At 39.0% G+C, this 72,089-nt stretch overlaps 1 protein-coding gene across 2 annotated transcripts; it reads right to left on the bottom strand.

The window, feature by feature from the left end:
• Nucleotides 1-15,588: 15,588 nt before the first annotated feature.
• Nucleotides 15,589-55,104, bottom strand: ZNF217 (zinc finger protein 217). 2 transcript variants are annotated; one of them, XM_081325666.1, is made up of 6 exons: nt 55,047-55,104; nt 31,935-33,701; nt 26,788-26,913; nt 24,155-25,657; nt 20,560-20,686; nt 15,589-18,697 (listed from the first exon to the last, which is right to left on the bottom strand). In XM_081325666.1, exons 2-5 carry the CDS (start codon nt 33,331-33,333, stop codon nt 20,577-20,579), a joined length of 3,138 nt encoding a protein of 1,045 aa, XP_081181792.1. In that variant the 5' UTR covers nt 33,334-33,701; nt 55,047-55,104; the 3' UTR covers nt 15,589-18,697; nt 20,560-20,576. The 2 variants fall into 2 exon arrangements, with proteins under 2 accessions (XP_081181792.1, XP_081181793.1); XM_081325667.1 differs by lacking the exon at nt 55,047-55,104 and adding an exon at nt 54,744-54,971.
• Between the last annotated feature and the right edge of the window lie 16,985 nt (nt 55,105-72,089).

The following is a 72,089-nucleotide window of genomic DNA, read 5'->3' as shown; positions in this document are numbered from 1 at the left end:
GATACCAAGTCTTTTCTGCCTTCTTATTCTATTTCAGATGAATGGCTCTGTTTAATACTTCATTTCCCTAATCATTTCCTTGTTCCTCTTAATGCTCTCAGTGAATTGGGCAATGCTTCACATTACAGAATTCAGAAGCAAAAACCAATAGTCAGAAAGGGATAATGCAGGACTCTTTTCTTTCCTTCCTTCCCTTTTTGCTCACTGCAGATAAATTGGAGAAATGAAAAAGATACAGCTTTCCTAAGATCCATCCTTGTTTTTTTCTTTAGGATAACTGCCTCTGTTTACAGGTGGTCCTCAACTTATAACCATAATTGGGATTGAAATTTCTATTGTAAGTCACTGCGGTTATAAGTGAAGTTAGATCCAATTTTATAACAATTTTTACAGCAAAATCTATCTGTCTATCCGTCCATTCATCCATCTGTCTGTCTATCTATCTATCTATCTATCTATCTATCTATCTATCTATCTATCTATCTATCTATCTATCTATCTATCTATCTATCTATCTATCTATCTTACATAAACACAACTCTTACTTATCCCCGTTTGACATCTTTAAAAGATGTCCTGATAGGTAACCCAACTATCCCAGTCTTCAGTACACAGTGAAATAAATCAAAGCTTTCTCCAGATCATATTTCATCTCTCACCATCTCCAGCACAGAATTTTGAGCCTGATGCACTAGGAAGGCACCAGGAAAGGCTGTTGTAAAGTATAAGGAATTATGACAAAAAAGATCAGCCTGTGCTGCACCATTAGGGATCAAATAGGTCTAGTGCAGAGGTAGGCAACCTTGGCTCTTTATGACTTGTGGACTTCAACTTCCTGCTGGCTCAGGAATTCTAAGCGTTGAAGTCCACGAGTCATAAAAGAGCCAAGGTTTGCCTACCCCTGGTCTAGTGATTATCTTCCTTTGTCATTAGGTTGTTAATCAGCTGAGCTGGTTTTGTCAAAAAGCATCACTGATGAATCCTTTACTTCAAGGCTAACTGCAATGGACAAACAAGTGAAAAATGTATCTTTAAGAGTGTTGCTTTTTCACATCTGAAAATCTTCCTTGGGACCTCTCTCTGGAATGACCATACTGAATAAAGTACAACAAAATGTGAAGTCCTGAGGGGCTGCCTTCCTCACCAAAACATGGATTAACTTACACACTACAAGCAGGTGATGACATGCTACTGTGGCGGTGATACCTGTGGTATTCAGGACATTTGACTTTGGCTCTAAATAATAGCATGCATCTGTCCTGTTTATTGCTTTGTTACAACCAAATACCTCACCGTTTAAGGTCTAAGCAACTAGTACTACATTACACTATAACATCAGTGATAAAATCAAAATAAAGTAATCCAGACTACAGTTACCTCAATGCTGTCATCACGTTCCCCCATAAACACCTGACGTTCATACCATTGTAGCATGGGATAAGCTTTATCCTATGGAAAGGAAGCATTTTCATGACCTTCTGGAATAATGGTGAGAAGTGGGACATTCTGATTTTATGAAACAAGCTATGCTTTATGAGGCTCTACTCACCCACCATCTCCCTCAGGATGAGAATCTGCAGCCATGCTTATCTCCCTGGGCCCATTAGGGTATCTTTCCAAGTCTGTTAGGTTGGGAGAAAATGGTTCTACTCACAGATCAAGATCAGTTGTGTGGTGATAAAGCCCTGAGAATAAGCCCAGAAATAAAGAATGGGGAGGCAGGGCTCCAGTATCCATTCTTTATGGCTGTGCAAACCTAAAGCATCTATTTTTTTCTTTCAATCCTTTGCACTAGAAGATTGATATGTTTCTTCAGCATCTTGTCTTCACTTTGTTTAATCTCCATACAGTTCTGTCTGCCTGATTTGTAATTACAGCTAGACACTGGAGTACGGCATGTATTATATTAATTACATACAAATGACAAATGGTTTTCATACATCACTTCCAGGCCCTGGGATCTAAACCCAGTTCTTCTATGCAGATGAGTGACCAGAGGCTTAATTCATTTACTCATGCCTTTCTGGGGCCTGGCTGTCTGCTAATGGGAGGCCTGAAAAGTCCATTTTGTTTCTTACTAGGAAAGTTGAGATCCAGCAAATGAAGTCAGAGGCAAAAAGCAAACAGTGAAGTTAAAGAATTCTAAGAATTCTGAATTTGTTTTAACTGTGAAAATGGTGTGGTTCCAATTCTTCTTCACAAAATCTATACTCAAGGATGGACAAGCATTATTCTGTTCACAGCAGTATTGCAGATGGGAAAGCGTAATATCTGTATGGTTGTATTTGAAGTAAGTACTGAAACCTACCAGTAGATTGAGATTTGCTTTTGACCTCGGCTGCTGCAAAAACATACATATCCACAGCTATGAATTCCACTACTGTATTCCTCCAATCATGATACTTTTTCCTATTGTGATGAGGCTCTTGGCCTGTCCTTTGTTGTCAAAGCCTTTCAACTCTTACCCTTCCACACAGACAATATCACCAGCAAGTGAGTCTGGGATTTGTAGCTCTTTAAGAGAGCCGATCTTACAGTGTAGGATACAACTCTAGCCTTCTTCAGAAGAACTGATCATACACTGAATTAACATGAGGAGGGGATGCGGTGATGATCTGTCATGGTGCATGCAAGCTTGCTCCATCCGTCTCATCCATCTCCCACACCGAAGCCGTTGTCATGTACACAGGCTTCCCTGTTGGAGACATTTCAGCCGTAAACATGGATGATGGAGGTGGGAGAGTTGCTGTGCACTTCGACCACTCATGTATTGATTCCTGCTTTGTCAGAGTTGCCCCCACCGGACCCCTGCAATAATTCTTCGTCTGGAATTCAGTGTTCTCATGGGAAATCAAGGGCTTGGCTTGAGTAGATAGGGTACTTTATTGCTCATACCTATGTTATGATGAAGGGCAGCTTCTACTGAGGCTAAGCATCTGCCTGAATGTACAATGACACAAGTTTACATCCTGATCTTTTCTCCTGCCCATTTCTACAGGCCACCTGCAGTCCAGTCCTCATGTGAGCCAGTTGGTTGTATCAGGCCTGGGTTTATCTGGTCCCAGACTTCTCATTTCTCACCTTGACTGGAGGAGGATTTGTTTAAATATTCTGAAGCACGATCTACACTAATTAAGCCTCAATGTGTCCCTCAAGGCTTGCAGCTCAGGCCAGTATACTCCAGCCTTTGGACCACCACATCTGGGAAAGTGGTCTATTTTTCCTCCCCTACAAATCCTTGGCCTTGGAAGAGGTGGAGCCTTTATAAATCCCCTTCTACTGAAAAAGGAGGCTATATACATGCTTGAAGGCAGTCAAGGCAAAAGAGTAAAATTCAGATATTAAACAAAAAAAAACCCATCCCAATCCTCAGCATATATTTCATTAGAGGACTTTACCACCTGATCAATGCATCTCCAAGATACGTTCTTTAAAAAAAGCCTTCTTTTCTCTACTTTACTACACATCATGCTTCTCTCTCTCTCTCTCTCTCTCTCTCTCTCTCTCTCTCTCTCTCTCTCTCTCTCTCTCTCTCTGTGTGTGTGTGTGTGTGTGTGTGTGTGTGTGTGCAATCTGCTATTGCAATCAACTATGACTCATAGAAACTTACATTTCTCACAAAATCTGCATTATCAAAACTAACAACATAAAGACACTCTTGATAATCCAGTCAGTTGGTGATACTGTATTTCTACTCGGGTCTATTCACAGCTCACTCATCTACAAAGGCCCTTTAGAAAAGCTGATCTTAATTAATTTCCAAACTGCAACATGGAATCAGCCAACTTTATCTACAGGCTTACTATATCCTCTGCCAGCAAAACGATCTACCACAGAGAATGTTCACACTCAGGGCTCTTGATGGTGAAATTCCCTGGGATCAAGCCTTCTACATGGATCTTGACTGAGACTACTTCAAGAAGAAGGCAGTCTCACAGATACCCAGGTGCTGAGCCCTAAAGTGGTTTAAAGCTGATAACTAACAGCTTGAAATTGCCTGAAATCATCTGGAATCCAGCTAATAAAAATCGTAGCCCCAGAAATAGTGGGGTTACATGAATATATATGTATAGTCCTCAACTTACGAGCATAACTGGTATTGGAGCTTCTGTCACCAAGTGAGGAGGTTACTACATGAATCACACCTGACTTTACCATCTTTTTTACCATGGTCATTAAGTGAGTCATCATGGTCATAAAGTGAATATCCACAGTCTTTAAACAATTTAAAGGCTAATACATCAGACTTCCCCCATTGACTTTGTTGCAAGCTGGCTGAAAAGCTTGCAAATGGCAGTCACATGACCCCAGGATACCACAGCTGTCAAAAATACATGCCAGTTGCCAAATGCCAAAATTTTGATCATATGACTGCAAGACTATTGCAACAGTTGTAAGTGTGAGAACTCATTGTCACTTTTTTCAACTTTTTTCAACTACTAAACAAATGGTTGTAAGTTAAGGAGTACCTGTACATCCATCTTTCAAAAATAAGCTTGTTCTTACTCGGTACTTCACTTGCAATACATGTCTTCCAAGTTTCAGTTACTTATTCAGATTCCATGGAAGTTCTTGTAAAGGACTTTTTCACATACAGGATTTTTTTTATGCAGGGCTAGGTTGAGCATAGAATGTTGTGCACTTTTAAGTCATCGGTACTGTCCCCTATCTGCTACAATCCAACCATTTTGATACCCATAAAAATATTAACGAAACATTTTCTATCATCTCAGTACTATTTGATGTTAAAAGATGCCTTAACTAATGAGAATTAAAATCCAGTGCTTTTGCAGATCATCAAGTTGATGAGGGCTAATTTATGTTCATAATTTATATTATCGAAAGAGTGCAGAGAAGAGCAACAAGGATTATTAGGGGGCTGGAGACTAAAACATGTGAAGAACGGCTACAGGAATTGAGTATGTATAGTCTAGTGACGCGGTGGCTCAGTGGGTTAGGACGCTGAGCTTGTCGATCAGAAGGTCGGCAGTTTGGCGGATTGAATCCCGAGTGCCGCAGAACAGAGTGAGTGCCTGTTACTCGTCCCAGCTTCTGCCAACCTAGCAGTTCGAAAGCATGTAAAAATGCAAGTAGAAAAATAGGGACCACTACGGTGGGAAGGTAACAGCATTCCGTGCGCCTTTGGTGTCTAGTCATGCCGGCCACATGACCACGGAGATGTCCTCGGACAAGCGCTGGCTCTTCGGCTTTGAAATGGAGATAAGCACCGGCCCCTAGAGTCGGAAACAACTAGCACGCACGTGCAGGGGAACCTTTACCTTTACCTTTAGTCTAGTGAAAAAAGGACTAGGGGGGCATGATAGCACTGCTACAAAATTTGAGGAGCTGTTACAAAGAAAAGGGGAGTCAATCAATTTTCCAAAGCACCAGAAGGCAAAACAAAAAAAAACAATGGATGGAAAACAATCAGGGACAGAAGCAACGTAAAACTAAGGAGAAATTTCCTAACAGTGAGAACAATCAACCAGTGGAACGGCTTGCCTTCAGAAGTTGTAGGTGCTCCATCACTGGAGGCTTTTAAGAAGAGACTGGATAGCCACTTGTCTGGAATAGTATAGGGTCTCCTGCTTGAGCAGGGGGTTGGACTAGAAGACCTCCAAGGTTCCTTACAACTTTGTTATTCTATGTTCCACATAGTATATATTCCACCACTGGAAAACCAACTCACAACCAAAACCAATAGCCCTCCCCCCTTTTTTTTATCAAGATCCTGTCTTCAACATTAACATGAATAAAACAAATTTGGCTAGAAAGATATCTACAATATTCTATTAGGCATTGGTAAATTAGTCAGTATCCTGTGAGTTGAAAGGTCCTTGTATTTATATGACACCTGAGTTTTGAAATGATCATTTTTAGAGGACTTTGACATTGTGTATTTCACAAGGTCCCTCCTGGGCAAAATAAAACATTTGGATATGGAGAGATGGCTAAGAACAGCCAATGAATCATAGAAAGCTTGAGAGATAAGAAATTGATCACATAGTTCAACTCTGGAGTCCTTAAAAAAATGTGTCTCGAAGCATTGGTAAGTTCACTTGAATTAACTCTAAAAATCAGAATCTCTTGATTGTCCAGAGGAAATAATCAGTGCTGGAGAACCATACGAATAAATGCAAAACCAACATAGCAAACCAACAGGACTTCTCTGGAAAGCTAGAGAGATTGAAAAGTTTAGGCACAATTATTTTTTCTTCATGCATTATTCACAAATAGGGCATTTCAGCACTAAAGAAAAAGCAGGGTTGCACTTAAAGAGCTCTTCTGGACATCCCTCCCTCATTCTGAATTTAGTTATAATACACCAGAGAATGCTCTGGGCTGTTTTGGAGTAAATTCAAATTGGTTTGGACATCACAACCCTCCAGACAAGGGCATGTTCACCTGTTCTGAGTTTGCAGGGAACATCACACTGAAATCTAAACACAAAAAAACTGTCAGCTACTGGGACTCACTTCCCAGCCAGAAATGGAGAAATTTGTTCCTAAGCACCGAAACAGAATAACAGAAATGGAAGGGACTTTGGAGGTCTTCTACTCCAACCCCCTGCTCAAGCAGGAGACACTGTATCATGTCAGACAAATGGGTGTGTAAGCTCTTCTTAAAAACTTCCATTGATGGGGCAGTTCCCCCTCCATTCCTTCTTCATAAAAAACAAGTGAATATGTCTCTGCGTAGAAAATCACAAGTGCTTTAACAATTCTAAAGCTTTCGGCTTAGCAATTCTGCATTTTGGCTCCTGTACTTAACCATGCAAGTTAGAAGGTGGGAGCTAAGAGGAGTCAAGTATATCAGGGGTGTCAAACTCAATTTCATTGAGGGCCGCATCAGCATTGCGGTTGCCCTCAGGGGGCCGGGTGAGTATGGCCAGGGCGGGCGTGGCCTACTTGGTGGGCGTGGCTAGAGTGTGTGTGGCCTACTGGGTGGGCGTGGCCAGCTCTACATCGTTCGCATCAAGGGTGCCTATGGGGGCCTGGGCAGGAGTGGGACAGATCTGAGGGTCTCTGGCAGAAGGAGGGTCTCTGGCAGAAGGAGGGCCAAGGCAGTGGGGGCCGTTCCCTCACTGTTTCCAGGATGGCTTCGTGGGCCGCATGAAACCACTTTGTGGGCCGGATCCGGCCCCCGGGCCTTGTGTTTGACATGTCTGAAGTATATCTTTCCAGAGTACACAGGTCGCTTTTTGAAGCAAAAGATAGAAATATATTGCTTCTTTGAATGGGACCTTTTTTTCCCCAAGAGGCAGCTGGACTTTCTTTGGTTTTCCTTTGGCCATTTGAAAAAAAAAAGCACCTTCGGGACAACCATGATCTGGGTGACTGAGAATCTCCATAGACATAGTGCCTTTTGAGTTTGCCATTCTATAATTAGACACGTTTGAAAGCAGTTGCGCATAAGCATCTCATCGTCAGAAGACACCCTTACTGCTGAGATCACTCTCATCCTCCTTTTTCAAAACCCAAATGAGCAACTTTTACCTCCTAGCACCATTATGTTATCGGGCAGATGAAATGCTTTTCGGAAGAGCTGGATAATTAAGAGGAACAAAAGAGGAAATACGCTGTAAAGTCACTTTAGAGCACTGGAACTCACTTCACTTACACTAAAATAATCAATTTATGGGCCTTTTTGATTCCATTGGTAATTTACTGCCCTAAGTGCAGAGGAGACTTTAATACAAACCTATTTCCCCCCCCTGCTTTTACCAGTTTTCTCCCCCCCCCCGCTCCTGTTGTTCTTCATTTTGCAAAGAAGGTGAGCAAATATTTCACATACGAATCCAAGCCTACGTTTTTAAATGTTGCAGTCTTTGGACAGCTGCAATAAAATAGGAGCTCCCTGTATTCCTCTTAGGCAGAAACCCCTTTTAAGTGTGGTTCAAGCAAGTTTACAATATTTAAAATTAGGGCTTGTGAACGTGGGAACTTGCCATTTAGGAATACTTGAACCAGGAAAAAAGATGCTTTTAATAAAGAAACCACAATAATATCTCAGCAGTGACCAGCACTCATGTTCCTGGGTGTTGGTCCAGCAACATCTGGAAGGCCACAAAGATTGCCAAACCCTGCTCTGATCCTTGCCCTAAGAGCAACAGTGACCAAGTGGTTTCCTCAAGTGATGAGCAACAATTTCCATGGAGTAAAATTTAGGCCAACACATCTGGAAGAATCTGGCTTGCATCCATTGCTCTAAAGAGGAGTTCTGCACAAATTGTAATGGGACACATGGTACTCTGTATATTAAAGATGAAAATACATGTGAATTCATGTGAGTACCCCTTATGTCATCCAGATATTAAACATTAGAAATTTGTATCTGCAAGGGTATGCTTTCTGGATAACTTACACAAAAAAATTCCCAGCCATTCTATATTTTTGTTCCCCCAGATTCCACTAAGATAGGCACAAACAAAAAGCCTGGAAAACTGTTTTCTAAGTATCTTTTAAAATTAGCAGGGCTTAAATTACAATTGGTAAAACAGCAATTTTATAAGATTCATGAAGAATAATTTTCAATTAGTCATAACTGTTAGAACTGGAGGAGTATCACAGCATTCAAATGCCACAGAGAAAGCCCCAAAGCTTTGGAACAGGAGTGTAAAAATTCTACTTTAGAATTTCTGTGCAAGTCCCATTTTGAAATTTTACAAAAGGTGCATCAGATACCTCTTCTCACCTGTGTTGAAAGTAGATTTGCAAAGGAGGCAGACCTTGTTTGCTGAAACAGTATCTGTAGGCTAAGAATTTGATGTTAATGTTATCGCTAATTATATAAATGTTCAGTCATCTTATATTTAAGTATGCCCATGCATGTGCACACACACACACACACACACACACACACACACACACACACAAACATATATGGGAAGAGAGAGAGAAAAAAACCCTGCATCATTGCAGGATCCATGTCTATATAAATGGAATCCTACATATATAATGAAATGCATGGATTGTCACAATCTTCTGCAGAGTGTGATTGCAGGAGTTGAAGTTCAGTAGACCTGCTCTAGGTTAGGGAAGCAGGAGACATCAGTCAATACTGGTTGCAAAATCCATTCATATAACTAATGGTGATTAATACGCAAGCATCTCTCTTAGATCCTTTACTGATGAACCTACATGAATATGAAATTCCTTTAGACTGAACCAAGCTACATTAACTAGTTCATCCCTGATCTTTCTTTTGGTGCTAGCAAATAAAGATGATTTTTGAGAGTACCAGCCAATTGAGTTCATCTTCACCATTTTTCAGAGTAAAGATTTATGGTCTCTAATGGATAGCCTATGACTAAAGGATCAATGAAAAAATTAGGTGGTGGAATAACAAAATGCCATTCATAATTATCTAATAATAATAATAATAATAAATAATAAATAATAATAATAATAATGATGATGATGGTGGTGGTGGTGGTGGTGGTGGTGGTGGTGGAAGGGACACCTAGTCCAACCCCCTGCTCAGGCAGGAAACCCTATACCATTTCAGACAAATGGCTGTCCAGTCTCTTCTTAAAAACCTCCAGTGTTGGAGCATTCACAGCTTCTGGAGGCAGGTTGTTCCACTGATAAATTGTTCTGTCAGGATATTCCTCCTTAGTTCTAGGTTGCTTCTCTCTCTGGTTAGTTTCCACCCATTGCTTCTTGTCCTGACTTCAGGTGCTTTGGAGAATAGCTTGAGTCCCTCTTCTTTGTGGCAGCCCCTGAGTTACTGGAACGCTATCATGTCACCCCTAGTCCTTCTGTTCATTAAACTAGACATACCCAATTCCAGCAACCATTCCTTGTATGTTTTAGCCTCCAGTCCCCTAATTATCTTGGTTACTCTTCTCAGTACTCTTTCTAGTCTCAACATCTTTTTTACATCATGGTGACCAAAACTGGATGCAGTATTCCAAATGTGGCTTTATCAAGGTATTGTAAAGTAGTATTAACACTTCACGTGATCTTGATTTTATCCCTCTGTTAATGCAGCCTAGCACTGTGTTGGCTTTTTTGGCAGCTTCAGCACACTGCTGGCTCATATTGAAGTGATTGGCCACTAGGACTCCGAGATCCCTCTCACAGTTGCTACTATTGAGCCAGGTACCACTATACTATACCTGTGCATTTGGTTTTTCTTGCCCAAATGTAGAACCTTACGTTTTTCACCATTGAATTTCATTTTATTGCATAGTGCTCAGTGTTCAAGTCTGTAAAGATTCTTCTGTATTTTAAGCCTATCTTCTTCTGGAGTGTTGGCTGTTCCTGCCAGCTTGGTGTAAATTTGATAGAGTTCCCCCTGAATCCCCGCATCCAAATCATTGATGAAGATGTTGAAGAACACTGGGCACAGAACAGAGCCCTGGGGCACCCCACCACACACTTCCCTCTATGTAGATACAGTTCCATAGGCTTTTCTAACCCTACCCCACCTTACCTCCCATCAATCAATAATTTCGACATGTATTAATATCCATCCCAGCATTCAAGAATGCACAACAGGATTGTTGTACTATTTAAAGCCGTTGATTCCATCATCTTTATTTTTACTTGGTATATATTACTTGAATTTTAGTGCTGCATGTTTTTTAAAAATAAAATCTATTGCCCAATAATGCTTGTATTAAATTATATAATACAGATTTATTCATTTACAATCATAAAACCTGTATCAATGTTATAGCAATACCAATAGCACTTAGACTTATATACTGCTTCATAGTGCTTTACAGCCCTCTCTAAGCGGTTTACAGAGTCAGCAAGTTGCCCCTGACAATCTGGGTCCTCCTTTTACCAACCTCAGAAGGATGGAAGGCTGAGTTAACCTGGAGCTGGTGAGAATCGAACTGCCGAACTGCTGGCAGTCAGCAGAATCAGCGTGCAATACTGCATTCCAACCACTGCGCCACCAGGGCTCATGCATAATCTTCAGGTAGAAGCTACTATTTGTGCCTACAGAGACCAATCACAAACTATCTTCTGTGTAAACAATTTTAACGTTCCAAATATATGGGTCATGTAGGAATACGGGTAGTCCTCGACTTACGACCGCAATTGAGCACCAAATTTATGTTGCTGAGAAATTTGTTAAGTGAGCTTTGCCCCATTTTACGACTCTTCTTGCCACATTTGTTAAGTGAATCACTGCAGTTTTTAAGTTAGTAACACGGTGGTTAAGTGAATCTGGCTTCCCCACTGACTTTGCTTGTCAGGTCGCAAAAGGGGATCACATGATCCCCAGAAATATGAACCAGTTGTCTGAATTTTGATCATGTGACCCTGGGGATGCTGAAACGGTCCTAAGTGCGAAAAATGGTCATAAGTCACTTTTTTCAGTGCCATTGTAACTTCGAATGGTCACTAAATGAGCCGCTGTAAGTTGAAGACTATCTATATTCTAGGTCCCATCTACGAGCTCATACTGCCACCTTGTGGTTACAAGACAAATTGTTCTAAAATAGGATTTCCTAATGCTGTTGATTTTAGGAACAATCAGCCTAATATTGGCAATTGGCTGAACCAGATGGGTTAGCAATTGCAATTCCATTACACTTAGAAGGCATGGGATACAGGAAAACTGACCTAATGCAATTAAAAGCCACTTTATTCCATTTACCAATTTTGAAGAAGCTGAAGTCTGATAAGGCAATTTAGGCAACGTAAGTCCATTCTCTCTTCAGCCAGGATCAAATAGTGCAGGCTGCAAACAAGTCTCCTATTGTTTGCATTAGAAAAGACCTATGTTGGGAAAAGATTGAAGGCAAAGGAGAAGAGGACGGCAGACGATGACATGGTTAGATAGTGTCATTGATGCGATGAACATGTGTTTGGGCAGAGGAGGAGACAGTGGGGGGAATCAGGGGGCCTGGCGTGCTGTGGTCCATGGCGTTGCAAAGAGTCAGACACCGCAGTTGAACAATTCTGTTGCACGACATCCCATGAAGGGGCATCCAAAACCTCCCAAAACTGGTCTTACCTTTTAAGTAGTTTTGCTTTAACATTTAATCAACACAATTTCCCTGCAAATTAAAACCATTATTTTTGTGACCTCAACCCAGGAACAATAGAGAATATCTTCTATGACATCCTTCCAGGTTCCATACATAATAAGAACGATCACCTCCAACCTTAGTTTCCCTTTATAAGGCTTATCACACAATTCCCGTTTCCCTGACCATCTTAATTTTCCTTCTTGGAATCCATTTCACTGTCTTTAAACTGCACAGTTTAAGACTGGGCCATGTACTTATGCGGAGACTGACCAATATAAAAAGGAAAGGAACTCTTGCTTCTTACAATTCAGAAAGTAAATCAGAAAGTATTCCTATTGATGCAGCCTCAATTTATCTCTGTGCTTTTTTACCGCCATGTCACACTGCTGACCTATATTCAGATTGGGATCAAGTACAATTGCAAAGTCTTTTTACATATTCTTTAAACAAAGAAAATTGAGTATTTGTTGAATACAATTTTCATGCTGTCCTCCAGTTGGCAGAAGTAGTAAAGCCCCTTTTCTGCAAATATATTTATTTCAAACACACACAGCCCTTTATTATATACAATCAACACTGATGTAACAGCTCTATTCAGTTGATGAGTTGATACAGCAGCATGAATTGCTTCTGATAGAAAATAAAGACTGTGAAGTAGGGTGGATAACTTTTAAATGTCCAGATATTGTTGGACTACAAACTCCAGCAGCTTATACATATCTAAATGGAAGAATGATTTAAAATGGATTTTCAGTGTTCACTAATAAGCATCTGCACAAAAAGGATTTAAAGCTATTTGGGAACTAGTGTCAACTAGCCTTGGGGTGCCTCCTTGTGGGCTTCATGAGACAGGCAAAAATGTCTTCTCTGAAAAAACCAAGTGTCCAAGGAAACAAATCTTTACTCAAAAAGAAATCAGACTTTCTCCAAAGCAGATCTTCCTGCTAAGCACTGCATGGGAAAACAATTTTATAAAACCCAGGCCTTGGTGGGATCACTAGCTACTATACAAAATCCCTCTCTCTTAAGAATCTCAGGTTTAGGCTATCTGGCTGATAAAAAAAATTTAAAATGGATTCTAAAGTAATTTTATGAACATGTCCCTATAAAATTCAAATAGTGTGTTTCTAGTAGCTTTTTCTTTTATTTATTTAGAAAATTTATTTGCTGCTCATCTTCTATCCAACAACTCTGGGCTGCTTTTTAATGATGGAGCTCTTATAGCTTAATTATCCAGAGAATCGGACATAAATCACAGGGCTGAAAGTTTCTGCCATGAAATTGCCAGAAGGAATACAACCCCTTCAATTACTTTTTATTAATTTATGTTTATTCCGGCTTTATTATTTTTTATAAATAACTCAAGGTGGTGAACATACCCAATACTCGTTTCCCCACAACCACCCTGTGAGATGGATTCGCTCACAGGTTGGCAACCCGTGGCTCTGGAGCAGCATGCAGATCTTTCAGCCTTCTCCTGCTGCTCCCAGTCCTCCTCTGCCATTTGAAGACACAGACAGAGAGGGGCACTTGCGCTTCCCTTCTCTCTCTCTCTCTCTCTCTGTATGTGTGTAAAAAAGAATGGCCTCACGCTGATCTCAGACAGGCTGACAAGTTTATTGGGCAGGGCTCCTGGCTTTGCTGCATCTCCACGGAAAGCAGGAAGCAGCAGCTCTCAAGGGCAGGAGAGCCAACCCAATAAGAATGTGTGTCAGATTGTCTGAGAATAGCATGAAGCCAGCTTGCCAGGTGAGCAGATCGGAGAGACCGGGGGGGGGGGGGGGAAGAGAGATAGATAGAAAACTCATGCACAGCAGCCTCTATTTCTTTTTAATTCTTCAATTAAGCTCTCCCCCTCACGTCCACAGGTTTTGCGGCTCCCAATGGTTTTTTTTTCCCCTCTGGGAAACTGGTCCAAGTGGCTCTGAGTGTTTAAGGTTGCCGACCCCTGGATTGGCTGAAACAGGGACTGGTTTCACCAGTTGGCTTTCATGCCTAAGGCGGGGCTAGAACTCACTATCTCCTGGTGATTGGCCCAAAGTCACCCAGCCAGCTTTCATGACTAAGACAGAACTAGAACTCACGATCTCCTGGTTTCTAGGGCAACTATACCAAAATGGCTCTACTGTATTAAATATTATTTCAAGGTAACCATCTACTGCTTTTACTTAAACCCAAATCTGTATACAAGTAGCAAAATTGGATCACTGCAAAATGCAACAGCTTATGATTAAAAAAAATCTTCAAATCACTTGAAAGACCTTTAGCTAAGAGGTACAAAAGGTTTTCCTGTAATCACTCCATGTTCTGCTCCTGCGGTACAGACGCTACTCCCTCCAAGCCAGCGCCAAATCTAATTTACAGAAGTACAAATTATTTGCACAAGAGTTTATTTAATGACCCATTTTTTAAACTTGGCTAAGTTCTCCAATATGGATAGGACGGCTAGGGAACTTGGGGAGCTGAAGTCCACACAACTTAAAAGTTTACAAGTCTGAAAAACTGAAGCACACCATATGGGAGAACACGCAAGCCAAAACACAGCATGTTTTGTTTCTTTTGAGTGATCTGGCTGAACTACGGCAAAATCTACAATCTTCAAGTTCTTCTTACATGATCGCTTCTTGGCAAAGACACATTCTTCCTAGTAGACCTGAGCAAAAACTTCCATTTCTGATGCTGTCCACAGGATCTTGTTGCTTTTGTTAAATGAATGTAACATCACAGCATAAAGCGGACCCTGGGGCCACATCCAGCAGTCTGGCTCGCTTGAGGTCTATTTGAAGTTGGAAAATAAAATGTAAATAAGTGTACCACAGGAGGCGGCAGAAGAGTGCACTCCTTTAGAGCCATGGTGGTGCAGTATTGCAGGCTAACTTGCCAACAGTTCGATTTTCACCAGCTCAAGATTTGACTCAGCCTTCCATCCTTCCGAGGTTGGTAAAAGGAGGGCCCAGATTGCTGACATTTGTAAACCGCTTAGAGAGGGCTGTAAAGCACTGGGCAGCGGTACATAAGTCTTAAATGCTACTCCTATTTAGTCAGCAAGATAGAAAAGTGGCAGTTGGGCTGAGGTGAGGCTCTGCATTCCTTTCTTCCCTCAACACATGGAAGTTAGTTCAGTCTATTGGTTCAGCTCTCCACAACAGTCCCAGTTTCTCACGTGGTCCCTTAGGAAAATTAATTGCTTAACCACGGTGTAAAGTCTGCCTCTTCTGGACCTAACTGGCATCTTACAATGCATTCAGAGCCTGAATACTCTAAAGCTGCCTTCATCAATGTGACTCCCCTTGCCCTCCACCATATAGGCCACAATTGTTTTTTTTAAACTCTACTCCCAATACATACACACAAACACACACAAATATGAAATAAATGTTCTTTGTAACCGTGTGAAATAATAAATACATCTAGGGCACTAGCTTTCTCAACTCATAACTACGAATGAACATGCTTCTGTTTTGTTCTTTTCAAATATATTCAGAAGACAAAAAAAAGGACAAGAGTATTTGCAAAACAAAAACCAAAACCCAACCTCTCACCACGTTTGTATTTACATCACATATAACAAATTGCACTAAATTGAAAACGCAGCATAAATTAAATGACTTTTATGGTGTCTACAGTTCAACAAAATAAGAATTTAACAATTATAAATCATGGTAGAAAGAAATAAATATAACAATTGTACCAGCATTCTCATCACTATTACCAAAAAGAAAAGAAAGAAACACACAGTAGTATCCCATAGTTAATACTGATGGGCAAAACCTATTTTGGAGATCAATGTTGTAATTTACAAATAACTACAAATAAGCAGCATCTTTTTCTTTTGACCTGGTTGGTATCCCATCTCTGCCCAGAAAGGTTTAGTGGACTATGCTTAAGGAGTCTTTTGCAATATCCCATCAGCAGCTTTCCTTCATCTGGACATCCCCTAGATGTATAAAGGTAAAGGTAAAGGTTCCCCCACACATGCGTGCTTGTCGTTTCCAACTCTAGGGGCCGGTGCTCATCTCCGTTTCAAAGCTGAAGAGTCAGCGCTTGTCCGAGGACATCTCCATGGTCATGTGGCCGGCATGACTAGACGCCAAAGGCGCACGGAACGCTGTTACCTTCCCACCGTAGTGGTCCCTATTTTTCTACTTGCATTTTTATGTGCTTTCGAACTGCTAGGTTGGCAGAAGCTGGGACGAGTAACAGGCGCTCACTCTGCTACACGACACTTGGGATTCGACCCGCCAAACTGCCGACCTTCTGATCGACAAGCTCAGTGTCCTAACCCACTGAGCCACCGCATCCCTAGATGTATAGATGAGCTCAAAGAATGACCAAGCCACCGTGGGACCCTGTTGCATATGTGAAGAGTTAAAGTCCACACAATATGCAGAAGTTGCTGCAAATGTAACATCAGAAGTCTGAAGGGAAGTAGTATTCCCTCCTGCAACCCAATCCAACTCCGATATAGACTAGAACAAGAGTCAACCAGGGCTTCTCATAGGGACTTACAGTAGGACAGGAAAAAGCTTGTGCTGCAGTAATTCCTGTGCTTAAAAGGGAAATGGGAACCCTGAGTGGGAACCTAAGGCCTCTGGTCTTAATTTTGTCTTCAATTGAGAAGGGTGCTTCTAAGCTTCTAGAAGACTGCACCAACAAAAAGCAAGAGATGCTTTTAAAATCTGTAATTAAATACAGACCTGTTTTTTTTAAATTATTATTTTATTAAGCTCCATTATTTAAAAAACAGAATGGGGAAAAAAGAGACAAGACTCATTGAAGCTTCAGGAAAAAATAGATCAGCCATCTTTCAAATGTATTTATCTTCAAAAATAGGCTATAAAAAGTGCAAAACTAGGAAAACAAATCTAGATTTTATGTACATATGGCTCAGCTTATGAACAGGAAAAGGGTAAATTTTGTACAATTTCCTGATACACAGCACTTCATTCCATTGCCAGTTTTACAGAGATAAATTTTTTCACACACAGGAAGTCAAAAAATTAAAACGCTTCCAGAGTTGCTTGCTGGGTGTGAAGAAAACTTCCAAGAATGTCTACCTAGCTTCTGCAAATTTACATCTGATAGGAAACACATTCAAACAGTGCAAAAAGTATTTTTGAAACCATTTTTGTTCTGGAAACCTGGATATGTCAAAGAGAAAATAACATTTAAGCTGTTGTTAAGGCTTTTACAAAATACTTGGAATATCCCGCTTCAACATGTACAATTCATTTTTTCAGCCAGCAAACAATTCTCCTATTCAATTTTCAGTCCTGTGCAGTTTGAAACAAACAAACAAAACCCTCTAGGATTTAAAAATAAAACAACAAGCAATCTTTCCTTGTTAAATTTGTCACTCAACTTTGGGCTAAACAACTTACAAAGTGTATATAGACAAAAATTACCTCACAAGAACCCTTATACACACTATTTTGGTTTTGAAAAAGAATGTTGGACATATGCCCTGATTTTTCAAATGGGACCCAAATAGTACTTGTAGCTATATGGAGAAGTCTGACTGTAGAATCTCTTATAAGGGAACACAAGCCTCCAATTCAAGGCAACTCCTATGTGCATCACAATGTATCTAAAAAATTTATCCTGACCCAAAGCAAACAGTCTTTGAGAGGGGGACAAGTTGTATGGGCAACCTGTGGGAATCTTCCATCTATGAAGCTATGTGAGGAAGGCAGACTGAACCTTCAGTTTGTCAAGTAATTATGCAAGAGTTGGTATAGTTGGCATTGGTGTTTGAGAGGAATCTTACGTTCCCTCATAGGCATATGTACACAATTTATTTACATCTATACATTTTTGCAAAATGATGCATGTGTAGAGGTGAAAATGGCATTTAAGAAAAGAAAAAGGGGTAAACTGAAATACCCAGAAGGTACACAGTTAAAAACATTCTGCGTTTATTGTAAGACAAGAATTATGTCTTTATGTCAAGGCTTTGAGTAGTTTTAATCCCTATACCAGGGGTCTCCAACACTGATAACTTTAAAACTTGTGGACTTCAACTCCCAGAATTCTGGAAGTTGAAGTCTACAAGTCTTAAGGTTGTCAAGGTTGGAGACCTCTGCCCTACACACTATCCAAGAGTGCAATCAATTAATTCCATTCCCTTATGGAAGAGATGTTAAAAGAAAAATAAAAACAAGATTCAATTAGAGAAAGTATGATGTCTCCAAAGATAGCATGGTCTTGTTTGGTGCTAAATGTTCCTGATATAATCTGAGAGGCAATAATGGTGCTTAAAATGAACATAAGTAATTCATGAAGGGGTTTTGTTTCAAAAAATATTTCTTAAAGAAGAAAACAAAACTTGAAAATATTTAGGCAAAAATCCTCTCTGTATTTCAATGAGGGAAACATAATGTACAGCTTTACCTGAGATGCAAGGACTGCACACAACATCAGCAGCACTCACATATGCAAAAAATATATTTAAGTTGAATATTTGGTCTACCGTAATTCTAAGAAAAAAATATTCAAGATTGGGAAAAGATACACACACTTGGACAACACTGTCTTGGACAATAACGTTTACATTGCTTCATCCAAACAGGATCAAATCTTCCATTACACAACTGTAGTGTTTTTCCTCTGTGCACAATAAAATCACAGCTTAGTTTGGTAGCTTTTGTCATTCTATCATTCTCAAGAGATGAACTGTAAGGTAATTCAAAATCTGTGTCTTCATACCTGGAATAGAGGAAAAAAGGTTCTTTTCAAACGACTCACAACAGATGCAAAAACGGTATTTTTTAGCATCGTTTCTATATTTTGTAATGCCATTGATCTTTCTAAAGATTTATTCCAAAATGCAGGAAATATGGTATTGAGCTTTAGGTAAAAACAAGATTCTTTGGGGTCAGATTTCATTTTATGTAATTTAAGGTTGCAATGGAAACTGGCTTGTGGAAACTATGGTGTGTCTGTTGTAAAGTAACAGTATTTTCCAGCAGTACCTACTGAGGCCCTGAAATTAAGTCTAAGTTCTAATTACAAGCTTTAACCTCAGAGCCATCTTAGGAAGAAATATCATTACTTTATGGTGAAACGAAAGACACGAACCACACGTACTCTGGAAACTAAACACATAACATTTTTGGGAAGCAATTTTCAGTTCATATTATCACATCACCATTATCTGGTACAGGGTGTATATTTAAAGGTGTTGTTTTATTCCTAGCATTGTTTTATCTATTGGTTGGGAGTTGTCCAGAGTTTGATATCAGATGGGCAGCCATATAAAAGTTTTAAATAAATAAATCAGCATCATTGCTCTTTCTTTTTCTGTATTTATTTAAGAATTATCTTGCCTTTAGAGGATTATACCACAATCAAACACTGTTTGAGACGTTAAAACAATTTTTGCATTTATCAAAATGCTTCCTGTAGTTTGGAAAAAGCGAACCACTGAAGGGTCTCATCACTGAAAAATCTAAGCCAACAGCCTGAAACTAGCGTGTCTCAAAGAATCCAGCAATAGCTTTCTATGATTCACAGCACTATTTGTATGCCAAACTGTGTTTTCTACAAATTTGCTTATCCTCAAAGATAGCAATCACATTGGCTCAGAATAACGCTTTGATTGCTTGAGCATCCCTATGACTTTTTTGGCTATTTGGCAGTAAAATCACAAACTTGGAAGAAAATATTTTAACTAAATGCTCTTAAGGCTGCTCTTTCAGTGAAGCAAACTAGATCTGAACAGAAGCCTAACTTAAGATTCTGCCTTTTTCTCCCAGTAAGATATACTGGGAGATGAACAATCCACTCAGGAGCTATAGCAAGCATTAGACAGTGATGGATACTGGGAATTGTAGTTCGGCAATATTTAGTGGGTTAGATTTCCCAGTCCTCCATTAAAATCCCTATATGATAGAAAGTGAAATGCATAATATTTTTTCTGGACAGCTGTTCTTTTTATTTTAAGTAAAGCTATTTTAATAGTTTGAGAACTGCTTAACATATGTTAACCTCTAACATTTTCCAAACAGGAAATGAAGAAATTGTGTCCCCATAATTCAATCTTGAAAACCTTACGATATTTCAAAGATTACTACCAAACTCTATTTTTTAAAATGCCAGTATGGGAAATGTGTTAAATGTAGGATATCATTAACTGCATTTAATTAATATTTCACTAACTTTAAGTAAAATCAACCTTAATTTTGTCTTGGCTCACCCGTACTTTGGAATACACTTTTATAACACTACTTTGAATCCAGGGGTAAATTACACACACACTTTAAACTAGACAATTTACCTAAACCTTTAATTTTCCAGATGTTTAGCGACATGATAGATCAGAGAATTGGAACCTATAGTCTTGACACATCCACAGAGCACTGAGTTAAAGAAAATTCTTCTATATTAAAGAGAGGGAATCTGACACCCTCCAAGTGCTACTGGACCATAACTCCCAGAGAACCCAGTCAACATGGATATGGTAAAAGATGAGGGGTGCTGAAATTCAGCAAGACACAGGGACCCCACAGGTCTTTCAAATAGCACCGGAAATGTAAAATATGTATATCTATGCGTGAAGTGTGCCTTACCATCTGTTGCAGCCAAATCATGTTTTTTTATCATTCAGGCGGTTATGGGTATTGCCAAGAAAGTTCTCATAACTTCGCTTTTGCAGCAAGGAATTAGATAGGTGTTGATACGACACTGGTCTTTTTCCTAGTAACAAACATTGCAATATATTAACAAAGGAATACAGATTAAGACAGGACTATTAAGTGCATGATCCCTATAAATGTGTCTTATGTATTTCTCTCTGTCATCGAAATACACTACTGTCTCCTCATAGAACTTGAAAATATAAAACTATGACATATTCACCAGTCCCCCCCTCCCATTTTCAAGTACGATAGTGAAACCTAGGCATCTTTGCATTACAGCTGATTAAACATTATCATTTCACTGAAATATCAAAAAAACCTTTCAGTAGCTGTTGTTTCTATTATCTTTCATAATCGTAATGACTTTTCATCCCAATTCAACATTTATGATATTATATTAAAAGCTCAGAGGCATTCGGAGAGAATTAACATAGTAGCTATTGTAAATATTTAGGCTGCCTAAACATTAAGCTAAGGGAATCACATTCAGACTGTCCTTTATCCCTATTATTGGTTAATGACTCTCCCAAGCCAAAACTGAAGGGGCAACAATGAGTGCATCTTCTTCGCATAGGCATTGGCACATTCACCATAAACCAGGGGTCCCCAACCCTCGGTCGATGGACCGGCACCAGGCCGCAGCCTGCCAGAAACCGGGCCACATAAACAAAGCCCCATCCGCAAGATGCAGGCAGGACACAAAACCACGCCCCCTCTGGTCCGCGGAAAAAACCTCTCTCCGTGGAACCAGTCCCTGGTGCCCAAAAGGTTGGAGGCCTCTGCCATAAGCCACCAAACAACAAGAACAGCAAGAATTTACGCTTTAGCTCAGATCCTATCAGATTCTTAAAAACAGATGAACCATACACTCAGTATCCAGAGCTCTTTGAGCCGTCTCTTGCGGCTCCCAGCCGCCCGGTGCGCGCGCACCTCTTCCAACGGGCAGTGGTGCGCGCGCACCTCTCCAAATGGAGAGTGGCACCGCCCGTTTGGAGAGGTGCACGCGCACCTCCCCGAATGGGCGGAGGTGCGCGCGCACCTCCCCAAACCTTTGGAGAGGTGCGCGCGTACCTCCGCGCGAATGGGCAGCGGTGCCGCTCTTTCAGGAAGCTGCCGCGGCCCGTCTGTGAAGCTGCCGAAAGCGGCAGCTTAGCAGACGGGCCGCGGCAGCTTCCTCAAAGAGCGGCGCCGCTGCCCCTTCGCACGGAGGTACGCGCGCACCTCCCCAAAGGTTTGGGGAGGTGCGCGCGCAACTCCGGTCGTTCGGAGAGGTGCGCGCGCACCTCTCGGAATGGGCAGGGGCGCCTCTCTTTTTGAGGAAGCTGAGACGGGCCGCGGCAGCTTCCTCAAAGAGCGGCACCGCTGCCCCTTCGCGCGGAGGTACGCGCGCACCTCCGGTCATTCGGAGAGGTGCGCGCGCACCTCTCGGAATGGGCAGGGGCGCCGCTCTTTGAGGAAGCTGCCACGGCCCGTCTGCAAAGCTGCCGAAAGCGGCAGCTTTGCAGACGGGCCGTCGCCGTCGGGCAACCGGGAACCGGTTCCATCTCATTTTTAAAAAAATGGCAGCCGTGTGCGTCCGCGCATGCGCAAAAAACCTTTTTGCGCATGCGCGTGCATGGACACACGCACGCGGCTCCCTCTTTTTTTAATTTGTGATGGAACCGGTTCCCAGTGGCTCTTTTTCTTTTTTAGGTTGCCGACCCCTGATCCAGAGGATACGATCTGAATTCTTTTAATCAAAAATCTTCACACAAATTCTTTTGACATTACAGAGTGTGTCATGTCGATGAACACTGACTTCCTCAAATCCCCTTTTGCACTTAGAGATTCACTAAGTTTGAAGTCCGATCTGTAATCAGTTACAAAACCAGTTAACATTAACTTACATGGAATCACACTGTACTTTATGTGCGTGTTTTAGAACTCCATTAATACAGGCAAGCTAAATTTAAGAGCAATAATTGTTTTAAAACTGTTATGTTGTATTTTTGTGGGTAATGTTTTTGGAGGGGGAAAAAGAGTACTTGTACCTGCTATCCTCCTACAAATAAATAAATAAATTTTCCACCATCTCCTCTCACTTTAGCTTGAGTGATAAGATGTATCAAAACTCGGCAATTCTGCATTATTTTATTTATATTCTTTCTCTATGGACAGCACCTAATAAACATAGCACCTATCTGGATTTAGGACTGAGCTGCCAATCTCAAGAATATTTAGATGAAAGATCATTGGGAATTGTTACAGAATAGATTGGAAAGTTAAAAAAAAACTTTTCAAGGAAAATGGCAATCAATTTTTGCCTCACAGCCCATATCTAATATGAAAAGTCATAATCCGATGTGGTAGGGTGTACATCAAGAGTCACCCAGGGACCTCAGGTATTTCATAAGACCTCACACTCAGGTCCTTGAACCCCACCAACATTTGAAACCGAACTGCAAGTTTTAATGGGACAGATTGTGAAGTAAACAAGAAGCAATCATATTAAATATATCTAAAATTTGAATAAAAAAGAAATCAAATGTAATTTAACCTAAACTCAAGTGCCCAGGGCAGCCCTCAAACAAAATGTTGAGCATCCCTATTCCTGGGATTACTGCATTGTAAATAAAAATAACAGATTGAGAAAAGTTCATACCTTCATTAAAGATTCCCACAGTGGGACAAGATAAAGGGCTGCATCTTTGTAAGGACTACATCAGATGTTTAATGCCTTGACTTTTCAAGGTCTCCGCCCGAATCCCTGGACAGACGACAACTACCACCCAATGTGGCAGAAATTAAAAATCTCAGTGGTCTAACTTGGTATCAGACAGCTATCTAGATATGAAAACCAAGGATGAAGCAAATACTAGTTTGGAGGGTATCTTAAAAATACAGGTAGTCCTTGACTTACGACAGAATTGAGCCCATTTTGGTTGCTAAGTGAGACATGTTAAGTGTGCTTTGCCTTATTTTACAACTTTTTTGTCACAGTTGTTAAGTGAATCACTGCAGTTGTTAGTTACACAGCTGGCTTCCCCACTCACCTAGCTCAGCAGTAGGGAACCTTGGCTCTTTTATGACTTGTGGACTTCAACTCCCAGAATTCCTGAGCCAGCTGTGGCTGGCTCAGGAATTCTGGGAGTTGAAGTCCACAAGTCATAAGAGCGCCAAGGTTCCCCACCCCTGACCTAGCCTATCAGAAGGCTGCAAAAGGCGATCACATGACCCTGGGACACTGCAACCGCCATAAATATGAGCCAGTTATCAAACATCTGAATTTTAATTGTGTGACTTTGGTGATGTTGTAAGGATTATGAGAAAAACGGTCATAAGTCAATTTTTGTTGGTGATGTGTAACTTCGATCGGTTACTAAACTGTTTTAAGTCAAGGACTACCTGTACATCAAGAGTTGAATGAAATTCTGGTTTGATCTCCCAATTTCACTCGCAAGTATTCTTTGTTTTAAAGAATGTTTTCTTTTTGCCATCATTCATTGCTGAAAACTAAGAAACTATATAAATATATATATATATTTACCTTCTTTTGAAGAGCTGGGGATGTGGTTGCTACTCGATCCACAGGAACTGGCAAATGACCCCGGGCTATATGTTTCGTATGGTTTTAGAACAGTCATTGGATTTACAGCATCTCTTTCAGAGCTCATGAGCCCTTGTTTGAAAGACAGGAGAGAGGCAAGCTTGGTGTGTGAACATTCCTGAGGAATCAGACCTGAATGTTTGCCTGAAAGAGGTAATCTAGCAGCTTCACTCTCTGTCCGATGTCGAGCAGAGTCAATCTGCTGCAGAAAAAAGAGATTAGGCCTAAGTCTTTTAGAAGGCAGTCCGTCAAATCCCACATATCTATTCCCAGCAGATCTGCTACTTAAAACCTCTACTTCTCGACTAGTTGACCCAGCAGCTTTGGTCAAAGGGTTCTCCAAAGAGCTATTGAAGCTGCTATTCCCCATTCCTAACTGAGAAGCCAAAAGTCTTGATTTCCCTTTATCTTGCACTGAAATGCGACTAGGGCTCTGGTGCATTTCCTGCTGTTGTCTACGGTTATTAGTCTGAATGCCAATCATTTGGGATTTGCACGATTTCAAGTTGCTTGGTACCAAGCTGCTGGAGTTTTGTCCTGAGAGAATAGGCCCTTTGCTTTGTGGGGCGGGACACTGCCTCGCCTTCTCCACAGGCTGAGATTTTGATTGCGTGAGGAAGGAAGATTTGATTTTCCCAGAATTAAGAGGCAGCGGTAGTACATCCTTGCCTAAAAGACAGGGTGGGCAGCCTGTACGTCTGGCTTTATGAGCAGCCTTATTCCTAATACTACTTTTAGTAACTGCATTGAGATTATTAGCAGACTTATGCGTCAACCGTTGATGCATGATGAGAACTTCTGGATATACCGTCCGGAAAGTACAAAAGGGACAGGTGCTGGTTGTTAAGGAACACCGTGAATGACGAATTACTGAAGCATCCTGAGAAGAGGCGGTAGATAAATTTAAGGGCTTTTCTTGAACTGTTAATCTGCATTTTGAGTTTTCAGTAACGTCACTTAAATCCACCTTCGTTTTGCCAGCATAAAACACATTTTTTGTTAACTCAGAGTTCTTCTGTTCAGTTCTCTTCACAAGACTGTTCGCCTGGTGATCCACTGTGTTTTTTTCATGTTTTAAAACTGAAACAGATGCACCCTCTTTCAAGCCATCGCAGACCGAGTTTTTGCTTGTGTCCTGAGTTATATTTTTTGGCACACTGTAAAAAGGGTAAAACTCTTCTTTCTGTTGTTTTACAGGTGGGACGACTCCTTTGGCATCTTTGGCGTCTTCAAGGAGCCTTTTCAGATTTTTGGTTTCTGGAGCATGACCGCTTACTGACAAGAAGCCTGCCTCCTGGGAAGGCAATAACCCTTTACTGTCATTTTTCAAATCTGCTGAAGCTTCTGTATGTTTGTCCTTGTGATGCCTCTCTAAATGATAGCGCAAAGAGGTTTTCTGCGCTGCTGCATATTCACAAAATTCACATTTGTATGGTTTTTCGCCTGCAAAAAATAATGAGCCAAAAGTAAGAAAACTGCCACTTCCTTCTTTTAATTGACCAGAAAACAGAAATATGCTTTTCCTTTACTGCTACTAAACATCTTAGAACAACAAATATTTTGCCAGAATAATGGTTTCACTAATTGCACTTAGGAATTGGGCTTTGATTTCATTTTTAGATATTAAAAGGGATGGCTTGCTTAGCCCAGAGAGAGAAAAAGTAAGGACATGTTATACTGCATGTGGTGCCTAAAGCCTTTAATTCTTCTTCTGTCTTTATACGCATGTAGGACTCATTTGTTAGCCTGCCTGAGGCTTTTTCCAACACTGTACTGCAAATCCTTAATATTTACCTTGCTGGTCTCCTGGAGATACAAGGCATGTTTGAAGACCTTCAGGCCTCCCAATTGCTAATCACAGCAATTTGCAGAATAATTTGAATTCATAGACTTGTTTTACTCCAGAAGCTAAAGTTGGCATGAACAGTATTCACTCTTTCCTCTACTTCCCCCCCATATCATCCAACCAGTAAGACAGGTTTGATTGAAACAAACAAAAAGATTTGACGGGCGGGTGGGGAAATTGAGAAATATGCCAATATTCTTGGTATCAGAAGTAATGGAAGTCTTTCCTCCCAACACCGAAAACAATCCTAAAAACTGCAGATCAACTGTGGGCTATAAAGTGAGATTAGCAAATAGCAGGAACCTTAATAATGCTCTTTTGAAATCTCTGCTAAAAAGCTAACTCTTGTATTAAAAAAAAAAACAAAACCTTGATAGCCAAGAGCCTTTCCAGATTTTTAAACAGCTGACTCACAATTTTGGGATTTATAGCAGGATAGGAAGGAGACAACGGCCAACCATTTTGTAACATTATCCAGAAATCTACACGGAAAGTAGTCTGATCTCCTCAATAACTCTAGGAACGTTTTATTTGTTGGTTTAACTTTTTTACCCACTCCATTGGTTTGGTGGTCTCTACTGTCAAGGGAAACTTACCCTATTTTATCAGCTTGAAACAATGAACAGCTTTTCCAATGAACATCAAAACTGAATCATGTTTGCCTTTTACTTATTGAAAATGTTCTCCTTTTGATTCTTCACCAAAAGCATAATCTAGTTTTCTTTACCTGTATGAGTTCTGAGATGAATATTGAGGTAATAGTTTGAGCGAAAAAACTTTCCACAGTAGCTGCATTCTCTAGTAGCTCCAAGGTTTTTAACTTTTGATCTTTCCAACCCGTCTTCATTTTTATCTTTAGATTGGGGGAAAAACAAAAATAAAGAAAAGTAAGAAACACAATTCTGGACATACTGAGTAGTAATTGGGCAACCTCTGTAATAATTTGTTCACTCGTAGATACCTTTTCTGAAAATATACTTTTGTTTTAAATAAAGGATTATAATAATAAGATAAAAATAGTAAGTAAACAAGCAGAGTGCTGTTAATGTACTTCCTAAAAGAGGAAAATGAACATGTATCTCTATTTATATCTGTATATCCGTATGCTGCAAAATTGTTAAATAAAAAAAATGGGGAAAAAATAAGACATAAGAGGACTTGGCTTATTTTGCAAAGATATCTGCCAAGAATACAATATTCCTGATCCTCCAGAGAGATTTTACTCTAATCTTTTTGGGGCCTACAGAGTTTGGAATTGACATTTGAGGGAGGGAGGGAGGGAGGGAGGGAGGGAGGGAAGGAAGGAAGGAAGGGAGGGAAGGAAGGAAGGAAGGAAGGAAGGAAGGAAGGAAGGAAGGAAGGAAGGAAGGAAGGAAGGAAGGTTCTTTCTCAAATACATGATTTTATCAATCTCATTCACATTACTCACACTTACTCAGTGTATTTTGTGCATCTAATTCACCATCTTCCTGCAACCCTTTGAGAGCTGCATGTATGCTGATCAGTGTACGTTTAAAGTGACAAAGTTATTCTATTCCCATTCCCGTTCCATTCCATTCTATTCTCAATTCAATGCTATCACACAAACATATTCCATCAAGGAGCAGATTTTAACTATGGCAGTGAGATATAGTTGTGTGTAAAAGTTTTAGTTCTCCATGGTCAAACTGTTTCAATGGATTGCAGGAAGACCATAAAATGGCACAGCCTCTACAAAATGTTACTCAACATAATATCTTTCTTGAAACACATATGCTAATAATAATACACAGTTGTTTGCAGGGTTTTTTTTAAAAAAAATTATGAATATGCTGTGCAAGTTTGAAAACTCTGTCGGTACTTTGTAACCCCATTTTTGCTAGAAATAGCAGCTTCCAAATCTTTCCTCTGGCCAACTAATAACCTTTCTATTCCTCTTTTTGGATGTTTTACCCACTCTTCCTTGGAAAGTTGTTCTAGGTCAAAAATATTCTCAGGTCTCTTTTGCATATACTGCATCTTAAAGACGATCATACAAGTCCGCAGTACTGGTAATCCTTGACTTATAATCCTTGACTTTAATTCTTTTTAATTCTTTTTAATTTTTTGTATCAGTGTTTTAAGTACCCTGTAAACCGCCCTCAGTCCTTCGGGAAAGGGCGGTATATAAATCCAATAAAATAAATAAATAAATAAATAATAGTTCGGTTAGTGACTGTTCAAAGTTATAATGGCACTGAAAAAAGTGAGTTATAAACGTTTTTCTCACTTATGACCATTGTTACATCCCCATGGTCATGTGACCAAAATTCAGACACCTGGCAACTGACTCATATTTATGACGGCTGCAGTGTTCCAGGGTCATGTGATCCCCTTTTCTGACTCTCTGACAAGTCAATGGAGAAGCCAGATTCAATTAACAACCGTGTCATTAACATCTGCAGTGATTCACTTAACTGTAGCAAGAAAAGTCGTAAAATAAGTCAAAATTCACTTAACAAATGTTTTGCTTAGCAACGGAAATTTTGGGCTCAATTGTGGTCATAAGCCGAGGAATACCTATAATATCTGGCTCTTGTGAAATAGTTTTGAGTTAACAGACTGCCACAAAAAGCAGAAAGACAATTCCCGTGCCTTTCCTTCAGTTCTTTTTCTTTGATATTCATTAAATATTTATTAATTTTCCCCCAATACATCGTTTTTTTTTTCTATGTTAAAACCACAGAGCTAAAATTTCAAAGTAAAATTTAATGTTACTATGGAATGATTTTTTTTTTCTTTTTAAAAAATTATTTTCACCTGAAATATTTTAAACTATCTGTTATTTTAAACTATCTGTGTAGGTAGAACAACCACCATTTTAGATGGTAAATGCCCTCTAGGCAGCAAAAAAGACATTGGTGGACTGAGAGATTTTCACCCCTACCTATAGGACCCTTACATTTAAAACAATTGGGGCATTTAAAAAAAGACATCTGGACACAAGAGACAGAAATATTTTTTTGCTAGTTCTTTTTCTCACATGGACGCACACGTACACGTCATCTTAGAAAGAATGCAGTGGCATTTGGCATGCAGGCTGCAGAAACAGCTCACAAAAGTACAGCCTTTGAATGCAACTATTAAGTAGTGATTGGATCACTTTTTCAGGTTGCATAGGGGCCCCTCCCAGGGAACACAATTTGGCAGTTTACACTCTGCAGGATTTAATCTGAAAAGCAGATAGCAGGATAACAAGGGATAACATTATGTACTAGGAAGAATTTTAAGTGGGATGGGAAACATGGATAGAGTAGGCTTGTGTAGCTTAGCTGTAATTCCAAGTGGGAAATTTAAGCTTCCAAGAGCCATTCTTAAAGCTGAAGCAAGCAGTCATTTTTAAAACCATGCTGCAGCCACGTGTTTTTATTCATTAGAAAACTTCATTGTAAAATATATGTTTATTTTGTTTTATAATTGGCAACCTCACATCTTATTGCCTTGTGTAAATCCTGTATTATTTAAAAGAGAATTAATGCTACTTAACTTTAAGGAAGAATCCTTCTATATTAGAATCCTATCAAGATTCTACTGGAGACAAGTATTTATTTCTTCAGTTATCCTTACTACATTTTTATTTATCTTATAATATTTGTGCTTTGTATAGTACAGTATTTTATACCGTGAGCTGCCTAAATCTCAATACAAAATCACCAAATCATCAAATGTATGAAAGGTGAAATATTTTGCCCGATCTAATTTGCATGCAACACTCAAGGATTATCACTAGAGGGCAGCAGACACTGCATTATGCTCATTTAAGATTGTTTCCAGCTGTAACTGCATTGAACTTTGATTAACAGAACTGACTCTCTAGTAGTGGTGAGTTTAAACGTGATACTGGTTGTTTTATATAAAAAGGACCTATGTAGCTATCTCAAAATTTCTGCCAATTTCTCCAAAGCACAGAGTACAGGTAGTCCTCAATTTACAACCATTCATTTAGTGATCATTTGAAGTTATAACGGTGCTGGGAAAAAAACTCATGATCATTTTTCACACTTATAACCCACTGCAGAATCCTGTGGTCATGTGAACAAAATTCAGAAAACTGGCAACTAGCATGGATTTAAAACGGTTGCAGTGTCCTAGGGTCATGTTATCACCTTTTGCAACCTTCTGACAGCAAAGTCAATGGGGAGGCCAAATTCACTTAACAACTATGTTACCAACTTAACAAATGTGGCAAGAAAGATCGTAAAATGGGGCAAAATTTACTTAACAAATGTCTCAATTAGCAACAGAAATTTTTGGCTCAATTGTGGGCATAAATTTAGAATATTCAGAATATTCCACCTCTCTCTATGGGGGGTGAGCTTTTACCCCCCCCCCCCCCGTAGATAGGGCTCGCAACTTGGGAGTCCTCCTAGATTCGCGGCTCACTCTGGAAGACCATATAGTAGCTGTGACTAGGGGGGCTTTCGCCCAGGTTTGCCTGGTGCGCCAGTTGCGGCCCTATCTAGACCGGGATGCCCTGTGTACGGTCACTCATGAGCTCGTGACCTCTCGTCTGGACTACTGCAATGCTCTCTACATGGGGCTTCCCTTGAAGACCACTCGGAGGCTCCAGCTGGTACAGAATGCAGCCGCGAGAGTTGTCTTGGGAGTCTCCCGGTACTCCCATGTTACACCTTTGCTCCGCGAGCTACATTGGTTACCAGTTGTCTTCCGGGTGAGATTCAAGGTTCTGGTAATGGTTTTTAAGACCCTACATGGCATGGGTCCGGAGTACCTCGGGGACCACCTGCTGCCGGCGTCAACTTCCCTCCGCCCTGTGCATTCCCACAGAGAGGGCCTCCTCAGGGTGCCTCCGGTCAGAGAATGTCGGCTGGTGGCCCCCAGGGGGAGGGCCTTCTCTGTGGGCGCTCCGGCTTTATGGAATCAGCTGCCGGTCGAGCTCCGGATGGCACCTGACCTTCGCTCCTTCCGACGCGGTCTGAAGACCCATCTATTTGAACAAGCCGGCCTGGCCTGATGGGGGATATGTTGGGGTTTTAATGGGGATTTTTATATTGTTATTGATTGTTTTAGCTGGGCTACTATTTAATTCTTTTTAATTTTTGTATCCTGTATTTTTTATATGTGCCCTGTTCACCACCCTGAGTCCTTCGGGAGAAGGGGGGTATACAAATATAATAAAATCAAAATCAAAATCAAATCAAATCAAATCAAATTGAGAATTACCTTTATTGCATTACAAAAGGATTTACCAGTATATCTTTAGTTGAGTAAACTCTCAGCTGTGGTGAAATTTTTTTAAAAAATGTCTAGCATTAAAGGAATGAAAATATCCATCTGTCTAATCCTCCATTACACTATATTTTTATACAATTCTACGCACCAATGTCATAATATGCATATGAAATGTTATGCATTTTAAGATCATGCAAGCATCTTTCCCTTTGGTGTAGATGCAAATCTACTAAGCACATTGATTTGTGCTTTAGATTATAAGCCGCCCTGAGTCTTCGGAGAAGGGCGGGATATAAATGGGATTAAAAAATAAATAAATCATGCCATGACTTAAAAATAGCGTATGATGATGATGCTGTGATAATATTCCTTGGAAAGCATCAACAAAAACTCTCCCCTCCATATTTATCTTTAATACGGACACCATTGTTGTTGTTAGTTGCGAAGTCGTGTCCGACCCATCGTGACCCCATGGACAACGTTCCTCCAGGCCTTCCTGTCCTCTACCATCTTCTGGAGTCCATTTAAGCTCACGCCTACATCCATCCAGCCAGCCACATTCTCTGTCGTCCCATTCTTCTCTTGCCCTTAATACAGACACCATATTAAGAACTAAATGAACAAACTACATTTTTATTGTGAACAGTTCTTAAATGGGCTTACCTGAAGTCTCTATTATCCCATCCTCAGAGCCATCTTCAGACACTCCCTCCAACCGTTCGGCTCCGTTCTCATCCAGGGTCCCAGGATCAGGAAGGCATGTTCTCAGCTGCTTCCCTTCCTCACAGCCGCTTTCTGAATCATTCCTCCGTTCTTTCTTATGGACTCTGGAGTGGACTCTGGAGTGAAGGACGAGTTGGTGGTAAGTTCGAAAGGCTTTGTTACACTCTGAACAATGGGTAGGCTTGCCTTTGCTCTGGGACATATGCAACGAAGGCACTTCGCGGCAAGGATACTTAAATTTGTCTTGTGGCACGTTACCAATCCCTGTGTAATTTCCACCTCTGCTTCCCTTGGTCTTTCCTGTGTTTTCAGTCTGGTTGGCTTTGCTTGCGTTCCAAATCTCCCCGAGTTCTTCTTTATCCGAAGATGAGTCATCATTGTCTGTGCTTCCCTCTTGACCAGCATCTTTCGTTTGCCCGTGGCCAATAGCAACTTTACCTTTAGTAGCCAGCTGCCATGCCTGATAGGTACTGAACGGATCCAACTCAGCAATCCATTTCACGGGCTTTTTCTGTTTGCTGTTATTAGGAGGAGAAAGTGGCTTTAGGTTTAAAAACTGCAGAAATTCTTCTCTGGGTGTCTTACTTTCTTTGCCATCCCCTTCTGATGGAGAGCCATTACTGTTGGCTAGGGAATCTTTAGTATGCACTTTGCTGTGCTCAATTAAGCTTTCCTTGTTCTGAAATAGAAAGCCACACACCATGCAGATTTTATAAGGGGATGTTATACTTTCTGTCACTTGGTCCTGAACAACCTCATTTATCATTACCGGACTCTCAGATCCTTGCAGTGCCTTGCTGCGAGAGCCAGGTTTCCCGGTGTGAGTCCTCATGTGATTTTTGAGGAACCAGGGTTCTTTAAATCTCCTTCCACATACATTGCACCAGTAAGTGAAAGAATCCTTGTGCTTCCTCATGTGGGCTTCAACATCAAAAGCCTCATCAAATGTTTGTCCACAAACCACACAGCTGAAGTCCTGGCTATCCTTTTCATTTACATCCAGTGATGGCAAATCAATTCTCCCTTGTCCTTTGTCAAGATGGCTAACATACTCCGCTTCCACACGCAAAACTGCTGGTTCACAAAGTGTCGGTCTATGCTGCGTTAGCACATGCTTACCGAGATCTTCTGAATGCTTGAAAGTCTGTTCACAAAACATGCAGTCTAAAGAGACACATACTTCACCTTGCATGAAGAACTTCTCTTGCAAGTTCTTATAGGAGATTGTGTTGGCTCCTTTTACTGGCATAGTGGCATCATTATTGTCCATTCGTGAGCCAACAGTACTGGCTATACCTTCTGGACCATCCATGTACACCAAAAGAGGCTGAGTTGGCATATTTCCTTTGGCAGTTTTAACAAGAAGTATCAAGTTGTTTTTATGCAAGAAATAGGGCCACTTCAGAAATTTCCCAGTTGTTTAGCAGCAGGTGTTTGAGCCCTCATGACTCCTTCAAGAAAGGGCTACTGGGCATTCTGCTCATCTGTAGATGTAGCTAACCCTCTGCCAGAAAGAAATAATCTCGTAAAAAATGTTACTAGCTCTTGTATGAAAGAGGTGGAATTGCTTATGTTGTTCTGCAGTTTATGTAACTTGCTTTCAGCAAAACCGGTCTGTTCACATCTCTGAATTTTAATACTTTGAGCTTCTTCTTCTTAAGCTTGAAGAAAATTGCTGTAGCTCAGAATCACCAAGAATGTCACCACCTATGCGAAGAGAATTTGAAAACAAATTAATGTTAACTTAGGAATCAAAATAAATCAATACAATAATTTGAAACCAAAGACTATGTACTTTTATGATATCAAGTATTCTTTCTTCCACACAATGCTTTATACAGTGCAATGAAGTCAGAAGGCAATTTCTGTGTTCTTTTGACACAAATATACAATGTGATCAACAGTTTCCCAACACTTTTAACAAATGCTCCAATGTAATCTAAGTTTAAAGATGTGCAATCCAGCTACGCATTCAGATTTTACTAAACATTTATCTTAAAAATGATGCAATTATCAAAGGAAGTTACTAATCTCTGCAAGGAAACTGCCTTAGGGAGTTACTCTAGAACATTATCTTCAGCACTCTGCCATAAAGAAATAACTGCCTCAGTGAAAGAAACAGGACAATTATTCAGCCATTCCACTTGCAGAATCCTAGAAGTCCACATTATTATCCTAAAAGGGTCTGGGAAATCCCATTTTTTTAGGAATAGTATTCTCTTATTACGAAACCATTTAAGAAGTTGTTTTATGCAAGCCCTTATGTCCCAGAGCATACCGAAGCATTTGTAAAGGCTTACTTAAATATTTCTTTATAAAATAAAATGTGTTTGTAATGTTTAAAAGAAATATAATAGCATTATCTTAAAAAAGAAAAGAAAAAAGTATTTCCCCATGACAGTAAGCAGTATCTGCTGTCATTTAACACCCAATGAGCAGCCATTTTGAAATCATGGGGCCACTTCAAATGCCAGCCATTTGGAAAGCTTGTTTATGCTCCTCTGAATACTTAAAAACTAAGTCTTAGTTTTAAAACAAATATGAATATTTTTGTCCATTAAAAATAATAACTTGAATATGAAGCTTATGTGGGAGATAAACAAGCATAGCTAAAATATTTGATATTTATTGTCTCTGAACAAGTAGATCAATTACTGAAACACAAATTTACTGGTGGAGGGACGGATGAGAGCTAAGCCATATGAATGTACAAATACTATGAAATAGTGTAACATTTACCAAAATGCTAAATAATAATTTAGTGTAATAAAAATCACCAACGTAGGATTTCAAATTTTCAAAGGTTATTTTTTTCCTCTTTTTTTACTGCCTATGGTCCAGGCACCTTAAGTAAAAAGAGATTTATTTTTTGGGAAAAATGTTTTCCTAAAGGCAAATAAATCTGATCCAATTACAAGTATTATATGCATCTTTCCTTTGATTTTAATCTACATGTCATTTGGAATAGTGAAAATAGGAGTACAAAGACAGATGCAAATAGCAACCGAGTGAAAAGTATTATTGAATCTGAATCATATTAAGTACTCCACTTTGATTTGATTTGACCTGTTATTAGGCACAATCAATACAGAGAGAGATGTACATAATAGAGAGATATTGACCTGTAGACATCTATTCAGATTCACATGCATTTCTTAAACTAACGTTTCTTTAATCTGTTGGTCTCAGGACACCTTCCCACTTTTAAAAGTTATGGAGAACCCCTTTCCACTTTTAAAAATAATAGAAAAACTTTGCTTGTATGGGCTTTGCTGTTTACCATATTAAAATTAAAATGGATTCATTCATAGAATAGTTGTCTCCTGTAAAAATAACAATATTAAATCCATTATTTACATGAAAAAAACGTGTTATTTTTATGAGATTTTTTTTTTTAAATAAGAGTGACACTCTTTTAATTTTTTACAAATATCTTCAATATCTGGCAAATAATTTTGATTTCAAGGATCCCTGAGAGGATCTTGGGGTACTCCCAGGGTTACTAGAATCACACTTTAAGAAACATTGTCCCAAACAATTTAAAGTGGTTTTTGTAGAAAAATTGGGGACCAGAATGCCATGTGGAAGAATAGAATAAAACAGAGCTTGAAGGGACCTTGGAGGACTTCTAGTCTAGCCCCCTGCTCAAGCAGAACCTATACCGTCTCAGACAGGTGATTGTTTAGTCTCTTCTTAAAAATCTCCAGTGATGGAGCGCCCACGATTTCTGGAGGCAAGCTGTTCCACTGGTTGATTGTCCTCACTGTCAGGAAGTTTCTCCTTAATTCCAGGTTGCTTTTCTCTTTGATCAGTTTCCAGCCATTGTTTCTCATCCTTCCCCCGCTGCTGCTCTGGTGAACATGACCCCCCTCTCCCTTGTGGCAGCCCCTCAGATAATGGAATACTGCTATCCTGTCTCCCCTATTTCTTCTTTTCTTTAGACTAGCCAAACCGAAGTCCCGCAGAAAGACTACACTGATTATGTATTACTTGCTTCTGATCATAATCCTCTTTTGCAACATTACAAATTACAAGATACTACTATAAAAGGAGATGGTTTAACAAGTTGCAATATTTGGGCTATTTTCCAAATGGGAACTACTAGTTATTTCCAAAAGTCCATCTTGAGAAGATAGGTTGATTTACTACAGTAAATTACCAATATCAGCTAAAGTGGCAGAAGAACCAAATTATTCTGCTATCAATATCCTGACCCAGGCTGGTCTACTATAGCCTTCTCAGATCTTGGCATCTTCCCAATTGGTGAACTTCAACTCCGAACAGTCTCAGTTACCTTGATATTGGCTGGGAATTCTGGGAGCTGAAATCCAAGATCTGGAAGATTCCCAAATACATTTTATTCCCCTCCTTTTTTTGCAGCACAAATAACTTCTATAAGTATCTTTCTCATCAACGATAACCAAGATTATTTTATCCTTTATTACTTTTAAAACTATGTGATTCTGACCTTTTCTTCCAAAGGCTTCAAAGTAGGATACATTTATTTAATATTCCCACTGTATGCCATCATTTTGCCTTTAAAGTAACACACTGAAAAAGTTTATGCTAACAGACTGATTTGTTGTTGTTGTTGTTAGTTGCGAAGTCGTGTCCGACCCATCGCGACCCTATGGACAATGCTCCTCCAGGCCTTCCTGTCCTCTACCATCTTCTGGAGTCCATTTAAGCTCACACCTACTGCTTCAGTGACTCCATCCAGCCACCTCATTCTCTGTCGTCCCCTTCTTCTATTGCCCTCAATCTTTCCCAGCATTAGGCTCTTCGCCAGTGAGTCCTTCCTTCTCATTAGGTGGCCAAAGTATTTGAGTTTTAGCTTCAGGATCTGGCCTTCTAAAGAGCAGTCAGGGTTGATCTCCTCTAGGACTGACTGGTTTGATCACCTTGCAGTCCAAGGGACTCGCAGGAGTCTTCTCCAGCACCACAGTTCAAAGGCCTCAATTCTTTCGTGCTCAGCCTTTTTTATGGTCCAACTTTCACTGCCATACATTGCAACTGGGAAGACCATAGCCTTGACTATACACGCTTTTGTTGACAGGGTGATATCTCTGCTTTTTAGTGTTCTGTCTAGATTTGCCATGGCTTTCCTCCCAAGGAGCAAGTGTCTTTTAATTTCTTGGCTACAGTCCCCATCTGCGGTGATCTTGGAGGCCAGGAAAATAAAATCTGTCACTACCTCCATTTCTTCCCCATCTATTTGCCAGGAATTGAGAGGGCCGGATGCCATGATCTTGGTTTTCCTAATGTTAAATTTCAACCCAGGTTTTGCACTCTCCTTCTTCACCCGCAACAAGAGGCTATTTAGTTCCTCTTCACTTTCTGCCATTAGAGTGGTATCATCTGCATATCTTAGGTTGTTGATATTTCTTCCGGCAATCTTAATTCCAACTTTTGATTCATCAAGCCCTGCCTTTCTCATGATGTGCTCTGTGTATAGGTTAAATAGGCAGGGCGACAGTATACAGCCTTGCCGGACTCCTTTCCCAATTTTGAACCAATCAGTGGTTCCGTGTCCAGTTCTCACTGTTGCTTCTTGGCCCACATATAGGTTTCTCAAGAGACAAATAAGATGGTCTGGTACGCCCATCTCTTTAAGAACTTGCCACAGTTTGTTATGATCCACACAATCAAAGGCTTTAGCATAGTCAATGAAGCAGACATAGATGTTTTTCTGGAACTCTCTAGCTTTCTCCATGATCCAGCGTATGTTGGCAATTTGATCTCTAGTTCCTCTGCCTCTTCGAAATCCTGCCTGTACTTCTGGTAGTTCTCGATCCACATACTGCTGGAGTCTAGCTTGTAGGATTTTAAGCATAACTTTACTAGCATGAAAAATGAGTGCAATGGTGCGATAGTTTGAACATTCTTTGGCACTGCCTTTCTTTGGAATTGGAATGTAAACTGATCTTTTCCAATCCTGTGGCCACTGTTGAGTTTTCCAAATTTGCTGGAAAATGGAGTGTAGCACTTTTACTGCGTCGTCTTTTAAGATTTTGAATAGCTCAGCTGGAATACTGTCACCTCCACTAGCTTTGTTGTTGCTCAGCTTTTCTAAGGCCCACTTCACTTCACATTCTAGGATGTCTGGCTCGAGGTCAGTGACCACCTCATCGTGGTTATCAGGGACGTTAAGCTCATTCTTGTATAGTTCTTCTGTGTAATTTTGCCATCTCTTCTTAATCTCTTCTGCCTCTGTTAGGTCCCTGCCATTTTGGTCCTTTATCATGCCCATTTTTGCATTAAACGTTCCCTTCATCTCTCCAATTTTCTTGGAAAGATCTCTGGTCCTCCCTATTCTATTGTTTTCTTCTATTTCTTTGCACTGTTCATTTAAGAAGGCATTCTTATCTCTTCTAGCTATTCTCTGGAATTCTGCATCCAATTGGGCGTATCTTTCTTTTTCTCCCTTGCCTTTCGCTTCCCTCCTTTCCTCAGCTATTTGCAAAGCTTCCTCAGACAGCCATTTTACTTTCTTGCATTTCTTTTTCTTTGGGATGGTTTTGGCTGCTACCTGTTCTACAATGTTGCAAACCTCTGCCCATAGTTCTTCAGGCACTCTATCAGATCTAATTCCTTAAATCTATTTGTCACCTCTACTGTATATTCAACAGGAATATGATTTAATTCATACCTGAGTGGCCTAGTGTTTTTTCCTACTTTCTTCAGTTTAAGCCTAAACTTTGCAACGAGAAGCTCATGGTCTGAGCCACAGTCAGCTCCTGGTCTTGTTTTTATTGACTGTATAGCTTCTCCATCTGTGGCTGCAGAGGATATAGTCAATCTGATTTCTGTGTTGACCGTCTGGTGATGTCCATGTGTAGAGCCGTCTCTTGGGTTGTTGGAAAAGTGTGTTTGTTATGACCATCGTATTCTCTTGACAAAATTCTATCAGCCTGTGCCCTGCTTCATTTTGTACTCCAAGACCAAACTTGCCTGATATTCCGGTTATCTTTTGGCTTCCTACTTTAGCATTCCAATCCCCCATGATAAGGACATCATTTTTTGGTGTTAGTTCTATACGGTGCTGTAGGGCTTCATAGAACAGGTCAATTTCATCCTCTTCAGCACTGGTGGTTGGGGCATAGACTTGGACTACTGTGATATTGAATGGTTTGCCTTGGATTCGAACTGAGATCATTCTGTCATTTTGAGGATTGTATCCCAGTATTGCTTTTCCTACTCTTTTATTGACTATGAAGGCTACTCCATTTCTTCTGAGGGATTCTTGCCCGCAGTAGTATACACCCATTCCTGTCCATTTTAGTTCGCTGATACCTAAGATGTTGATGTTTAGTCTTGTCATCTCTTCTTCGACCACGTCCAGCTTGCCTTGATTCATGGATCTTACATTCCAGGTTCCTATGGAGAAAAAATCTTTACAGCATCGGACTTTTCTTTCACCACCAGACACATCCACAGCTGAGCGTCCTTTCAGCTTTGGCCCAGTCATTTCATTCTTTCTGGCGCTACTAGTACTAGCCCTCTGCTCTTCCCCAGTAGTATATTGGACGACTTCCGACCTGAGGGGCTCATCTTCCAGCGTCATATCGTTTTGCCTTTTGGTACTGGTCCATAGGGTTTTCATGGCAAAGATACTGGAGTGGGTTGCCATTTTCTTCTCCAGTGGATCACGTTTTGTCAGAACTCTTTGCTATGACCTTTCCGTCTTGGGTGGCCCTGCACAGCATAGCTCATAGCTTCATTGAATTATGCAAGCCCCTTCACCACGACAAGGCAGTAATCCATGAAGGGGCAAAGTTAGTTAGTAAACCTTAAAGCTGATTTAAGATAATTTGGTTTCTCTACACCTGATCCTTGGAATACAATATATAGTGCAATTTATTTACATTTTTATTCAATTAGTGCATTGTATGAACCCAGTCTTTTATCATTTGCAAAGCAGTTTATTGTGTACTGCAGTACAATCTCTTAACCAACTATGGTTTATTCAATAACATCATGGTAAAAGCAATTATCGTAAATACAGTACATAAACAGGCCTGATCCTTTGATCACTAGACTGAACAATCAATCTGTATTTATCAACAGCATTGTCTGTTAAACATTAGAAATCTGTTATCATTTGAGGCCTAACATTTTCTTAGCTTTTAGTCCTATGTGTTTTCTCTCTCTCTCTCTCTCTCTTTCTCTCTGTGTTACACAATTAGTTTTTTGTGATAGACAGATCACAATGGGTATTGTCAGGGTTTAAAGTTACTCCTCTGAAATCCAAGATAATCCTACCAAATGTATAAGCACACCACAAATTTTGAGTAGTCTGAAATCCAAAGCTTTTAATTACTACAAAATTAGCAGCCAAAGTACTCCATGTGCATTTCATTCTAATATACAATTTCACTACAGCCCTTTAACAAATATTTTTTTTTCAAATGGAATACTAGTAAACGTCAGGAAGTTTAAGAAGTATGTGTTATGTGGTTTTTAAAAAATCAATATAAAATTAAGCCCCTTGAAATCAAATCACTGCTTTCAAATTTAGCACATACAAACTTAAATCTATTATTATCTCAACCTTAAGACTGAAACATTTTAACAAGGACAGATGACAATTATATTAAAAGGGTATATTTCTAAAGTCCAAAATATAAGTAGTCTTACTGCCTCTCTCACACACACTTCTCACAAATCCTTTAGGAGCAGGAGCTCTAACTTTTTATGTAGAGGTAAAACTTCAGTCTATCCAATCAGAATAGTTGGAAGGTAACTTGGTGGTCCCAGGCAGGAAACCCTATACCATTTCAGACAAATGGCTCTCCAGTCTCTTCTTAAAAACCTTAAGTGAAGAAGCACCCACAACTTCTGGTGGTAAGCTTTATCAGACTCTATTGACAACTGAGACTATGCTGCAATTCAGCGTATTTTTGCATTTTCAGGAATCAACCTTGTGTTTAGAACATTTATATTCTATGATCTGCATGAATTCAGATTTTTAAAATATACATATTTTAGTGCTCAGAGAAATACCGTAAAGATACCAAAGTCTGTCTCAGTCACTGCAGCCATCAATCTCTTCAGAAAATTACACGTCTTTTTAAACATACACTGTCATAATGGCAAAAAGTGTAGGCTTTTTTTTTAGGAAAAAAGATTTTTAAGAAGCTGAATTATATGTCCAATGCTTTTCAGAACTATGGCAGATATCCATGTGTATCACCCTAAAATGACACACTTGCTTGGGTAATTTAACTCCAATATCCAACTTGTAATGGACAATGGAAACAGGGTAGCAGGGAAAAGAACACGGAAAATCTGCCTTTTTTCTGAGTTACATTTTAGACAATATGAAATTGTGCAGCTATGATTTTTTTAATGGCGTGACTTTAAAACTATCATGTTATGTGCTCCTATTTTTTTAAAAAAAACAAAACCTCTAACTGTTCTGATAACAAAAAATACATTCATTCTATGTTAAATAACATTTCAAATAGCTATGACTTGAGAGTTTCTTTTGGTTTTTCAAAATAGTGCTTATGTCAGTAATTCTTCTGTATCCAGTTCCAGCTGTGTTCCTGCATTTTGATAAGCATCAGCCTTAATCGCAGAGATAGGCAATCTGATTCTCTGCAGAAGTTTTGGACTTCAACCCCTATCAGCCTCCACCAACAGATATAATGACAGACAATTGTGGAAGTGATACCGAAAAAAATATATATGCAGGGGAATGGATTGCTTAATCCTGATTAGTAGTTAATTTTCCTTCCTCATCTTATTGACCATTTGCCAATGAACTGTTAGAACTTCATACAAACTACTCCTGCTTTCCCCAAAATCACACAGTTCAGTTCTATTCTAATTTCTACCCCCATTTTGAGGGTAAGGTTTAGGACTTCATCCTGAATGCCACTAAATGCAGTATTATATACCCAGAATTAGGGATAAACTACCCAAGGTTAAAATTGTGTATAGTCTACCTCAGACATGTCAAACACAAGGCCCGGGGGCCGGATGCGGCCCGCGAAGTGGTTTCATGTGGCCCGCGAAGCCATCCTGGAAACAGTGCGGAATGGCCCCCACTGCCTTGGCCCTGGCCCAGAGACCCTCCTTCTGCCAGAGACCCTCAGATCTGTCCCACTCCTGCCCAGGCCCCCATAGGCACCCTTGATGCGAACGATGTAGAGCTGGCCACGCCCACCCAGTAGGCCACACCCACCCTGGCCATACCCACCCGGCCCCTTGAGGCCAACCGCAATGCTGATGCGGCCCTCAATGAAATTGAGTTTGACACCCCTGGTCTACCTCCTCTTTTTAATATTTTAAGGTTGATTCACTGCTGCTGAGTTTTGGAAAGCTAGGAATCACAATCCTAAATGCTTAAATCTTCCAAAAAAATGTCATATGCTATATAAACAAACCTATCAGTTTAGATTTTAGATATACATTCTATTTTTAGGCAAAATGCTTACTAAGCATTGGAGATCACAGAAAAAATGCCAGTATTTCTGGGGGCCAAAATTACACCGATCCTTTTAAATTGTGGGGCTGTGGGTTTCTATTTCAATGGACAAATGGAACATCACATAAATATGGAACTGGCATGAGAACCTAAGTTTAATTCTTCTTTTTTTTAATTAGTGAACAGCCCAAATAAATTTGTGAGCAATCATTTTTTTACATTCTTTACAAACTTATATATGCTAAAGATTCTCTTTTATATAGTTTTCCTTAAATACCTGTTCCCTCTGCTTCATATATTACCAATCTGCTTGTCTTTGGACATTTATGTTTATCCTGCCTAACTTCAAATAAAACCATCATCAGCTATGATAAAAGGCATTTTATACAATACTACTGAAAAATATCAGTCTAATAAGAAAGGCAATAGTAATTTCTGTTTTTGTGTTTCAATGTTCAGGTAAAAGGCAGACCAAAGTACACCATTCTTTTCAGTTTCCTAATTTACCCTAAAGTCAAGTTCCTTTCAAGTTAATTCAATTCCTGATATTTGCAAATAAAACATTGAATCTTTTGCAGTAGTATTTTTATGCTACAATATTGTATATACAGACTTCATCTTAGAAACTATTCACATTAGGCCCTTAAAACTGTTTTTCTTGTATTTCTACGACATATTTTCATCTGCTATCTGTTTGGTAAGATTTTGGAAAAAAGGAAGAAGAAATGGGTATGTGTGGACACAGATTGCCTTACAAAATTCAGTTTTGTCAAACTACATCCCGTTGTATATTGAAGATTGAAAATAATTAATTTATTCTTCACAGTTCTATAAATGAGAATTGTTTTGATACAAAAAGCTACTTTACAAAACATTTTGAAAATACCAAGAGCCTGGCAATTTCAACTACAAAAACATTGGAAAGTTACCTAGTTCACAATTTCATTTAATGTAATCTCATTTCAGAGCTGCTAAGATGTGCAATATTTTAAAAGGAACAGAACTCATTTCTGAACATTACAGCCTTCTGTACAGAACAAGCTGCATTTCCATTGTTTAATTTTGACCTCACATCCCTTTCTAAGTTTTGACCTGGCACTGCAATAACTCAAACTTCCCAACTGAAACTTGAGACACAGAAATACTTGCTTTAACCTGCAAACAATATGAAATGGGGGATGGCGAACCTGTGGCACTCTAGTTATTGCTGGACTACAATTCCCAGAATCCCTCAGCCATGACCATGCTAGTTGGGACTAATATGCATATTCAGCAATATCTATGGGGCGACAGGCAACTGACATAATGCAAGGCCTGCTTAGCTATTCATGGTATCTTTTTAAGCAATGCTGAAGAATCTCCAGAACTCATTCTGGATGCTAATTTGGAAAATCATTCTAAGCATTTTGACTAGATATCCAACCTTCCTCTAAAGATGGAGACAGTGACATTCTCATACAAACTCACTTCTTTGTTCAAAGACAAACATGACATTTCTTCCTTTTGCCCTAGTATTTATTAGCAGCTTTTCATAACAACAACCAACAACACTACTCGTGTTATAGAGAATAATTCCTCAAAAATAACTTTCTTATCTCTTCTAGGAAGGAGGCTTAGAAGTGGATTGGGGGTTTACACAGGAGCCACACACCAGTTCTGTACTGATGTGGCTTTTTGAAGAACCAAAGTGTGAAGAGCGTCTACACCTCATTAATAGCTAATCTTCAGCCCACAGTCCATAAGTATCTTTTACACTTATGTTTTGATTCCAGAATGTACTATGGAACATTTGCAAATGTGCCAATTCTCAGTAGCATGATTTGTTCATCTTATAAAAACACCTATTTTACATTTAACTCCCACTTCCCCCAGAGAAACGGCCAGTGATATCACAGGAATGTGAATCTTTTAAGCTTCCATTTAAAAAAAAAGAAAACAGAAGTAAATACAACATTGATATTGATGTCAATATATTTAATTTCTACTGCATAGATAACATAGATTAGCACACTGTACTGCAGAGTTTAGTTACTAAAACCCAATTCTAACAGCATCTATATATTATTTATAAAAATCTAACCTAAATGTATTATTATAATGCGGTTCCTTGTTTCTGTCTAAATGTGGTTTGCAAACCCACCCATTATGGTTTATGGTATGTGACTAAGCCACTATGGCCTGTTTAGCAAACCATGTTTAAAACATCCAGCTTATCATTTACACATAAAACAGGCCACTCTTTTCCATCAGTTCATTACAAAAGCTGGTACCATGCCACTAAGAAACCATACCAGATTTTCTGTCCATAGCATTCTATTCAAATTTGAGATTCTATCAAATTAGGCACCTCCTAAAAAAGAAATACTTGGAATTTTAGTCCCATTAGATTTCAGTACAGAGTAACACTACCTAAAAATATTTGCAAAAAATATTTAAACACCACTGAAATATTAATTTTCAAGCTATCTGTTTTAGTTGCATTATATTTTCAAATAATTTTGGTAACACATTTACAACAAAATGTTCGATGTAGCCATTAAAGAAACAATTATTTTTTTCCTTTTATAAGACAAATATATAGTATATTCTTTTTTATAATCTGCCAGCGTGTATCTCCATGCCTATATAGTAAAAATATTGTTGTTGTTGTTAGCTGTGAAGTCGTGTCTGACCCATCGCAACCCCATGGACAAGGTTGCTCCAGGCCAGGGGTAGGCAACCTTGGCTCTTTTATGGACTTCAACTCCCAGAATTCCTGAGCCAGCACTGATTCATAAAAGAGCCAAGGTTGCCTGTCCTCTACTATCTTCTGGAGTCCATTTAGGCTCACGCCTACTGCTTCAGTGACTCCATCCAGCCACCTCATTCTCTCTCATCCCCTTCTTCTCTTGCCCTCCATCTTTCCCAGCATTAGGCTCTTCTCCAGTGAGAAATATTAAGTATATATTACTACAAAATACAGTTTAAATGATTATAATGGCCTCTATATATTATCTCCCATTTTATTTGATTTTTGTCCCATCTTTATTACTTTATAAGTAATTGAAGCCAGTGTAAATAACACCCTTTCTCCTATTTTCCCCACAACAACCCTGAGAGGTGGGTTAGGCTGAGAAAATTGGTCTAAAACCACCAAAAAAAACCAGTTGGTTTCTAAGACTATATCAAAGTGGCTCTAGTTGGGTGAATTACTGTTTTTTTTTAGTTGTAATCTACTCTTTCTATAGTGATTATTTTGAATCTATTCAATTTCCATAAATTCATAATGGTACTTCCAGTATGCCATATATCTTTTAAAAGGTTACCATTTAATCAGTCAAAAATATTAAACAAGAATTCCAATGAGCTAATTTTTAAGTCTTAACAACTGTTACTTTCTCAAAGGTTGCACAGCTCATCCTAGCTTCAGAACAATTTGCAGAAAAACTAGTTTTACCACTAACCTACAATATGAATTTATCACTATAAGCACAATGTTTAAAATAACGTGGGCCACATACTACTGAGAAAACTTTACATTTAGTCTGTACCTACACATACCAGCTGTCTCTAAGAAAAGGATAAAAACCATGCACTATAAACTAGAAAAATCTGGACGTAAACCTAAGGAATCAGGTCAGTTTTTTCTCTTTTGCACATATTTTATGCACTTCGTGATTGCATGGACATTCCCACTCACAAGTTTCAGATTAGTAATCATATTATTAAACAGATTTATATTAGCCTAAATTTTAATCACAGTTAATCAATGTTCACTCAATTTACTTCTCTATTGGCAATTTTTAAATACCAAAAGAAGGAAATACCTAAACGCTCAAGAATTCAGCTGGAAATAACCAAACTTCTACTCTTTCACTTTATTCTAGAAGCCATGCCTAGGAGCCAATGTCAAAAATGAGTATAGAACTCTATAATATTTACACCAAGTGATATAAAAAACAGAACCACACATTCATAAGAACTGTCATTCTTGATTAACTCTTTACTTGTACTTTTACTAATTTGATTCTTCTAATAATGTTTCAATCAAGTTCAAATTAGGGTTGATAAACTTTTGCAAAAAATATTTTTAAACAGAAGCTTTCTTTGAATATTCAGAAAATTTCCATTCAGACTTAACTATGAATTGATCACCTTTTGTTCTCAAATTAGATATGTTTAAGTGTTGTAGCTGTATTGTTTTTCTTGGAATGTTTTTTTTTTGTCCCATGGTTTACAATTTCCTCCCTTCCCTACTCTCAAAGGATATATCTTGTCTCTGCCAACGGATGCATCAGACAATGTGTGCTCAAGTTCATGAAAGTTTATAACACAAATATACTGATTTTGTAGAGGTGTCACTTGACTACATATAACATGCCCCAAGAAATGAGTCACATACTGAATACATGACTCATGCATATGAATACAATCACATGCATAATGTCTTCCACCAATATCAAATATAGCATAAGCCCTATTTGCCTAAATGCATAAATTAATTTCTTCCACCGCAAATATTACCTCCATTTCAGTTAATTCAACCCAAACAGTACTATGGACTGTCTTGCCTGATCTATTTTTTTTAATACTCTAACGTGATCCAAAGTAAGTTTGCCACATTCAGAGTTTGGGAAGAGAAGAGGAAATATTTCTTATAGAAAAACCTTCTGACTGCATGGTGAAGTATTGTTATACTGGATGACTGTTGCAAAATTAGCCTGAAATAACTGTTTAGGGATCTGCAACTGAGAAGAAAATGCCCAAATCTCACTAAATCTGAGCTACTGATATTCCTGGATATTACTGCTTTTCCTTTCCACACCTTTCACATCCATCAGTCACTTGCAAAATAGCTGCTACTGAATAGTTGGAATATATTTATGGGTCCAACAAACATTCAAAAGAAATCTAAAATTACAATAAAATGTATCCCAAAGTTGGGAGAACATAAACATTGAAAGTTCTTTATGGTGGAAGGTTTATTAGTTCTATCAAAATATCAAAATGCTCTTTAAGTAGCAGTGCAAGTTCCAGAGTACACCAAGTGATCCTGTCCAGAAGCAGAAGCAACCTCCTTTTAACCTTTTGTATTTGCCTTTTTTAGGATATATAGATTAGCTTTCCAATGTTTGCCACAGAACAGGATAAAGCAAGGATTAGACACTTCTGCATTTACATAAAATGCACTGTCTGTGAAGACACAGAAGACACATTGTTAATCTATTTCAATAGAAAAGATAAGAAATTTTAGTAGCCTGATTAGAAGAATACCCATTTAAATTTGTCTCAAGTTTATCACTTGGAAATACTGATATACAAAATGGAAAGAGGAAAAGAAGTAACAGAATGAAGGCAGATCTCAATTTTGAATACTTTGATTATAAGACACTATTTTTAATGTAATCATGCAATGATGAAATGATATTCTAAATAATGTGATATTCCTATAATACTCTTAAGAGTACTCTATCATATAAGCAGCACATTGACTTTCTTGTACACTTTTATAACCAAGATTTCTGAGTCACATGTCCAACTGCATTGTTACCTTCTAGGAGGAGGCTCTGTGGTATCTGAAGCAGAACATTCAGTCAAGTTTCTTTCCATACAGTATTAACCTTGTGAACTCTAAAGCTTCCTCCTCCCATTATGTATTCAAGATGGACAGTGATTAATATTTATATTACTTATATGTAAGGATATAGGTCTATACAAGTGTTGCAGATAGTATGTTTAAATGTGTGCTATGTGTACACTTTGAGAACTAAATTTCATTTTTAATGTGTGCCATTATGCCCACAGTAAAAAATGACAATAAAGGTTATCTATCTATTCCCACTTTAAAGAAAAACTAGGTAATTTTGAATTCAAGTTCTTCTGAAACTTGAATGGTAAAGCAACTTAATGTATAATCTAATTTAAAGATCTTCCATTTGGGCTGCAACTAAAATAAAGTTTAAGTACTTAAAAAGGATTTGTTTTAATATACTCAAAAGTCTATTTTCTTTTTGTAAATTATACTACACAGATCTTAGTATCCTGAAGATAGTATCCAGAAGCTAGCAATTTCAATCACTTTCTATAGTTCACGTGAGACAGACACACACACAAACACACGAAGTTGGGTATATAAATTAAAAATAAATGCAGCTGGGCCAAACTATAAAAGATAAGCAATACGACACTATTGAACAGCCTATATACATGTACAGATGGATGAAAGTCCTGGGACTATATTATTCCAAACTTGAAATAGCATATCCTAAGTGTCAATGTTAACCCAGATCAAAGCCTGTGAAAAACAAGCTCATCAGGTAAAAGGTTTTGGATTTTAGATTAGAATTTCCCTAAGGAGTATATTTATTTGCACGATACATCCCCCAAATTCAATTATCAATTCATTCATTCAAATATATCATGCAGTTCTCTTTCTGATTTAAATTAGGCCTGGCAGACAACAAAACAGGTTTACTAAAAGGCAAAAGGGGTAATTGTTGCTGGAATATATAGGATATCAAATTCAGGAAATGTGTCACCTGCTTTATGTGTTTTCAAAGTTGCCTGAATATATTAGCTGCAGTTTTTAAACTTAGTAAATCTTTTATTTAAAAAAACCTCAGTTTGAGTTAAGAGTTCCAAGAAATTTTCACCCATTATTTAAATACTAAAATTATGGCTAAAATTTCATGCAAACTACATGAAGCAACCTTCAGTTCACTCAAGCATAGAACAGAGCAATAGTATACATTTTTTACCAAATAATCTATTTTAATTAAATTTTCTTTTTTTCTCTACCTGCAGAATACTTGTATGCCCCATCTGAATATCAAATATTTTCTTTTAAATCATGTAATTACAGTCATTTGGGCTTAAGTAGTATATAAAGTATACTTCATTAAACAATCAAAAACACGATATTTTCAATTATACTTTAAAACAAGGTTAAAAGGCAATTTCCTGTGTTTTCCTTCATTTTTACAGCTGTTGTACATCCAAATATATTTAACCAGTTCTCCCCAGATAGAGTTCTCTAGAGGTATGGACTTCATCTCCCCTAATCTGTAAGATTAAAACTGCATTTGAGGATCACGTGAAAATATATTGCAACCACTTCTGTTCCAAACCTTTTCTAGCTTCTTTCATGACACCTAAATAACATATTCAACAAAAAAACAAAGTCATAAAAGGACTCATTTGCATTTGAAAGTCCATAGTTGTAGCATAACATAACAATTGATGAGTCCTACATATCTAGGCTTAGGGAGAAGCAATAAAGTAGTTGTTGGCTGTTATGCAACTCCTCTCCCAGATTATGTGTATAAATGATAATCTCAGGAACAAAATTCCATTTTTTAAAATGATGCCAATCCTATGCTGATTTTTTTAGTGTTGCTTTTTATACCTACTCCTTCTATTCACAAATAACTAGAACAATGTATTTAAACTCAAACAAGAAAATGCATTCTTTAATTATACTATATGGTGTGGTAGATAAAGTTTCAGTGTGGCACAAGAGACCCAAGTTATATTCCAACCTCAACTACGTAAGATCATTGCTTGATTTGGGGTTAGGCACTCTTTTTCAGCTGAGTCCACTTCACAGCACTATTGTGAGGAATGTTATGTACACCATTTTGTGCTCCTGAACAAAAAAAAGGCTATTCATCTCTCAAATAAATAAAATAATTATTCCAAACTCTCAACATATTCAGTGGTGTAAAGAAGAGTGCTGCATTACAGTAGTAGGCTTTGATTACAAATTGCATTGTTTTTCATACATTTTTTTCTTACTTTGAATGTTGACAATTAAAAAATGTTGTGACTAGTCCAATAGGCTAAACAATTATTTGGGTTAAAAGGAGGAGGAAGAGGAGATGGTTTATCTAATACATTGAAACTGCTTCTTAAGGAGTGGAACAACACTACAAGAATATATATTTAAGTCCATAATGGAAAATAATTCCACTTACACTCTACCTCAACCCAAACAGAATATTCTTCTGGCTTCATTTTATGATGCTAACTTAAAACTATTACGGTAATATGGTTGATGTGAATCCTTCACCAGCTGAACAACTAAATGTTTCTTTTCTTGGAACTCTTAATTTTTGGACAAAATGAGATCCTTTAACTTTACTGAAAACAAAGGATAAAGCATGAATTCTGCCAACTGCTTATCAACTGTAATACTAACTTGGAGGACAACCACATGTGGCTTTATATTACAAAGAAGATAAAAACAGAAGTGTTGCTAGCTCACTAACTTTGAACAAGAAAACCTCAATTTACAATAAACCACTTTTTCACACAGCACTTACACATCCCATTTTTAAAATCCAAAATTTCTATAAGCATATAGTAATAAAAATAAAGCAACATGCTTTACTTTCCCAAATTCAAATCAGCATTCACAAACCTCAAACATTGCCCACCCTCCCCCTCCCCCACAAAAAATATTATTTTATTCCTGATTTTCAATTGCTGCAGGCTTGCACAAGATTCAAGTGTCATTAAAAATGCTAAAAAGTATTCATTATGAATAATTATCTTTGGTGCCAAAGGCGTAGCAAATGTAATTATGTGAAGCAGAAAACAGGAAGGGACCAACTGTATTGGACTCCTGATGTTCTAATCAGGCAAAAAGAGAATAAAGGAAGGTCTGAAGCCCATAATGACAGCCCTGCTGTGGGAAAAACTGTGCTATTTTCTACATTTAAATAAAAGCTCAAACTGCAAAGGATGACATGAGATAAATAACTGGTCATCCAACAGCTTCAGTTATTTAATCTTCCTGAATCTCTGTGGAAGCAAGTAAATTCAAAGGTCAAGCTTCTTTTTCAAACTTGCCTGAAGATAGTAAAGCTAGTCATTTTCAACTATAGGTTGAAAAGGGAGAGGAGAGAGAAGAAGCCATTCCGTCCTACAAGAATTAGCAATATGGGTTTTGATTTTGTGGCATGCATTATATTCTTCTATGTTTGTAAGTATACAAAAGCAGGTTCCTTTCTTCTTCCAGATTTTTTTTAAATGAAGTCATGTTATTATGTCTTCAACCAATAAAGCTTACTGACTTTGACTGTTTTACATAGTTATCATAATATTGAAAGCCAAATAAGGTCTGCAATCCTTTTTTATTCTTTCCCCTCTCCCCTTGGGCGGGAAATTAATAACTTGAATTTTCACTGTTCCCAAACATACTATTTCAGAGTATGCCATACTAAAAGCTAAAGCATTTACTTTCAAGTAACATTATTAGGATAAAAAAGTATGCTTCTCACTTTGATCTTATACTTGTAAGAAATGAATGCATGAATCCTGAAACAATGCCATTCTACAGATGGATGCAGGATCTAACAACAACCTTTAGTAATGCACAAAATTGTTTGGAAAAGTTTGATAAAGAACCCAAGATGAAATAAACCAGTGTAAGAGAAGTAATGAAGTATACCTCCTTTTTCAAGCTCATATATCCCCACCCCCCTGCTTTTCCATTCGTCACCAAAACAAAGGAGATATTTCAACCCATCCATAGCTCTCCATCTGGAATCTAATGCAATTTCCATTAAAGAAGCTGGTAACCATGTCCTTAAAATCCCCATGAATACTAGCCTTTCTTTGCAATTTCACCTTTAGATCACAACTTTGTAAATAATATTTAATTAAAATAGACCCCCCCAGAGATAACACTTCATCCACTGTAACATGATTAGCATAAAGAATTAACTGTTTAAAAGAGGTGCATATATCCACAAAACATTACAGTCTCCAGCATTTATGGACTGTTAGAAAATTGTTTACACCACCCTTCGAAGGAACTCTTATTGTATGTATACTATAGGCTGAATTTAGGGGATGGGGTGGGCATATTGAATGTCTTTAATTCCTTTAAAATGACATGATTTTTTTAAAAAAAAGGAACCCAAGAATATTTTTTCAAAGGGACTATTCTATATCACAGTTGAGCTCCAAGAGAATTTTCAAAGAAAATATACCCAAAATAAGATTTGTTTCTAAGCAAGAATCATCAGCTGCCATTAAAGCCACACCTTAAAAAGTTCCTGCCATACACAGCAGCCAAGCAAGTATAAACTAGTGGTGGCTTTTTTCAGCTAAAATAGCAGTAAACTTTAGTTAGAAAGATTTTATATCTGAACATGATTTTTTTTTTAAATAAAAAGATGAAATGCCTGCCATCAAATTTTTAAAAGGCCTTAAATACAAGTGTTTTGTTTTGCCTTTTTTTAAAAACATAAGTGGAGTCTAACAACCTTTCACAGGAATATAAATATTTAACATTTAAACCTGACAACACAACACTAAAAGATAAAATGCCTTCCTGCTAAGCGCAATAGTGCCTCAGAACTGGAAGGCAGCTGTTGTTCCCTCGGCCTTCTCTTTTGTTGCACCTAATCTCATGTCAAGTCATTCAACCAGTTCCAAAGCGATGAAGACATAATTGAATCAACCTCATACAAAAAAAACTGTTCTTAAATAGCAATATGGAGACATTAATTATTCTATACAAACCAACAACAGTATTTTCCTTCTTCCATCTCCCACCAAAACACACACAGACAAAACCCCTTGTATAAATACATGCATGTACAGACAATGAAAGTGAAAACAACTCTCAGATTTGGCAAAGACACTAAATAGTCAGCTCAATCAAAAGGCTATAGGAATAGCTCCTTAACAGCAGCTTTTGTAATGCATTAACATAACTCGAAATAAAGCTTCAGGAGCCCAATCCAATTTCAAGAAAACCAGGATAATTCTCACTTCCCATTCACAAGCAGATAAGTATTACTAGTAATTAATAAGAGTCATATTGAATTATCTGGAGTTGAGTGAAGTTCACATTTAAGAAGTTACTTATGACCCATTACAAGCTGGCAATATCAACTGCAGATCTTCAATACTGACTCATCAATTCACATAAAAATAGAAGAGGGAAATCAAACTCCACCCACTCTCTCCCCCACCTTCAAAGAAAGCAGTTTAACCTACTTATCTGAGCCATTTCTTCTTGTCCAAGAGAACATCTAATTATGAACAATCCTCCCCTATTTGAAATGGGTTTTGAAACCTCCAAAGACCCCTGAAGTCTGTGTAACAGAATTTAGGCAAAAATATTTTCAAGCTCTTGTAAGCAGGATGCTCAAGGTACCTTTGCAGATACACAAATCAAGCTCTCACCTGCCAACAACATAAACAGTGGTCAGCAAGTTAATGGTTGATATGTAGTTGACTGGAAGGGCTTTTATTTCCGTAGCCTCCCTTGATTGTATCAAGTCAGCTTTTCAAGGCCTAATACTGTGAAGAATGATATGAGTCCTCCTTCCCCCCCTTCACATTTTCGAAAGTGAGTTATTTCCTTCTGCTCCTTCACATTATAGGAACTTCCCTTTTCACATTCTTCTGTAAAAAGAATCACTTTGTCTACACAGGCTTAAGTTCCTATTTTTTGCTTTTCACTCTGTACTATATTCCTCCTACTCAAACAACACCTTCCCTATTAGAAATGTAGATTTTAAAGATTTCAAGGTCAATTCAGAAAGGGCATTTTTAAAGAGATAGAAAACTAATTTCCTTCTTTCTTCCCCTCCCCCCCACTCCTTTTGGCAACAGAGCTTCTACAGAAGAAAAACCCAAATTATCTGCAAATTTAGATGCAAACAAGCTAAACTGGCAATTTTCCTAGCTCTTACTTCAAAAACTCTTAAACTTCAATAGAGATAATATACTCACAAGGGAATTCACATGGGGGGGGGTTTGTTGGAGAGCAGGGGCTTATGGGATTGCATATCGAAAGGCTGCTTTTGGCGACCAATTTCTGCAACTCAAACAAAAAAAGCGCACCCCAAGTGAAGACGCAATCAGTTAAGAAATTAATGCAATCCTCCCTGTAGGGAAAGGTATCAACATATGGAAGTGAAATCACTCCGTCAGGCTTTGTGAATTGTTATTTTCCTCCTCTCCCAGCAGAGCTATTGTTATAGAAGCCAACTAGTTTTATTTTATTTTTGAAAGCGTAAAGAAGGGAGGAAGACTTTAACAATGATCTCTTATGATCTTCAATAACAAAATACACCTCGGAAGCAGATTCAATTCCGCCCATGAAGCCCTGAAAACGAAACTGACAAAAACGGATCAATAAACTTCTCATTAGCAAATCTGCCCCCCTCCAACCTCTCCTCCCCCCCCCATCTTTGCCAAACACATTACAAATCTTGCTTCCAGGAACATCCCTGAGTCACAAAGAGGTCCTCCCTTTCCCTTCTTCCCTCCCCTCCCCCATTCGAGGTTAAACATATTGAATATTGAAAACAAAATACCTATATAGAAATGTAATGGAAGTTTCACCAACGTCGATTGGGAGAGAGTAGAGAAGGGGGGGAGAGAGAATTGAGAGGCAGAAGTAAGCGAGGCAAAATTAATATTTTTTAAAAAAAAAATAATATCACGAAACGCTAAGAAGTTTAGAGGAAGCAGAGGAGCTCAATGTTTGTCTTCCCCATCTATCTTTCTGCCTCCCTCCCTCGCCTTACAGGAAGGTGGAAAGAAAAAAAAAAAGAAATGCAGGGTCATAAGGAGAGCTTTTATAAAGGGTAATATTTTACAATGTGAAGTGCCTTTACCTTTACGATTCTCCGCTGCCAAGTGGTGGAAGAGAAAACTGACACAACAGGAGTTGCTGCGTTTGAATGAGAAAGAGAGGAAGGAGGGATTCGGAGGGAGGGAGGGATTCGGAGGGAAAGAGGGAGGCGGCTATTGGGAGTTTTTGAGCCTGGTTCGTGAGACACGCAAACACACACGCACACACAAACAGGATACACACCTGATCCTTTTGGTTTCATTCTCCAGATGCCATGGGGAGGACGAGGAAGAGGGGCTTAAGAGGAAAAAAAGGAAGGCATTACCCAAGACAATGCAGAGAATTTGAGCTGCTCTACTATACCGTGACCTTAACCAAACTGGGCAGCATCTTTGACAAAATTAGAAAGCAAAATTTGGCCCTGTGTGTCTGTGTGTGTATCTCCTTCCCCCCCCTCCTTTATTGAGGGTGGGGGTGGAGACTGTTTTCTTGCATTTGTTTTACATAAATGGACGGATCCTGTAGGTGTAAACGGTCTGTGAAGCAGTTGCTCAAGGTGGTTGATAAAAAGTAATCTGAATACACCGGAACATAAATCGCACTGTGTAAACGCCTTGGGGCAGGGACCTATTTTTTTTTAAATACAAACGCATATTGTCCACACGCTATTTATGATTATATTACTTAATTATAATTTATATATAAATTATATACATATCACGTTTATCTTGGCGGGGCATTATTCACTTTTAAGCCGCCTTGGGAAGAGCGTGGGCAGATAATCCAATTCCCCTCCCCGGGGGCTCTTCAGGAGGAAGGCCCACTGCAAATGCACAGGACTTACTCCCCACCCGGGGTTGCATCCTTCGTGGAGCCGTTCCTCTTCGGCAGCTTCACCCACTCCTGCGTAGGGGGGGAATTATCGCTTGCCGCGCGCCCCGTCCTGGAAGGAGGACACCCCCCCCTCCTCCGAATCGCTCAGGCTGCTGCGTCCCCGTCCTTTGTTTTATAAGGGGAAGGGTTGAACCTCCAGTCATCCTGCAACGGGGGGGGGGAGAGGAAAAAGGGTTCCCCCCACCCTATCCCAGCCTGAAAACACAGCCCTCCTTTCAGGCTGGGAAAGGGTCTTCCACTCCCCCCCCCTTTTTTTTTTTTTTGCTTTAGCGCTTCAGACAACCCAGGAAGCCCTGCGCCATTGGAGAGGGTAACCTGTCGTTAAACTGGGGAGGGGGGCTCTCAGGGCGTCTCCTGAGCGCGGGGTCCCCACCAGGGAGAAACCGGTGTCTCCTCCTTTACTATCGCCGCCTCCCTGCCCCGCCGGGCTTCTCCCCGGCCGCCTCCCTGCGTCCTCAGCGGGGGTCAGAAGGCGGGAAAGCGGAACGAGCCCGGCGGCGCTGAAGAATTGGCCCCGTCCTTCTTGAGCGCGCGTGATGGCTCCATTCATCCCCGCGCACCTCGAAGGCCCCGTGGGAGGGGAGGGGAGGGGAGGGGGGGCTGGCTGGCGCCAAGAGTGCCCGAGTTTGCAATGAGGATTGCGGGAGGAGGAAGTTTTAGAAGGGGGAACCGTTCCTGGGTCAAGGTGCTGCCAGGGCTGCTTGGCCCTCTTGTTTGCTCCACCACGTGGAGAAGGGAATGAAGAGGTGGAAAGGGATAAGGAGGGGCAAGGAGGGTGGAGGGAACGTTTTAGCAAAAAAAAAAAAAAAAGCCCGGGCTTTCAGTTTTGAGGAAGGACTCTGGCTGGGGAGGTATGGGGGGGGGGAGGGCGTCTAGTCATGCATAGGGATGGGGCTTTTTCCCACGTGCAAACCTGACTTGTCGCCAACATTGCTCCCCGAGGTGACCGTGGGGTTGTCCTCCTAAGAGGCTGGCAGAGTTAATGGTAAACTTGCCTAAGGACATCATTTCAGTGGGAAGGAATCTGCTAGAGACGGCTTTTTGGCATTCTCAGGTGTAAGAAGATTGAACGTCAGTGCTAAACTAGTTCAAATAGGTTGCGTTATGGAGATCGGCTTGCAACAATCCTGTGAAACTGCAGTTTGAATAAAGTTCTACAGGCAACACTTGAAATTTATCTGAAAAGACTGAAGTAGAATTTATATTTACAAGTGGCAAAAACTGGCACTTAGGACCTTTAATTCTGTATAGAGACTGTGAACAATTAGAATAACGCAAAACTAACTGTAGGCCTAAAGAGTGGGACAAGATGAATTGATTTGATTTTTCCTATCTCAAAGTTACACGAATGGCTGTTCTCTAGTCTATTTCATATGCTGAACCACTGAGATAGCTTAAACAAAAAAACCTATTTTACAGATCTCTCAGGCATTAATATTGTACACTACCGAGGATAAAATCAGTAGGCCCTGCTTTTGAATGTAAGTATAGGTTCGTTTAATGAATATACTTTTATTTTGATTATGGTACCATCAAGCTGTTTGACCCCTGTCAACCACATACACTTTCTTTTACTGTACTATTTTACTTTACTTTGCCTTTATTTAATTAAAAATTAGAACAAGAGGGATGAGCAAAACAATTTCAATAAAGGATGGCCATGTAACATTGAAATTGTTCATACTTAATGTACACATAGGAGCAATTTGTTCATAAATGCAAATAGCATTAGGTCTTCAACCCAGAGTAACGGGTTTTTTAGATTTCAGATTCTTTTATCTTGCCTTTATTATTTATACATCCTTAATATTCTTTCTCTGTTTTCCTCACAACAGCCCTGTGAGGTAGGTTGAGCTGAAAGAATTACTGGCCCAAAGTCACCCATCTGGCTTTCATTCCTATAGTGGGACTGGAACTTAGTTTCCTGATGCCATAACCACTAGTTTAAACTGGCTTTTTCGATTTCTTTACTTATTTATTTCTATCCCATTTATATTGTTTTACAAATGACTCCAGGCGGTGAAGATATCCAATGCACCTTCTTCACAATAATCCTGTGAAGTGGGTTGGGCTGAGTGAAACTATGACTGGCCCAAACATGAATATATTTTATTGAATTAGTAGCATTTTAAATAAGAGTTTTCAGTTCTAATTAACAGCCTAATTTCAGCATGCTTACAGTTAGTCCTTGACTTAAAACCACAAATGGGACCAGAATTTCCATTGCTAAGTGATAACAGTTTTTTAAGTGAGCCATTAGTTGTTAGGTGACTCATATAAATCTGTCCCCATTTGCATTAATTGTCAGAAAATCCCAGGGAAGGTTGGAAAAGGCAATAACATGACCCTGGGATACTGCAATTGTTGTTAATTCATGTGGGTTGCCAAGTGTGAGTATCAATTGTAAGTCACTTTCTTCAGCACTGCCAAATGGTTGTTAAGGGAATGGTCATAAATTGAGGACTACCTGCATTGATACTGAAATGGGGAGTGCTTTAAATTTGAAGACAATGAGCAATACTACCTCTGCACATTGAATGCCTGTGTTTACACAATTTGATCGAGTCAACTTTGCATCAGATATTGAACTGTAAATGGCCTAGATCTGCATCATACCCTAGACCAAGGGTAGGCAACCTTGGCTCTTTTATGACTCGTGGACTTCCAACTCCCTGAATTCCTGAGCCAGCATGAAGTCCACGAGTCATAAAGGAGCCAAGGTTGCCAACCCCTGCCCTGGACTAAAATGTGATCTCCAGTTTGATATTCAATGTATTGCACAAACTCAGCCATTCATCCTTTCCCCTTAATAATAAAAGTGCACTGTTGTTTTGGATACATTGGGCTGTAGACTTGGGCTGTAAAAGAAAGGAGTAGCAGACAGAAAGAGAAGAGTGGATTGCCAATCAGATAGACTTGAGCAGAGTGAGATGCTCCACTTAGTATCTCTTGTTGAATTATAACAGAATGAATACAAAAGCCTGTGCTGAATAGAAAGGTACTACAGTATTCAGAGAAAGGGGAATGGAGAAATGGAGAATCTAGTCAGTAAAACCCGTCATTTTGTACCCCATAATAGCAATGAATGACAAAAGAGAAAAAATAAAACTATAGGTAAGGGGGGAGATTTCTAGTGTATTATGCATCTAGATGATGATAAACCAAGATTCAGATAGCAACAAACATATTATTCAGCCATCAAGTGACCATCCAAATTTTTGCAAACCAGATCTGCTAGCCCTAGCGGCCTAGCAACTATACTTTGTAGATGAAAAGGGAGGCAGTATCTCTGAGAATCCAAATTATTCTCCAAATGTTGCTTGAAACAAGGCCAATAAGCAACACTTGAACCACAAATATGTTTGTGGAGAATTCGTTTAGTTTGTTCATATGCATGTATATTTAAATCTTTTCTTTCAACCCAAAGATGGCAATAATGAATCTTGAATTTGATTTTGGCGTATTTCAAGCAAATATTTTCAAAAAATAAAACCATGTGGTTCTTTAAATATGAAAGAAAGTAACTGGTTTGTTTTGAATAGTCTTTTTAGCCTAATAAAAATTAGGCAAAAGATATCTGAGAAAAAAACGATATGATGGAAGACCTAGTACATAACTATCATTTATGACTTTTTTGTCATGCTTGTAAGTATAATAATCAACATTTATTTAGAACAGATGAAGACTTTCTCATATAAATAAATAAATAAATAAATAAATGTAACTAAATATGTTATGGGGGGAAGGTGTTAAGCCAGAATTTTCTTGATATTTGGGTAGCATGGGCATTAAAACTATATGAGAAGGGGATGTTTTATATATGTAGTTGGGTAATACAATAAAGAGATAGTATAATTAGAAAGATAGCCTGATGGGCATTTGCTCTAAACCAGGGGTGTTAAACTCGCAACTTCACGTGACATGTCGTGATGTATCGCAACTTGTTTGCCATTGTTGGCAATGGGGTGGGCAAGGTTTTGCTATGATGCATCCGGCCCATGGGCCGGCAGTTTGACACCCCTGCTCTAAACTGTCCCCTTTTCTTTCAGAAATGTCTTCTTGTGTACATTTTTTAAAATCATTTTTTTATTGGAAGCCCCTGAGAAAAAAATAATTATAAGTCATGCACAGGTAAGAGCTAACCTTTTGTATGTACAAGTATTTCTATGATATCATCAGCTATAATTTGAGCCTTAGATTTCTAATAAGAAAAACTTCCGGTTCATGGCTTATAATCTCCATAGAAACAAGAATTTTAAGAGTTTGTCTTAATTAGGTCTTAAACATTTGTTCAGCAGTCCTTGGAGCTCAACTTGAACTCTGCAGATTAATGTATCTAAATTAGGTCTCCAAAAACATTACATCCGAATGTCTGAAATGCCATGCAAGTGAAACCTTTTAATGACTGATATGGTTTCTAGGAATTTCCAGAGATGGAAATGGAGGGGTTAAATTGTCATCAAACCTCTGTGGAAAAACTGATTCACCAAGGACAGGCTAAATGAATTATCTGTAAGTGGATTCCCATTCAGTTTTCACCTATTCAGTAGCTGTAGGAAACCTAGTATTTTAATATTGCACATATTCTGTTCTGAAAAAATGAAGGTAATGATACTGATCTTGCAAGAAAAAAAAATCCACAAAGACTTAAGTTGTCAGGTGTCTTCCACTCAAAATAACTGACCTTCGTTCTTGGTTCATGCATTCTTCAGTTCCTTTGCTTGAATAGTTAAGAGTTGTGCTCTAGCATTGAGTGATTTCCCCATAAAAAATAATTCCAGCCATTAATTTCTGTGGGGTCAAAGAAAAGGTTTTCTTTAGGGAAGTTAAGTTTTACTCATTTATTATGGCCCACAGGATTCCACAAGAAGCACTGAGATCTAAACAAGTCTGAAATTATAGCCTCTTTCTTTCATTTTCCTAGTTTTGTTCTGCATTTTGCTTCCCAGCAAGGTTTCTAAGTGCATGTCCTTTTTTGTTCATATTGAAAACCTCCTGGTTAAGGCAGAAAAAACATATTTTCATAGGCAAATGAAGAATGTATTCTTTTCAATAGTACATTGGCAGAGCAACTCCTAGTAAAGCTAGAACAGTGTGCTCAGAAAAACAGTTGTGATCAGTGCAATAGTGTTGTGTTTATTTTCAGCTGATAACAAAAAAATTCAAAATGATGGGACAAATAATCTTCTAAATATGGACGGTCTTCCAAAACTCTTACCTTAAAAAATAATTTGCTTTAAATCAAATCACAAGCTTAATACTATATTTTTTCCATTGTTTTCCAAAGATCTTTGGCATGTGTGTGTGTGTGTGTGTGTGTGTGTTCTAAAGATGTCATTCAAAAACAGAATCAGATGTTTGTCATTTCTAGAAAGGTGTGCTTGATGTAATTGTGAGGTTACTATTGAACACACACAGATTCCAGGATGACTGTGGGCAATACTGCTGAAGGAATGTAATAGAGAAAGCTGAACTTTTTTTCTTTGTGAACTATGTAGAAAACAGCGTAATTGTTATAAAGAGGAAGTTCCTACATATACTTGTAAATCAAGTTTTATGTCAAAAGTATCTTACTATTGTGCACATAAAAGAGAGAAGTTGCAATAAGAAACTAAGGTTGAACAGCATCTACCCTATACTATGTTCTAAATTGGGATTTAGATGTGTGTACTTCAACTCACAGAAATCCATGGCAATACTGGCTAGGGAATTCTGAGTGTTGAAGTCCACACATCTTAAAAGTTGCTGAGGTTGAAAAACACTTTCCTAAATGAAAGAAAAAGAATATATAGGCTTTGGTATGAAGAATTAAACATAATTTCCATTCTGTAGTTCATTCAAATTGGTTAGAAGGATAACTGTAGGTAGTCCTTGACCTATGACCACAATTGAGCCCACAATTTATGTTGTTAAGTGAGAAATTTTTTCAGTGTTGTAATTTCAAACAGTCACTAAACAATCTGTTGTAAGTTCAGGGCTACCTGTACTGTGTGCCTTCTTTCCTGTCAGTTTTGGAGTGCTGGGATTATGAAGGATGTTCTGCTCTCATTCCTGTTGACCAATTTAAAAAAAAAAACAGGGCCCAATCCAAGATATTGTTGGTCCAGGAACAAGAAAGCAAAACATCCCCACTCCTCCATTCCAAAGATAGAGGTCTGGAAAAAAAATCTACTACCAAGCCACATTCATGTTTTAAGAACATGTCTGTTTGATGATTTGCACATACAAATCCTGACCATTAATCATTAGTGGAATTGTCTGGTAATATTGTCCCATCATTCTTCATGCAATATGTGAGGGCAGCATGACATCAGAGCCTCAGTTTTGCAACCAAGTGCTTTTTCTCAACCCATCCAACACTGGTTTATAAGCTCAAGCTGTATAGCGCTTATACTGCAGCCTGCTCCCTCTGAAGTAGAAGAAAGGGGAAATTATTCTAAGCAAAAAGTTCTTAGCATCACTTCCACATCGCCGCTGTTTCTATTTCACTGGAGTCATTAAAATCCTCCTGCTCTGAACAAAACAGCCACTACCACCACATCCTTGTACTTTACATGTTTATTCCTCCTATTCCAAAGAAAAGGGAGAAATAGAACTATGCAGACTTTTACCCTAAGTCAAGTCAGCATTCTTCTTAAAAGACCTACATTAAGGTCAATTGTGTTCAGGAAAAGAAATAAGAAATAAGTTCCTCCAATGGAGAACTGCTGTCCACAAACTGCAGGGTTTTGTCATTGCAGGAAGGTTCCATTCTGATTACTTTAGTGGAACCACAAATGCTTAGCTTTGTTAATTGTTTAGATGCCAAACTCAACCAATGTGGAACTCTGCTTTTCACCTGGTATAAAATATTTATATAGAATTGGAATTTCTGTAATATTTAAACAGAATTTTATACGGTAGTCTTTGACTTAAAACCAAAATTCGGACTGGAACTTCCATTGCTAAACGGTTAAGTTAATCGGGCCTGGTTTTATGACCTGTTTGGCTATGATTGTTAAGCGAAGCACTGTAGTTAAGTGAAACATGCAGTCATTAAGCAAATCCAGTTTCCCCCACTGACTTTTGTTTTGTTGGAAACTGATTTGGAAGGTCACAAATGGCAATCACTTAATTCCAGGATGCTACAACCATTTAAATACAGTACATACTGGTTGCCAAGCACCCAAATTTTGATCAGGTAACTAGGGATGCTGCAATGGTCATAAGTGTGAATACTGGCTGTAAGGCAATTTTTTCAGTGCCATTGTAACTTTGGATGGTTGCTAAACGGTGGTAAGTCAAGGACTATATATAATTCAGAAGAGAATGGTGGATGCTGATAATGATAGACATGTAGAACAAGCAGTACTTGTGCTGGTTTGCTTCTGAATGTTGTACTGTATTGCAAAGGCAGAAGTGAGTAGCATCTGTGACTTGATACAAAGAGAACCATTTTATATCCTGAGTTTTGAGATCAGTACAGGAATCTCTTATTTTGATTCCTATGCAGTATTTTTATACGATCCTTATCCTCTTCCTGCAAAAAATGCTTTATCAAAGCATCAGGAATATGTAGCTAGTTAGTTACAGTTAAACACTACAGCCTTTCTTGCTTTCCTTTAGCATTCAAGTTTGACAATAAACATGAGTTAAGACTTTAGAAGTTACAGGGTGAGTCTTTGTCAGTGTTGTGGCTTGGGTTCTCGACAAATTGCACCATGGAAACCTTGTTTATACTTGTTTTTTCTATATAGATTTCAAACTTATAAATGTGCATAATTTTGCTTACTTGAGCAGCCTAGTGTAAATGAATGCTGCTGTTACTAGTACTGTGCAATGTTTTGTTCGCTGCAGGTTAAACCAGACCTACCAGTTCTTGGAAAATCATATTTAGCTCTCATTTGCAAAAGAATCAGTGGGAAATATGGCTTTCAAAAAACCCTCGCAGTTCTATTAAAAACAAATTAGTTATGTACTTTTTAATTCAAAACATTTTTCCCAAATATCTTAAAATTATATAACAGGGATTAAATAACACATTAATAACAGTAGTGATTAAATAACACATTATTATTAATTTTATGATAGCCAACCAAAGTGAATAGTGAGCCTTCCAATTTTATCTACAATAAGCTCAAGAGGCCAGGCATGAGATTATACACCAATATCCTTGTACTGTCAGTGATTAGGATAGTCTGGCATAACTGATTGCATTTACATATTAAAGGTAAAGGTAAAGTTTCAGCCGCACATGCGTGCTAGTCGTTTCCGACTCTAGGGGCCAGTGCTCATCTCCGTTTCAAAGCCGAAGAGCCAGCGCTTGTCCGAGGACGTCTCCGTGGTCATGTGGCCGGCATAACTAGACGTCAAAGGCGCATGGAGCGCTGTTACCTTCCCACCGTAGTGGTCCCTATTTTTCTACTTGCATTTTTTTTTACGTGCTTTCGAACTGCTAGGAGCTGGGACGAGTAACAGGCGCTCACTCTGTTATGCTGCACTCGGGATTCGACCCACCAAACTGCCGACCTTCTGATCGACAAGCTCAGTGTCCTAACCCACTGAGCCACAGCGTCCCTTATAAAATGTCTTTATTTACATATTACAGTAAGCCAAAAAAGGGAACTACTTGCTTGTTGAAGCCACACAATGCATGAATTCAAACTTTGTGATCTGTAAACTATATTTTATGGTTTGATGTATTGAGAAAATCCGATCAATTGTCTTTTACTTAATAACAGTAATTAAATAACACTATACATCAGTAATACAATCAGTAAAGCAATTTCTTGTGTTGGAATTCAGTTATACCACTTTCACTTAAATAGGATTGAAAAAAGACCTAAGGGTGAAATAAGATGGTGGCAAGTTGTGCTACATTATTGTGTCATTGGTTGTAATAAGTGTCTTTATTAGCAGGACTTGGCATGGACATTTACAGAGCCTTATAGATCTGATTATTTTAATTGTATTTGCCAATATAAGCCAACGTAGTTTTCTGTTATTTGGAATATTGGAAACTGTCTTATATTGAGTCACTCTAGCTCAGTAATTGGTCCATCTAACCTAATTAGGGCTATCATAAATGAGCTGCAAGAATCTGGACAATCATTGGATGGCAGCAACAGGTTTCTTTAGCACTAACTGAAAAGTAGACAACAGTGACCAGCATTAACTAAGGATAAAATCTGGAAGTATTCCAAATATTTGTTCTACCTATTAGAATCCATTCCTTTTGCTTGGGCCAAAGAATTCTGTTCACTTCATAGGGTACCATATAGAAAGCAGCTTAATACAGAAACAAAATTAAATGCTACACAAAACTTCATTCATAAAAGTTTTACTATCTGCTATCAGACTCTATTCCCAATTTAACCTACTCTTTTAAAAGTGGTAAATTTAGGATGTTTTTTCTTATGTAGGCCTAGGCTGTGTCAACAGAGAGATAGTATCAAGGTCACGTGAAGTGTTAGTATGCTTTATACTACCTTAGTAAGACCACACTTGGAATACTGTGTCCAGTTTTGGTCACCATGATACAAGAAAGATGGTGAGACCCTAGAAATGGTGCAGGGAAGAGAAACAAAGATGATTAGGGGACTGAAGGCTAAAACATAATAAACAGTTGCAAGAACCAGGTATGTCTAATCTAACAAACAGAAGGACTAGAGGTGACATGATAGCAGTCTTCTAATATTTGAGGTGCTGTCACAAGAGAAGAGGGGTGTCAACCTATTCTCCAAAGCAGGGCTTTTCAACCAGTGGTAAGGGTAGCACCTGTGTTACATTGGCACCTGGCAGGTGGTACACAACCATCCTAGAAAAGTGGTAGCGGGGAAGGGGAATGAGCTGAACCGGTGGCAGCACCACACAAGCCTGAGCGAGAGATGGCTGGAGCTGCAGGGCTGTCAGGTCTCAGCGGAAGCGCCAGGATTAGTGCTTCTTTGGGGCTGTCAGGGCTCAGTAGAAGTGCCAGGATCAGCACCAGGCTCCAGCTGGAGCTTGGCGCTGATCCTGGCGCTTCTGAGCCCAGAAGAAGCGCAGATCAGCTGGAATATTCCAGAGTACCTTAGGGATCACCTGCTGCCGGTATCACCTTCCCTCCGCCCTGTGCGCTCCCACAGAGAGGGCCTCCTCAGGGTGCCACCGGTCAGAGAATGTCATCTGGTGGCCCCCGGCTTCATGCAAGTCAACAATTCTTGATCGTAGGTCTTCTGAGAGCTCTTTTCTGTGAGGCATGGTTCACATCAGACAGTGCTTCTTGAGACCAGTAAACCCAAAACAGGTGTGTGTTTTTAAAGGGCAGGACAGCTGTCAGCAACACATCCAATATCATCACACTGATTGGAGTCAAGGTTGGCTCACTCCTGGCTCCAATTAGCTCTTGGAGAAGTCATTAGGCTAGGGGTTCACATACTTTTTCCACCCTGCACTGTGAATGTTTACATGTTATGTTCAATTAAAATGACAACAGCTAATGTTTGTGTAGTATTATTTTAAGCAGACTGTTTTTCTATTGTTGTGACTTACATGACGTTTAGAGCACATTTTATGGCCAATTCATGCAGAACTCCACGTAATCCCAAAGGGTTCACATACTTTTTCTTGCAACTGTACATTCAGAGGCTTAGCAAATGATACATATTTATGACGGTCACAGTGTCCCAGGGTCATGTGAAGTGACCAAAACCTGCTGCAACCACCCAGCAGAGGGGGGGGGGAATAAAAACCAAACACCCCCACCTCACCCCACCCCTGCTGCCAATCCTCAACAGAAATGTTCACAACAATGAAAACCTCGGATAGGAGGAAGAGCGCTGCCGGGCAGGCAGGTGTCTTGCTCGGCTGTGGCTTGGGGGACCCTTTTTTCAGTGCCATTGTAACTTCAAGCAGTCACTAAGCGAACTGTTGTAAGTCAAGGACTACCTGTACTTCATCACTTTTTTTTGGTCATCAAGTTTTTGACAGCTTGCTAGGTGACTGGTGGTGCTCAGTTGTTGCCATATCCTAAAAGTGAATTTCACAATAGGTGAAAAGGTTGAAAAACCCTGCTCCAAAGCACCGGAGGGGAGGACATGACAAGAAATAACAGATGGAAGCTTAACAAGGAACTAAGCAGAAATTTACTGTTCCTGAGAATTAATCAGTGGAATGTCTTGCCTCTAGAACAGGGGTGTCAAACTCAATTTCATTGAGGGCCTCATCAGCATTGCGGTTGCCCTCAGGGGCCGGGTGGGTATGGCCTGGGTGGACGTGGCCTACTGGGTGGGTGTGGCTAGAGTGCGTAGGGCCTACTGGGTGGGCGTGGCCAGCTCTACATTGTTCACATGAAGGGTGCCTATGGGAGCCTGGGCAGGAGTGGGACAGATCTGAGGGTCTCTGGCAGAAGGAGGGTCTCTGGGGCAGGGCCAAGGCAGTGGGGGCCGTTCCCTCACTGTTTCCAGGATGGCTTCGCGGGCCACATGAAACCACTTCGCGGGCCGAATCCGGCCCCCAGGCCTTGTGTTTGACATGTCTGCTCTAGAAGTTGTGGTACTCCATCATTGAAGATCTTAAAGAAGAGATTGGATAGCTGTTTGTCTGGAATGGTATAGGGTCTCCTTGACTAGAAGACCCTCAAGATCCATTCCAACTCTGTTATTCTGTATTCTAAAAAGACAGTTCCATCTGAAGGGCTAAGATACAAGTAGTCCTCTATTTATGACATTTGGGATCATAATTTCTGCTGTTATACAAAGTGGTTGTTAAGTGAACCACCTCTATTTTTGCCTTTTTTGCAACAGCTTTTAAATAATTGCTGCATTTAATAAATGAATTCAGCTTCTCCCAATGACTTTTCTTCTCAAAAGCCAGCTGGGAAAGTCACAGATGGTGATCACATGACCCAGGATGCTGCAACTGTCATAAATATATCCTGGCTGTGAAATGTCCAAAGTTTGATCATGTGACCATGGGAATGCTGTGATGGTTGTAAACAATTGCAAAGGATCAGTCACTTAATTACTTTTTCAGTGCCAGTGAACATTCCCTAAAGAAATGGTTTTTAAGTCAAAGACTACCTATAATCTTATCTATCCAGCAGTGGATAATTAAAATATCATTTTAAAATTCCAGTTCCCTCCCTCTCTCCTTCTCCCTCCCTCCGTGTGTGTGTGTGTGTGTGTGTGTAAAGCTGAATTTTATTGTTTATTGGTTTTAGGAAAAAAGATAACTTTTTTACAATATTTAAACTATTTAAAGAACATTTCAGGATGTACCCACATTAAATGTATTAATTTCTAACCCAAAAGATTATTTGGATACTGGTATATGTATTTATAAAAGGGACGTGGTGGCTTAGTGGATTAGGACGCTGAGCTTGTCGATCAGAAGGTCGGCAGTTTGGCGGGTCGAATCCCGAGTGCCGCGTAGCAGAGTGAGCGCCTGTTACTCGTCCCAGCTTCTGCCAACCTAGCAGTTTGAAAGCACGTAAAAAAAATGCAAGTAGAAAAATAGGGACCACTACGGTGGGAAGGCAACAGCGTTCTGTGCGCCTTTGGCGTCTAGTCATGCCGGCCACATGACCACAGAGACGTCCTTGGACAAGCACTGGCTCTTCGGCTTTGAAATGGAGATTAGCCCCTAGAGTCGGAAATGACTAGCACGCATGTGCGGGGGAACCTTTACCTTTACCTTATATGTATTTATAAATATCTATTCACGTATAATCCAACTCTATATTTTAGTTGTTTACTCTAAAGAAACCAGAGAATGCCAAAATACAATAAAATAAATGTATATATAATTAAATGAATTAAGAGTTCCTCTTAATTAGGTGTCCTATTGAAAATGGCAGGATTTAACTTGATAGTAAGAGAGATTACATGGGATCCTCCTATACATAAGTCCTTGAAAGTATGTCCTGCAAAATACAGGCTTCAAAACTTATGTTTTTTATATATATTTATATATAATATAAATCTGAGCATATCTGAATTTTGCAGACCTATTTTAGAAAGCAGAGGGGAAATTGAAGGCCAATGCCAATTGTCCTATGGATTTGATTTGAAGATCCATCACTATAATGCACCACACTCCTATGTTATTAAGCTAAATTAATGATATCATTGCCTTCCTAACATGCATCAGATTTAACTGGGAAGAGAGACACACTATAAATCAGAATGTGGTAAACTTCATATAGTGGTATCCTGATATTTAAAATGGGGAGGAAGCCCAAAGCAACACACTTGTTTCATTTTCACCTTTGAATGGTGTACCAGGACAAAAGTTAAATTGCATTTAATTAACTTTCAAATTAAATTCATACAGTTAAGGTTATTATTCCCATGTCTAGATTGTAGGAAGAATTACTGCTCAGTAACAAACATTGGATGGAGGGGGTGGGGAAGACCCAGGAGAACCCAGCCAATTTGTGCAGTTGCAAATTGCGAGTGCTTTGACTGTCCCTCCCCCAGTTTTAGGAGTGTGGTGTACTTTTCTGCTAAACTAACTACAGTTCTCGGAGCCAGGGTATATAAAATGCCTATAAATTCCACAATTAGTTCATTGTTAAGAAAATTCATCTCTTGCTCTGCAAGCTGTATCAAGCATATTCACTGGAACCCATTTTTTAAACAAAGAAAATTATGTAAGTTCCTGAAGCAGAATTTGCAATGCCTTGAATTCAATTAATCTTGCATGCCTATCAGTAAGAGCAGACGACATGAAGAACTGGTGATCTTCCTTCAGATAGAGCTTGGCTTTACATTTTAATTACTTCCAACCAAAAAGGCCCTTCCTTTTCTCTTTTGCAGAAAAAAAGTGAGCTATTTTATATAAGACGGCTTCAATACAAGTTTGGCCACAAATAGCATTAGCAAAGTTAAGTAGTCCTGTTGTGTGTTTTTGTTTTTTTCATTTGTCTGGCTTCAGCCTGCAAGTCAGTACTGTGTTTACAGGAAGTGCTCGCTAGGCAGACATTCTGGATGGGGTAGTTGATTTGAGTAATAGGTTTGTTCACATTATTATATTTGCAAAATTGCAAGTGCAATAGTTGTGAATTCTAGGGTCCCAGTAAACTCTCTTCTTTAACCACCAAATTATATAATTGCATGTCACTTTCTACTCTACTACATATTCGCCACTTTGATTTGAATAAATATTTTGTAAAAGGCAGGATACACACTTTTTTAAAAAAACAAACAAACACAGCTTTAAGCTCATTATTATTCAGAGAGTTTTACAAATCCTGGTTTCTACTGTTGTGAAGGAAATGGCAGGCTGCAAAACCAAAAGAAAATGCGCTGATAAAAGGGATGCTTATAATTATTTATTTATTTGTATTCTACCTGTTATTTTTATAAATAACTCAAGGCGACAAACATATCTCATATTCCTTCCTTCTCCTATTTTCCCTTTTTCCCCCACAACAACAACCCTGTGAAGTGGGTTGGGCTAAGAGAAAATGACTGGTCCAAGGTTACCCAGCTGGCTTTCATGGCTAAGGCAGAGTTTGAACTCACGCTCTCCCAATTTCAAGCCTGGTGCCTTAGCTGCTAAATGAAATTGGCTGTAATAAATTTGCACTTGTTAATTCAAATATTTAGGTACAGATTTGGAAGTAGTAGCTGTAATTGATTATCTTTAAAAAAACATGATATTAAAAAATGTCAGCCTTGTCAGGGCTCTTACGTTCCATTCCCATGTAATTATATCCTGTCTGTCTTATCAACTGTCTTATCAATTTTTGTATCTTGTTTTTATGTATTGCCCTGTTCACCGCCCTGAGTCCTTCGGGAGAAGGACGGTATACAAATTAAATTAATAAATAAATAAATAATAAATAAATAAACTTACCATTGTGTAGCCTTTTAAATGAGAAGACGCTAAGAAGTAAAGGACTGTCTTCATTAGCCTTTCAGATTGTTGGAGTATTTGGCCATTGCAATATCATGGGTCAACAGCTTAGTAACTTCCAAAGATTTGGAGTAAAACTCCTATAATCCCACATCACTGGTCACACGCTGGCTGGGGTGAATCAGGGATTCAACCCCTCTGGAATATTTCAAACTAATTATCTCTGCTTCAGGTAAATCTCAGCTGGACTTTGTGACCAGCCAGGCTATTTAGGCAGTATCTACCCAACAGTGTTAGGGAAAAAAATATTGGAGTATTTATACTACCTTAAACTCTCAGAGAATCTAACAACTGCATAATGAAGAAACACATTTAGTTTCTTCTTTGCCTTCCATGGCAGTAGCAGGTGGACTAGCTAACTTTTCTGCTCATGGTTTACAATTCTTTTTTTTACAAAATACGTAGACTGCTTTCATGTGGGCAAATGGTTTATGTATGCCTGCAGCCTAGTGAGTGGTTCAGTCAAATGCTTTACTCCAAGCTGAATGATTGTCACGTGATGTGATTCCTTTTTGTAGCTGACTAAAGGCTGTTTGCTTATCACAAAAGACTAAATGCAAAGGTGGTGATAAAGACATTTTCCTGCCAGGGCAGTGGCTGAGAAAAGAAGGCTTTTGAAAATATCCTGGCCTTTCCTTGCCCCCAAGCTCAAAACTTTGGTGACTATGCCAGCCTCAGCAAAAGTATTTTAGTATATTTATCATTTGCAGTGTTTTTTAAAAAGACAGTAGCATCAGGCAAGTTCATTTAAAGGATTAAGCTCTTTAAGAAGCATATTTGTTTACACATTGTCAAAATGGTTGCCTGTGTAGGCTATTCTGTAGTTCTACAGATGAATTCATTGAAAACATTGTTCCAAGTATTTACAGTATTTTGCTGAAATGAGAATAACTTGCTTAGTAGATTTTTTTAAAAAAAGAACCACTGTGACATGTATTTTGTCACTGTCTTTGATCAAGGGAAAAAACGCAATAGAGTATACACCTCATAGTGGTTACCTGTAAATTATTCCTCCAAATACATTTAGAATACTCATTTTCCCATAATTAAGCACCATACAGTGGTGGCTAGGGAATTCTGGGAGTTAAAGTCCATACATCTTAAAGTTGCTAAGGTTGACAAACACTGATTTAAAACAGTCTTCTCAAATTAGTTTATGGGGAAGTTCGTGAAATGTTAAAATATTCAATCTTTTAAAATTGCTACTGGGGAAAATGGTTGTGTTAGAAAACGCAATATTTTCTACAGAAAGGATTATTATTAATTTCATGATAGCCAACCAAAGTGAACAGTGAGTCTTCCAATTGATCTACAA

Source organism: Vipera berus (genome assembly GCF_964194415.1).
Source record: "Vipera berus genome assembly, chromosome: 3".
Lineage (NCBI taxonomy): Eukaryota > Metazoa > Chordata > Lepidosauria > Squamata > Viperidae > Vipera > Vipera berus.
This window is presented reverse-complemented; position numbering and strand designations above follow the sequence as displayed.

Excerpts from the sequence above, each read along its gene's own strand:
- ZNF217 (XM_081325666.1), bottom strand. The coding sequence starts at position 33,333 with ATGCCAACTCAGCCTCTTTTGGTGTACATGGATGGTCCAGAAGGTATA. Across the intron at positions 26,914-31,934 it reads TGGGATAATAGAGACTTCAG|ATAAAAATGAAGACGGGTTG; the intron begins GTAAGCCCATTT and ends CCCAATCTAAAG. Across the intron at positions 20,687-24,154 it reads CCCCAGCTCTTCAAAAGAAG|GAAAAAGACCAGTGTCGTAT; the intron begins GTAAATATATAT and ends GTTTGTTACTAG.